General features: G+C 45.8%; 1 non-coding gene and 1 pseudogene across 1 annotated transcript; one reads left to right on the top strand and one right to left on the bottom strand.

The window, feature by feature from the left end:
- Positions 1–37,862: 37,862 nt before the first annotated feature.
- On the bottom strand, positions 37,863–37,934 carry trnaw-cca (transfer RNA tryptophan (anticodon CCA)). Its single transcript has one exon. It is a non-coding gene; the product is annotated as a tRNA-Trp (tRNA).
- Positions 37,935–67,525: 29,591 nt separating this feature from the next.
- On the top strand, positions 67,526–68,422 carry LOC148143119 (uncharacterized; annotated as a pseudogene).
- Positions 68,423–72,089: the final 3,667 nt, after the last annotated feature.

The raw sequence follows: 72,089 nt of genomic DNA, 5'->3' as shown, positions 1-72,089 counted from the left end.
GAGGATATTCCTGGGAATACATGCAGGAAGCTTATTTGGGTCGAACTGAGAAATAAGAAAAGGGATGATCACCTTATTGGGATTTTATTACAGACTGCCTAATAGTCAGAGGGAAATTGAGAAAAAAATTGTCAGGAAATTTCAGTTATCTCTAATAATAATAGGGTGGTTATGGTCAGGGATTTAAACTTTCCAAACATAGACTGGGACTGCCATAGTGTTTAAAGGCAGTACAAAGGTAGTTGGAGTATACTTAAGAGTAAACTCAGGAGGGCAAAAAGGGAACATGAGGTAGCTTCGACAAGTAGAGTTAAGGAGGAATTTAAATGTGTACAAGAAAATTTTCTGATTCAGTAAGTGGATGTTCTGACTAGTGAAGGTGCAAACCGTGACCTACTCTTGGGAAATAAAGCAGGGCAGGTGACTGAGCTGTCAGTGGAGGAGCACTTTGGGGCCAGTGACCATAATTCTATGAGCTATAAAAGAGTGATGATAAAGTATAGACGAGATCTAAATTGGAGGATGGCTAACTTGGTATTTGGCAAGATCTTTCAAAAGCTAACTGGGAGCAGATGTTCGCAGGTAAAAGGATGGTTAGAAAATGGGAAGCCTTCAAAAATAAGAAACTGAGAGTCCAGAGACAGTATATTCCTGTTAGGATGAAAGGGGAAAAACTAGGTAAAAACAAGGACTGCAGATGCTGGAAACCAGATTCTAGATTAGATGAAGGACTTTTGCCCAAAACATCGATTTTCCTGCTCCTCGGATGCTGCCTGAACTGCTGTGTTTTTCCAGCACCACTCTCATCTAGAACCCAGGGTGAAAGGGGAGGCTGGTAGGTGTAGTGAATGCTGAATGACTAGAGGAATTGACCTTTTGGTTCAGAAAAAGAAGGAAGCATATGACAAGTACAGACAGAAGAGATCGAGTGGATCCTGACAGTACAAAGGTAGTTGGAGTATACTTAAGAGTAAACTCAGGAGGGGAAAAAGGGAACATGAGATAGCTTCGACAAGTAGAGTTAAGGAGAATCCAAAGGATTTTTCTAAATCCATTGAGGAGAAAAGGGTAACTAGGGAGAGAACAGAGCCCCTCAAAGATCAGCAAGACAGCCTATGTGTGGAGCTGCAGGAGTTGGGGGAGATAATAAACAAATATTTTGCATCAGTGTTTACTGTAGGGAAGGACATGGAAGAAGTAGAATGTGTGGAAACAGATGATGATATCTTGAAAAATGTAAAAATGTCCATACTACAAAGGAGGTGGTGCTGGATGTCTTGAAATGCATGCAAGTGGATAAATCCCCAGAACCTGATCAGTTGTACCCTAGAACTCTGTGGGAAGCTAGAGAAGTGATTGCTGGGTCCCTTGCTGAGGTATTTGTACCATCGATAGTCACGAGTGAGGTGATGAAAGACTGGAGGTTGTCTAACGTGGTACCAATATTTAAGAAAGATTGCAAGGAAAAGCCAGGGAACTATCAACCAGTGAGCCTGACATTGCCGGAGGGCAAGTGGTTGGAGGTAATCCTGAGGGACAGGATCTACATGTATTTGGAAAGGCAAGGACTGATTAGGGATAGTCAGCATGGCTTTGTGCGTGAGAAATCATGCCTCACGAACTTGATTGAATTTTTTGAAGAAGCAGCAAGGGATTGACGAGGGCAGAGCAGTCGACACGATCTCCATGAACTTCAGAAAGGCATTCAACAAGGTTCCTCATGAGAGACTGGTTAGCAAGGTTAGATCTCGAGAAATACAGGGAGAACTAGCCATTTGGATACAGATCTGGCTTGAAGGTAGAAGACAGAGGGTGGTGGTGAAGGGTTGATTTTTAGACTGGAGGCCTGTGACCAGTGTTGTGCCACATGGATTGGTGCTGGTTCCACTACTTTTCATCATTCATATGAACGATTTGGATGTGAGCATAAGAGGTATAGTTAGTAAGTTTGCAGATGACACCAAAATTGGAGGTGTAGTGGACAGCAAATAAGGTTACCTCAGATGACAATGGGATCTTGATTCGATGGGCCAATGGGCTAAGGAATGGCAGATGGAGATTAATTTGGATAAATGTGAGGTACTACATTTGGAAAAGCAAATCAGGTAAGGTCCGAGGGAGTGTTGCTGATCAAAGAAACCTTGGAGTGCAGGTTCATAGCTTCTTGACAGTAGAGTCGCAGGTAGATAGAACAGTGAGGAAGGCATTTGGTATGCCTTCCTTTATCGGTTAGAGCATTGGGTAGGAAAGTTGAGAGGTCACGTTGCAACTGTATGGGACACTGGTTAGGCCACTTTCTGAATATTGTGTGCAATTCTGGTCTCCTTCCTAACAGGAGGATGCTGTGAAACTTGAAAGGGTTCAGAAAAGATTTACAAGGATGTTGCCGGGTTTGGAGGATTTTAGCTATCTGGAGAGGCAGAATAGACTCAGGCTGTTTTCCTGGAGCGTCAGAAGCTTTTGTGTGTGTGGTGGGGGGCGTAGGGGCGTGTGTGGGGGGTGGGGGTGACCTTCCACATGTTTATTCTATCCATAATCCTCATGATTTTATAAACAGACAAGGTCTTTTCCCTGGGTTGTGGAGTCGAGAAATGGAGTGAGAGGGGAAAGATTTTAAAAGGGACCTCAGGGACAAGTGTTTCATGCAGAGGGTGGTGCATGTATGGAACGAGTGTCAGAGTAAGTGATGGAGGATGGTACAATTACGGCATTTAAAAGGCATCTGGATGGGTATATGAATAGGAAGGGTTTAGAGCGATAGTGGCCAAGTCCTGGCAAATGGGACGAGATTAGGTTAGGATAATTGGTCGGCATGAACGAGTTGGACTAAAGGGTCTGTTTCCGTGCTGTACACCTCTACGGCTTTACTTCAGGACTCTGAAATTGTTCATGAAAACCACTTCAGTAATCTGCCCAGTTTTAAGACTACAATACACAGGAGCAGAATGAGGCCATTTGGCCCATTGAGTCTGCTCCACCAGTCGATCATGGCCGATATGTTTCTCAACCCCATTCTGTTGTCTTCTCCTCGTAACCCTTGATCCCCTTACTTATCAAAGACCTATCCATCCCTGTCTTAAATGCCCTCAACGACTTGGCCTCCACAGCGCTCTGCAGCAATGAGATCCACAGATTCACCATCCTCTGGCTGCAGAATTTCCTCCTCATCCCAGTTCTGAAGGGCATTCCTTCACCCTGAGGCTGTGTCCTCTGGTCCTCGTTTCTCCTACTGGTGGAAACATCTTCCCCACATCCACTGTATCCAGTCAGAGTCACGCAGCACGGAAACAGATCCTTCGGTCCAACCAGTCCATGTTGACCATAATCCCAAACTAAACTAGTCCCACCTACATGTACTTGGCCCAATATCCCTCTGAGCATTTCTTATTCATGTACTTATCCAAATGTCATTTAAATGTTGGGACTATAAGCGCATCTACCACTTCCTCTGGAAATTCATTCCACACGTGAAGCACTCTGTGTAAAAATGTTGCCCCTTATTTTGTTTTTAAATCTTTCTGTTCTCACCTTAAAAATATGTCCACTAATCTTGAAATCCCTCATTCCAGGGAAATGACTCCTGGCATTCACCTTCTCTGTATCCAGCAAGATTTTATAAATCTCAAAGAAGACCTGAAATGTTAGCTTGCTCTCTCGATGTGGACGCTGTCTGACCAGCTGTGATCTACAGCATTTGTTGTTTTCAGGACGGATTCCAGCATCTGTCGCAATGCGCTCCTAAATGTTGGCTACCTCTTTCCAGATCCTTTGAGTCTCAACGTTACTCAACAATCCACTGTGCGGTACAGTCAATAAAGTTCCACATTGCATCTCTTTCAGCACACACGGGCAGCACGTGGCTCAGTGGTTACACTGCTGCCTCACAGCACCAGGGACAAGGATTTGACTCCAGCTTCAGGTGACTGTCTGTCTGTGTGGAGTTTGCACATTGTCCCCCACTCCCCCCCGCGTAGCTGTGTGGATTTCATTTAGATGCTCCGTTTTCCTCCCACAGTCCAAAGATGTACAGGTTCGGGTGAATTGGCCATGCTAAATTGCCCCATAGAGTTCAGGGATGTGTGGATTAGGTATATTAGTCGGAGGTAAATGGAGAGTTGTTGGGCCAAATGGCCTCATTCCGCACTGTCGGGATTCGATGTGGCAACCCCCCAGCTGTTTGCATTTCCTGTGGGGGAAGTGGGGACGGGCCGAACGTTCAGTGTGTGTGAAGTGAAAATTAAACGTAGTGCTTTGCTTGAGCTCAAGCTGAGTGACTTGGTGGCGGGACTGGAAAAAGAAGGTACGGTGTCTGTGGTTAGTGATGCTGCCTCACGGCACCAGAGAGCCAGATACAATTCCAGCCTCGGGGCCGTTGTCTGTGTGGATATTGCACATTCTCCGTCTGGTGTTTGCGGCGGATTTCTTCCAGTGTACCTGTTTCTTCCCACTATCCAAAGATGTGCAGGTTTGGGTGAATTAGCCATGTTAAATTGTCCATAGTGTCCAGGATGTGTAGGTTAGATGCATTAATCAGGTGTAAATGTAGAGCAATCAGAGTAGGGTAATGGTGCTTTCAATTTCATGGAATTACAAAAGAAAAGAATGTTCCGCATAAAGTAGAATTGCTTGTTCTGAATTTCTACCCTGACTGACCGTGATGACTTTCGTAATCTGTTTTTTCCAGTGCATTTGAAGATTTGAAGACTGAAGTTTCAAATTCAGTAGTTGAAGGGCTTATGCCCGAAACAGCAACTCTCCTGCTCTCTGGATGCTGCCTGACCTGCTGTGTATTTCCAGCACCACACATTTTGACTGACTCTCCAGCATCTGCAGTCCTCATTTTCATGTCAATGGCAGACAGTCAATCAATCCATAGGGACTGTAATGATTTTCGACTATGATTCTGTGAGAAGGAGCAAAACTCTTTGTTTTGTGTTTCTGTTTCAGTACGCTTTCAGCATCAGTGGAGCTGGATGAGAGACGCTACTGTGGTAGCGCATTGAATGTGCAGCCTGTAACAATTTTGCAGCCTGGAAAGAGGAATTCACGGCGGGGAGGGTTTGTACATGCGTTTGTGTGCAGCTGAAGCTTTGGCCATGGAGAAACCAGAGGAATCTCGCCCCATGGAGAAACCGTGGAAGTGTGGTGACTGCGGGAAAGGCTTCAGTGTCCCATCTGCCCTGGAAATTCATCAGCGCAGTCACACCAGGGAGAGGCCGTTCTCCTGCCCAGAGTGTGGGAAGGGATTTATCCGCTCTTCCCACCTGTTGGACCACCGCCGAGTCCACACTGGGGAGACCATTCACCTGCCCCGAGTGCGGGAACAGCTTCACCCACTCCTCCCACTTGCTGGCACACCAGCGTGTCCACACCGGGGAGAGGCCCTTCCCCTGCTCTGATTGTGGGAAGGCCTTCAGCAAATCCTCTGACCTGCTGAAGCACCAGCGGGTCCACTCGGGGGAGAGGCCATTCAGTTGCCCCGAGTGCGGGAAGGCCTTTAGCGATTCCTCTGCCCTGCTGAGGCACCAGTGGGTCCACACAGGCAAGAAGCAGTTCCCCTGCCCTGAATGTGGGAAGGGCTTCAGCAATTCCTCCTCCCTGCTGACACACCAGCGGGTCCACACTGGGGAGAGGTCGTTTGCCTGCCCTGAGTGTGGGAAGAATTTTCCCCAGCCCTCCCAACTGCTGACCCACCGGCAGGTCCATACCGGGGAGAAGCCATTCTCCTGCTCAGTGTGCGGGAAGGGCTTTGCGGTCTCCTCCAACCTCGTGGCCCACCAGTGGGTCCACACGGGGGAAAGAGGCCCTTCAGCTGTCCTGAGTGCGGGAAGGCTTTCAGCAATTCCTCCCACCTGCTGCGGCACCAGCGGGTCCACACTGGGGAGAAGCCGTTCTCCTGCCCAGAGTGCGAGAAATGCTTTAACCGCTCCTCCCACCTACTGACCCACCAGCGGGTCCACATGGGAGAGTGGCCATTCTATTGCCGAGTGCAGGAAGGGCTTCAGCAATTCTTCTGCTCTGCTGACCCACCGGCGGGTCCATACAGGGGAGAGGCCACTCAGCAGCCCAGAGTGTGACAAGGGCTTCAGCGATTCCTCCAATCTGCTGACCCATCGGCGGGTCCATAAAGGGGAGAGGCCATTCAGCTGCCCTGAGTGTGGTAAGAGGTTCACATTTTCCAGCAACTTGCGAAGACACCAGCGGTGGCACCAGTGCTCCCAGCAATCGGATTCAGTCAGTGACGCTACTGTGGACTAAATCTTGCCCCATTCTTGCAATGGGTGCAGTGGGAAAGTTGGTGGGCTTTTTAAAAAAAAATCTGGACTGCACACCGCCTCGCACCCCCAACTGCAACCCCACAGTGGCTCAAGGCGGCATGGTGGGTCAGTGGTTAGCACAGCTGCCTCATAGAGCCATGGACCGGATTTGATTCTACTCTTGGGGAGACTGAATGGAGTTTGTACGTTCTCCTGCCGTGTCTGCGTGGGTTTCCTCGGTGTTCCGGTTTGCTCCCACAATACAAAGATGTACAAGTTAGGGTGAGTTATCCTAGCTAAATTGTCCATAGTGTTCAGGGATGTGTCAGCGTGGTAAATGTAGACTGGTCAAGAGTGTGGTGCTGGAAAAGCACAGCAGATCGGTCAGCATCTGAGGCGCAGGAGCATCGACGTTTTGGGCATAAGTCCTTCCTCAGCAATGATGCCTGAAACATTGATTCTCCTGCTCTTCGGATACTGCCTGATCTGCTGTGCTTTTCCAGCACCACACTCTCGACTGTGATCTTCAGCATCTGCAGTCCTCACTTCCTCCAAGTAAATGTAAATTAATAGGGTTAAGAGAATGGATCTGGGTGGGTAACTCTACGGAAGGTTGATGTTGCCTTGTTGGGCCAAAGGGCCTGTTTACATTCTGGAGGGATTCTGTGATCCATAAACTTTGCTTCCAGTGGGCAACGCTACTCGGAGTCTGGGACTGCACGTTCCCACTTAAACAATCCACAGAAAGCTAAGACCACAAGAGCAGACATGAGGCCATTCAGCCCATTGTGTCTGCTCCGCCATTTGTTAGAAACAAAAAAAAATTGTGGTTGCTGGAAATCAAAGTCGGCAAGCAGGAGGCTGGGAGAACGCAGCAAGCCAGGTAGCATTAGGAGGTGAAGTTAGCATTTCAGGTATTAACCCTCCTTCAGGACTGAAGAAGGGTTCTTCCCGAAACATTGACTTCTGTATCAGAAACAATTTACCAGGATGTTGCCGGGGGTTGGAGGGTTTGAGCTGCAGGGAGAGGCTATTTGGCTGGGTGAGAGATTTAAAAGGGACGAAAGAGGCAATGTTTTCACGCAGAGGGTAGTGTGTGTATGGAATGAGTTTCCAGAGAAAGTGGAGGCTGGTACAATTATACCACTTAGGCATCTGGTTTCGGACATGAATAGGAAGGGTTGAGAAGGATATGGGCCAAATACTGACAAATTGGACCAAATTAATTTAGGATGTCTTGTCAGCATCGATGAGTTGGACCAAAGGGTCTGTTTCTGTGCTGTAAGTCTCTATGTCTACCGGTCCTGATGTAAGTTTTAAAATGGAGTCCAAGTAACTTTGAATAGTTCAGTCTTGTTGAACTGACCTCTTGAAAGGTTTCAAATGAATCCCACCAAATGATACTGTTTAAAAACGAGAGAGAGAAATCCCATTAAGTTCGACACAAACCCACAGCTGAAGACATCAGAAGTCACACAACACCAGCTTACAGACTCACGAGAGAGAGAAATCAGCCCTGACAGTCATTTGTGAATGAGAGAGCATCATTTAGAAAAAAAACCAGAAGAGCAGGAATTGGAGGAGACATTCCTGACAAAAGATTCAATAGAAGGATGCACAGAATATTCTGGAAGACATGTAACCTGGCTGTAATCAGAGAGACTAAATTCTATTTCTTGTTATATTAGTGGGTCTTGTATTTATTGGAACAGCATATGACAAAAATCCTGTTTTATGCCAGAATTGTCAGTAGTTCGAATGGATTTATTCGGTTTGTTAATAAATTAGTTCAGTTGTTCACCATTCAAGTTGGATATGAAAATTGCTTTTTGTTGATTTTAAAGTGTCAGGGTTTAGTTTTGTTTTTAAGACTAGAGCAGATGACACCACTTTTCACACTAATTTTATAGATTATAGGACAACGCGCTCCTCTTTTGGTGTTTTGGTTTGAGATCTCGGAGAGGGGAGGGGTTTCAGCATTTGCTTTATAACAGTATTTATGTGCCGTCCTGCTGAATGCAAAGGAGTCATTATTAATCCCAGCCCCTCACTCTGATTGTGAGTGAATCGCTTTAATTTGAATACTGACACAGAAACTGCACAGACAACCAACTGTTGAAACAATGATTTACACTTTATTGTAGGTAGCAACCAAAAAATAAAACCCCTCAAGTAAGCAAGTTCAGCCTCTTCCCCCCACCGCCCCCTCATCTTGGCTATCGCCCAAGTGATGGCGGAATTTAACATTGTTTCTACCAACAGTGCCCATCTCTGGAAGTTGACAGGCGTTTGATGCAGTGTTGTTCTTCCAAGTACTGCTGCTAAATCATTCTGGAGTTGAATTCTGGTGGAGTTCCGTCACTTTCAGATTTGTGGTGTAACGTTTCTTTAGATTCTGACACCACCTCCCCACCCTTCTGGAGACCTCAGGTCTGTAGCTTACCTTCTTATCCTTGAGGGTTTTCCACATGTTTGAAACAGCCTGTCCTGCAATTAACCCCTTTACGCCAAGGCCTTCCTTCTACAGGCAGAATTAATTGTCCTTTTGTCACACAGTTATTAAACATCATTATCTCATCTGTCCAAAGAAATAGCTCATTGTTTTGCCTCCTTCTTCCCAGCGATAGTTAATGTATGTTATTTGTTAACTTCCTTGTAGCAGTTTCTCATTGGCCCTTTCGTTTCTTGGTCCAGAAAGAGGTATTGCTGACTCATGAAGTTATCAAAGTTCTGGAGTTTACAGGACCACATCACATTCCTCACTGTCTCCCCCAGGAATAACGATTGCTCCCGAGATACCCGCAGTTCCTGACATTCCTTGGTATCCCCAAATACAATCCATATGTCAGGAAATCACTAGTGCTGCCCTAACACCAGGCAGCCACTGTTGGAACAGAAGGATTATGGGGAGAAAATACAGTAATCCGAAGTGCAAAGAGACTTGGGAGTTCAAGTCCAGGATTTTCTCAAAGTAAACTTGCAGGTTGAGTCAGTAGTTAGGAAAGCAAATGCAATGATGGCATTTATTTTACACAGGACTTGAATACAAAAGCAGGGATGTACTTCTGAGACTCTATAAGGCTCTGATCAGGCCACATTTGCAGCATTGAGAGCAGTTTTGGGCCTCCTATTAGCAAGGACGTGTTGGCCCAGGAGAGTGTTCATAGGAGGTTCACGAGAATGGTCCCAGGAATGAAAATTTTAACATATGAGGAACTTTTGAGGACTCTGGGACTATATGAAGTTTAGAAGGATGAGGGGGGTTGCAATTGAAACCTACAGGATACTGAACAGCCCGGAGAGAGTGGATGTTGGGAAGATGTTTCCATTGTTAGGACAAACTAGAACCCGAGGGTACAGCCTTAGAGGAAAAGGAAGACCCTTTAGTTGGGAGATAAGGAGAAACTTCTTCAGCCAGAGAGTGGTGTATTTATGGAATTCACTGCCACAGAAGGCTGTGGAGGCCAGGTCATTGAGCATATTTAAGATGGAGACAGAAATGTTTTTGAGTATTAAAGGGGATCAAGGGTTCTGTGACGAATGGGCTTGAGAAAGTTAACAGCCACGATTGAATGGTGGAGGAGACTCAATGGCGTGAATGGCCTAATTTCAGCTCCTATGGTCTTATGATATGCTGATGTGTGGAAAGGTGATGAGTGCGCAAAGAGATGAAGAGGGGAGTAGAATTAGGGGGAAGCTGGATACAGACACAAGGAAGAAAGAAATACAAGAACTGTACAATAAATAACAGAACTCTTAGGAGCACTGGCATGCAGAGGGATCTGGGCATATAGATCCCTGAAAGTGGAAACAGAGGTGGGTATGATGGTCAAGAAGGCATACAGCATGATTGCCTTGCCTTCCCTGAGTGTAAGAGTTGGCAAGTTATGTTACAGCTATCTATTTCAACTACATTCGGAATATTGTATGCAGTACTGGTAACCACGCTATCAGAAGGACGTGGATGCTCTGGGAGAGGGTGCTTTTGTCAAGGGCTAATGTTGCGTAATAGGAGGAGGTGAATAAGTCTGTGTCAGTTACTCTTCAGAGGGTCAGTGTGCACATGTTGCGCCAAATGGTCTTTTCCACACTAGGGATTCTATGTTACTCAGAGGTTTTTTTTTAAATTCCCCAGGGTGAAAAGGTCAACTACAAAAGGGCACAGGTTCAAGGCAAGAAGAGGGCAGTCTACAGGAGAAGTGGAGGGGAAGGTTTTTCACACAGAGGGTTGATGGGTGGTGGAAGCAAGCACCTTAGCAACGTTTAAGGTATATCTTGATAGTCACATGAACGCGAGATGAACAGAAGGATAGAAACCGCAAATGGGCAATAAATAGCAGGTCCAAGTGAGGATTAAGAATTGGTACAGGCTTGACAGGGATGCCTAAACCAAATAAGAAGGGCTTGTGACTGTGCTGTATTGTACTGATACAGGTTTTCCCCACTATCCGAAAGTGGAGCGTTCATATGAAACCTTTCATAAGGCAAAATAGCGTAAAGTGAAGAAGCAATGAACATTAATTCATTTATATTGTATATACTCAAATAATAGTTAAAGTTTTGAATACTTTTCAAGGTTAAATTTAGGGGGTCAACTGTTACTTGGATACTACTTGAAATTCATGCCTGTCAAGATTCATACCGTATCATAAGCAGAAGCTCAAATGATGAATAAAGCAAAAAAAAGTTATGGTAATTCTGAAAACTGAGTGGAACATACTGAGAAGACGGGAGCAGAGTCGAACAACCGACAGACTACAAAGCTGGAGTGGAACATGACGGCCATCACACTGACTCTCAAATATTGGTCTGTTTGTCTTTGAAGAACGAGGGTCGACTTTTACATGATCAGACTACTTTTTACAACACTTGCAAGAAAAAAAATCAAACACGTCCAATTGCCATGCATGGAACACAGGAAATATACCAAAGGATACTTTTTTAAAAAGAGTTCTAGCATTCAGGCACAACGATACATATGCATATGTCCATTTAAATACTGGGTAGGTTGATTCTTTGGAAGATAACAATCGCAAAGAAGTGACGGTCTTCAAAATGCTGGATTTGGTAGAAAGATTAATTAGTATGCCCACTCCCCTCCCTCCACAGCCGAATCATCACTGGACAAGACAAAACCCTAGGATCTAAATAACATGCCTACACACACACAATCCTACCAAATGACTGCATGTGACCACATGTGACGTACAATTACCTCAAATCACATTTATAAAACATAACCATCGACGTTTGCACAGGCTCTCGTACACAATATTGATGTGACCTTCTCCAGCGCTGTAAAGTGCTGCAAATCCCATGATGACAGTATTTCATATCCAATGTGTTAAATAACATTGTATATTTTATATAAAAAAGATATCTATACATTATACACAATTGAATATCGGAACAGTTCAGTCAGGTGGTACAGCCTGCCCTCCTACATGGATTATAGAAGGTGTATGGAGGATTAGATAGGATTCTAATAGAAATTATGTTTGTTTGAGGAATGGGAGTGATTGTGGCTCCAGGCTAATTGCGATCCGCCTTATCCCCCGGGTTTCCCCTCAGCCCAGCCCGGTACCTGGTTGAGTGAAGCCGCGGGTAGCTCCAGGCTCACGGTCCAGCACAGCACCGAGTGCAGCCTCTCCTCCAGCTTGTGTTCCGCGGGACTTTACCCCCCGCCGCCGAAGAAGCCGCGGGCGCCGGCTCTCTCTCCTCCACCGCCGACATTTTTAATTAGTTTTCTCGTTCACCCGGTAACCGTCACCTCCCCCTTCCCGGGCCCCGGGAATTATACACAAATAAACAATAAACCCCACCGGGGACTGTCTCCTTTTCTTCACAACTTTTGTTTGAAAGGTTCCGTCTTTAATGTGAAATGTATTTAAAGGTATTTTCTGAGGTAAACGGTGCCTGTCTGCCCCCTCCCTCCGTCAGAAACCGCCCGCTAAGTCAATGAGAAAACCGCAGCCTCGCGCCGCCATCTTTGTTTTTCTTCTTTCTGTCTCCTCCTTCAGTGACGCGCGTCATCCACGCTCCGCCCAATCAGAGCGCACCTTACTCCACCTGACCAATGACGACCGGCGCTGTTTGTTACTCACAGAGTTTGTGTCCAATTGCCAATTTGGGATAAAAAAGGCAGGAGCCACAAATTTTTCCCCTGTGACTGCACATCTCATTCCTTTTGCCTGTCTCTTCCGCAGGGAAGGGGGAATCCCAAACTAGAGGGCACAGGTTTAGGGTGAGAGGGGAAAGATTTAAAAGGAACCCAAGGATTTAAAAAAAAGTGTGGAAGTTAATTCGCCTCAAGAAAAAGCCCCCTCTTACAACCTGAACAAAATAGATTGTTCACAGCCTATTACTCACTAAACAAGAAGGATGTTGTGAAACTTAAAAGAGTTCAGAAATTATTTATAAGAATGTTGCTAGGGTTGGAGGGTTTGAGCTACAGGGAGAGGCTGAATTGGCTGGGGCTATTTTCCCTGGAGCATTGGAGGCTGAGGGGTGACCTTATGGAGGTTTATAAGAACTTGACAGGTATGGATATGAGAAAAAGATAAGGTGTTCCCTGGGGCGGGGGAGTCCAGTACAAGAGGGCATTAGTTTTTGAGTGAGAGGAGAAAGATTTAAAACGACCCCAAGGGGCAACTTTTTCACATATAGGTTGGTGTGCCAGGAAAAATGGTGGAGGCTGGTACAAATACAACATTTAAAAGGCATCTGAATAGGTACATGAATAGGAAGTTTTAGAGGGATATGGACAAAGTGCTGGCAAATGGGAAGAGATTAATTTAGGCTATCTGGTCGGCACATACTGAAAGATTGTTTTTTGTGCTCTACAACTCAATGGTTCTATTTCCACAGAGCCAGAACCAATTTCAAAAGGCTAGGAATAGGCCATTCGCTCCTTACACACTGTCCTCAACTGTGGCCTAACTGAGCATATTTCAATTCTTAGTGCTATGTAATGAGCCAGACTTTATTAAAAATCTTAAAGCAAATGAACACTTAGGAGGCAGCGATTGTAATATGGTAGAGATCAGTGTGCAGTTTGAAAGAGACAAGGCAAAATTAGATGTAATGGTGTTACAGTTAAATAAAGGGCGATAAGAGAGGAACTGTCAAAAATTGACTGGAAGCACAGCCTAGTGGGGAAGACAGTAAAGCAACAATGGCAGGAATTTCTGGGTGTAATTGAGGACACAGTACAGCGGTTCATCCATCAAAAAATAAAGATTATCGGGCAGGGTGGGGGGGGGGGGGGGGGGGGGTGGGGGGAAGAAGACTGCCATGGCTGACAAAGGAAGTCAGGAAATGTATCAACGAAAAAGAGAGCCTATAAAGTGGCCAAGACCATTGGGAAATCAGAAACTTGGGAAGACTACAAAAACAAACAGAAGATAACAAAGAGAGAAATAAGGAAGGAGAGGATCAAATATGAAGGTAAGCGGAGCAGTAATGTTAGAAATGATGGTAAAAGATTTTTGCAATACATAAGAAACAAACAAGAGGCAAAAGTAGAAATTGGGCTGCTCTAAATTGATGCAGGAAGGTTAGTGATGGGAGATAAGAAAATAGCTGAAGAACTTAATAAATACTTTGTGTCAGTATTCAAGTGGAAGACATGAGTAATATCCTAACAAGGAGAGTTAAGGTGCAGAGTTGAGTATGCTAGCCATTACAAAAAAGAAAGTGCTAGAAAAGTTAATAGGTCTAAAAATTGAGAAATCTCCTGGCCCTGATGGTTACAGCCTCGCGTTCTGAGGGAGGTGGTTGAAGAATTAGCGGAGACGTTGGTTGTAATCTTTCAAAAATCACTGGAGTCAGGGAAAGTCCCAGATGATTGGAAAATCACTGTTGTAAGTCCTTTGTTCAAGAAAGGATCAAGACAAAAGCTGGAAAATTAGATGCCGATTAGCCTAATCTCAATTGTAGATAATATTCTAAAATCTATCGTTAAGGATGAGATTTCTAAATTCTTGGAAGTGCATGGTTGGATTAAAATAAGTCAGCATGGATTTAGTAAGGGGAGGTCGTGCCTGACAAACTTGAAGAGTTAACAAGTAGGTTAGACTTGGGGAAAGCCAGAGGCTGTTATCTACCTAGATTTCCAAAAGGCCTTTGATAAGGTGCCTCATAGGGGGCTGCTGAGTTAAGTGAGGGTCCATGGTATTGGAGTTGAGCTACTGGCATGGATTGAGGATAGGCTGCCTGAGAGAAGGCAGAGAGTTGGGATAAAAGGTTCTTTTTCGGAATGGCAGCTGGTGACAAGTGGTGTCCCACAGGGCTCAGTGTTGGGGCTGCAGCTGTTCACTTTATATATTAATGATCTGGATAAAGGGACTGGGGGCATTCCCACGAAGTTCGCTGATGATACAAAGTTAGGCAGACAGGCAGATAGTTCTGAGGAGGTGGGGAGGCTGCAGAAAGATTTGGACAGTTTAGGAGTGTGGTGCAGGAAATGGCTGATGAAATTTAATGTAAGCAAATGCGAGGTCTTGCACTTCAGAAAAATGAATACAGTATGGACTACTTTCTAAACAGTGAGAAAATTCATAAAGCCAAAGTACAAAGGGATCTGGGACTGCTAGTCCAGGATTCTCTAAAGGTTGACTTGCGGGTTGAGTCCATGCTTAAGAAAGCAAATATAATGTTGTCATTTATCTCAAGAGAGTTGGAATGTAAAAGCAGCGATGTACTACTTAGACTTTATAAAGCTCTGGTTAGGCTCCATTTAGAATACTGTGTCCAAGTTTGGGCCCTACACCTCAGTAAGGACATAGTGGCACTGGAGCATGTCCAGTAGAGATTCACACGATGATCGCTGGTATCATAGGCCTAACAGACGATGAACAGCTGAGGATCCTTGAATTATATTCATTAGAGTTTAGAAAGTTGAGGGGAGATCTAATAGAAACTTACAAGATAGTGCATGGCTTAAAAAGCGTGGATGCTGGGAAGTTTTTTTCCATTCGGCAGGGAGACTAGGACCCATGGGCACAGCCTGATAATTAGAGAGGGTCAATTTAGAATGGAAATGAGGAGACATTTCTTCAGCCAGAGAGTGGTGAGTCTGTGGAATTCATTGCCATGGAGCGCAGTGGAGACTGGGACATTAAATGTCTTCAAGGCAGAGATTGATAAATTCTTGGTATCACAAGAAATCTTGGTATCTCTATGGGGAGAGTATGATAAGTGGAGTTGAAATGCCCGTCAGCCATGATTAAATGGCGGAGTGGACTTATGACCTTACTTCCACTCCTGTGTCTTATGCTTTTGAGGAAGAGCTCTTTGCTATTGACTTTACCTCAACTCCTAATGATTTTATAAATCTTAGTAAGGTCACCCCTCAACCCCTTACACTCCAATGAAGACAGTCCCAACCTTTCCTTATAACTCAATCCCTCCAGTCCTGGCAACATCCTGGTAAATCTTTACGGAACCCTCTCTAATAGTATTCTTCCTATCACAGAGCCACCAAAACTGTACTCAGTACCCAGAAAGTGGCCTCACCAACATCCTGTACAACCTCAACGTGATGTCCCAACTTCTGTACTCAATGGGGTGGACAGTGAAGGGAATGGTGCGAAATGCCTTCTTTACCACCTGTCTACCAGTGATGCAACTTTCAAAGAACTATATACCTGAACCCCCTAAATCCCTCCCCCCACCACCGCCAAAGTGTCTCTGTTCTACAACACGACCCAGGGACCTACCATTATCTGTACATAGCAATGCTGAAACTTCCTGCATTCTTCGCCTGAAGTCTACTGAAGACGTTACCCAGTAGGTAACGAAACGTCTGGAAATGAACCTTGCAGCTCAGCAAGCAAACCTACATCCAAAACCTCAACCTGAGCTCCAAATCTTCTCAAAACTCACTGTGTCTAGCCCTTCCTTGTTTAGCAAAATGCAACCTCTCACTTTTATTCATACCTCTCTCAAAAACACACACACATACACCTCACAACGCACTCACAGTCTTAAACTCCATCACACTCACACTTCACTCTAATACATGCACTCAAACACAAACACACACACACACACACACACACACACACACACACACACACACTCACACACACACACACACACACACAAAACTCTATGGTGTGAATTTGTATTGGCAGAATTATCTTTGCAGATACTTTCAATTTTGCTCAAAAAGCACACAATCTGCAGGCAGTCAATCCATGCAATATTTTATAAATTCCTACTTTGGAAATAGAACCAGTCTGATTCAAGATTGGAACACCGACAGACTCGAACCTCACATCTTTAATGTATTGTCTGAGCTGAGATGTCACTTTTTTTAATAAAACATTAAGTCATCTCAAGAACGTGACTTTAAAGATGTTCTGGGATTTACATATTAATGAACCAAAACCTGCAACCCATTCTAAAAGATGAAGGACATAACAACAATCTAGGTTTGTTCAATATATCCTATCAGTCGCATGACACTGTGATCTTCTGCTATACAATCGGTGTGTTATTCCTCGACCAACAGCTACCCGATGAATGAACAGCACTCTGAAAGCTAGTGCTTCCAAACAAACCTGTTGGATTATAACCTGGTGTTGTGTGATTTTTAACTTTATCTACCCCAGTCCAACACCGGCACCTCCACACCGTTTCCAGTGAACGCAGCCCACATCTCCTGCTGCTGCCAGTAAACTATACAATGCTGATGAAACGGTGCAGTACCTGCACTTCTGAAAAATTGACAATTTCTAATGATACTAGCTACTCATTCACTGCTCCATCTGATACATGGCATTGGAAACTTAGTGCAGGAGGCTGAAATGAAATGAGCAGCTTTAAACCAAAAACCTCTTGGAGCTCAAAGCCTTCAATGAGAGTCTGAGCCCGGCGATACATTCAGGTAACCTTTATTGTGTCCCAATGTTGTTACAGCTGCAGATCCCTCCCCAGCATAAAGGTGTAGAAAAAGTAGCTGCTTTTTAAATAGCTCAAGGTTAAAGCGTGCACCCCCACCCCACACCACCTCACCTTCATTACTATGGTCACCACCGACTTGTCAGTTTGTAATTGGATCCTTGGTACAGCCTTAACTGTAGGAAGTATTGCCTCACTCAGCAATTTCAACCCATACCCTGTAAACAAGTAAGTCTTTACCCACGCAATGACTGGTGGCAGTGGTGGGCAATGAAGAGTCAACCATGCTGTTGTGGGTCTGGAGTTACATGTAGGCCAGACCGGGTAAAGGATGCGGCTGGGACAACTGAGTGAATCCTTCCCCACAACAGCAGTGACCTTCCCTAAAAAGGGATATGAGTGAATCAGATGGGTGATGTCCCCCAAACAATCATTTCTTCATTAGGTTCTGAACTCCAGATTTCTGACCGAAATCCAATTCCACCATCTGTCACGGCGGGATTCAAACCTGGCCGTCCCCAGAACTGGGTTGATGGTCCAGTCAATCAGGCAGTTGGCTATCCCTCCTTTAATCCCCCTGCGATGGCACATGAACTCGCTGGTGCCTCCGCAGATGGGAAGCGCGGGTAAAGCAATTCTCACACTGAGAGCAGGTGAACTGCCTCTCCCCAGTGTGCACCTGCCGGTGGGCCAGCAGGATGGAGGAATTGCTGAAGGCCTTCCCACACTCAGTGCAGAAGAACGGCCTCTCTCCGGTGTGCCCCTGCCTGTGAGCCAGCAGGGTGGAGGCCTGGTTAACGCCCTTCCCACACTCGGGGCAGCTAAAGGGCCTCTCCCTGGTGTAGACCCGCTGGTGCCTCACCAGGTCGGAGGCATAGCTGAAGCCCTTTCCGCACTCGGGGCAGGTGAATGGCCTCTCCCCAGTATGACTGCGCTGATGAGTCTCCAGGATAGAAGGGACACGGAAGCCTTTTCCGCAGTTGCCACACTTCCACGGTTTCTGCACGGGGCAGGATCCATTGGGTTTCTCCATCGCCAAAGCTTTAGCTGCAGACAAACGCATATACAGCCCCTCTCTGCCGTGAATTCCTCTTTCCAGGCCGTATAACTGCTTCAGGTTCCACAATCAGTGCGCTGCAACAGTAGGGTCTCTCATCCAGTCCCATTGATGCTGAGGACGTGCTCCAACAGGAACCAAAAGGCTTTGCTCCTTCTCACAGAATCAGTCAAAAATTGTTGCAGTCCTGATGGATTGAGTGACTGTCGGACATTGACGTCGAAGTGAGGACAGCAGAAGCTGGAGAGTCAGAGTTGAACAGTGCGGCGCTGGAAAAGTACAACAGGTCCGGCAGCATCCGAGGAGCAGGAAAGTTGATGTTTCGGGCATCAGCCCTTCATCTGTTGATTTTGAAACTTCCGTCTTCAGATCATCAAATGCTTTGTAAAAAGAGATTACAAAAGTCATGACTGTCAGTGCAAGGTAGAAATTCAGAACAAGCAATTCTACTTTCTGCAGAACATTCTTTTCTTTTGTTATTCCACACTGAAAATTGAAAGCACCATCCCACTCTCTCTGCCCCTCTGTTCTCACACCGCTCTAACTAATTTTCCTCAAGGTGTTGATTCAGTATCTTACAGGGGCAGAACAGCAAAAACTTCAAGACTGACATCTTTCTGAATTTTGGATAACTCCACTGCTGAGAGTGAGCAGGTCTGATTTTGGGAAGCTCAAAAAATAGTGTCAGTTCAGGGTGAACCTGCAATGCAAGTTCTTGAGGAACAACCAGACATGAAGTGGTTAACATCCCTGGAAAGGAGAGAGCAAAATGAGACATCAAAGGCATTAACACCGACACCAGGAAGAAACTGAACATACAGATGTGGCAAGCCAGAGTCAGAGATATACAGCATGGGAACAGTCCAACTCGTCGATGTTCTAAATTAATCTAGACCCATTTGCCAGCATTTGGCCCACATCCCTCTAAACCCTTCCATTTTATATTTCCATCCAGATGCCTTTCAAATGTCATAATTGTACAAGCATCCACCATTTCCTCTGGCAGCTCATTCCTTACACGCACCACTCTCTTAATGACAGACTGAATTTACCACAGTGAATCCATCTTACCCATAGTGCCCAGGGGTGTGTAGGTTAAGTTAGCACAGCCAATCCACTCTAACCTGCACATCCCTCGATGATATGGGGAACAGAACACTGCCAATCCACCTGAACCCGTCCAAAACAGAACACTATGGGTCATTTAACATGGCGAATCCACCCCAACATGGACAAAGTTACATATAACACAATACCACGTTATAGTCCAACAAGTTTATTTCGAAGCACCGGCTTTCGGAGTGCTGCATCTTATTCAGTTGGTTGTGGAGTACAAGATCATAAGACACAGAATTTATGGAAAAACATTACAGTGTTCTGCCACTGAAATTATAAACTGAACAAACCTGGATTGTTAAATCTTTCATCTTTTAGAAAGGGTTGCATGTATCAATAATATGCAAGTCCCAGAACTTCCTGTCAGGCTCCTTCTCGAGATAACTTCAGGTTTTATAAGAAAAGGTGACATCTCAGCTCAGATAATGCATGAAAGGAGTGAGGTCAGAGTCTGTCTGTATCCCAATCTTGAGTCAGCCCGCTTCCATTTGCAAAGTGGAATTTACAAAATATTACATGTATTGGCTGCCTGCATTGACTGCCAGCACATTGTGCATTTAGAGTTATACAGTCATAGATGGACAGCATGGAAACAGACCCTTCAGTCCAAGTCATCCATGACGACCAGATATCCCAACCCAATCAAGTCCCACCTGCCAGCAACTTGCCCATATCCCTCCAAACTCTTCCTATTCATAAGCCCATCCAGACTAGCCTCCACCACTTCCTCTGGCTGTTCATTCCATACCACATACCACCCCCGAGTGAAGAATTTGCCTCGTTAGGTCCCTTTCACCCTAAACCAATGCCCTCAATTCTGGACTCCCACACCCCAGGGGAAAGACTTTGTCCATTTATCCTATCCAAGCCCCTCATGATTTTATAAATCTCTGTAAGATCACTCCTTAGCCTCTGATGCTCCAGGGAAAACAGCCCTAGCCTATTCAACCTCTCCCTATAGCTCAAATCTTCCAATCCTACCAACATCCTTGTAAATATTTTCTGAACCCTGTCAGGTTTCACAACATCTTTCCGATAGGAAGGAGACCAGAATTGCACGTAATATTCCAACATTGGCCTAACCAATGTCCTGTGCAGCCACAACATGACCTCCCAATTCCTGTACTCAATACTCTGACCATTAAAGGAAAGCAGACCAAATGCCTTCTTCACTATCCAATCACTATCCTTTTCTTCACTACCTGCGACTCCACTTTCAAGTAGCTATGAAACTGCACTCCAAGACCTCTTTGTTCAGCAACACTCTCTAGGACCTTACCGTTAAGTGTACAAGTACTGCTAAGGTTTGCTTTCCCAAAATGCAGCACCTCACATTTATTTGAATTAAACTCCATCTGCCACTTCTCAGCCCATTGGCCCATCTGATCAAGATCTCGTTGTAATCTGAGGTAACCTTCTTCACTGTCCACTACACCTCCAATTTTAGTGTCATCAGCAAACTTATAGCTATACCTCTTGTGCTCACATCCAAATCATTTATATAAATGATGAAAAGTAGTGGACTCAGCACAGATCCTTGTGGCACTCCACTGGTCACAGGCCTCCTGTCAGAAAAACAACCCTCCACCACCACCTTCTATCTTTGAGCCAGTTCTGTATCCAAATGGCAAGTTCTCCCTGTATTCCATGAGATCTAACCTTGCTCACCAGTCTCCCATGGGGAACCTTGTCGCACACCTTACTGAAGTCCATATAGATCACATGTATTCTCTGCCCTCATCAGTTCCCTTCGTTAGTTCTTCAAAAAACTCATTCACGTTTGTGAGACATGATTTCCCACACGTAAAGCCATGTTGACTATCCCTAATTAGTCCTTGCCTTTCCAATATAGGTACATCTTGTCCCTCAGTTGGATTCCCTCCAAAGACACCGACGTCTGGCTCACTGGTCTATAGTTCCGTGGCTTGTCTTTACCACCTTTCTTTAACAGTGATACAACGTTTATAAACCTCCTGTCTTCCGACACCTCACCTGGGACTATCAATGATACAAATATCTGAGCAAGAGCCCCAGCAATCACTTCTCTATATTCCCACAGAGTTCTAGGGTACACTTGATCAGGTCCTGGGGATTTATCCACTTCTATTCATTACAAGGCAGCCAACACTTGCTCCTCTGTAATATGGACATTTTTCAAGATGTCACTATCTATTTCCCTACATTCTATATCTTCCACGTCCTTTTCCACAGTAAACTCTGATGCAAAGTACCTGTTTAGTATCTCCCCCATCTCCAGCGGTTCCACACAAAGGCCACCTAGCTGATCTTTGAGGGACCCTATTCTCTCCCTACTTATTCTTTTGTCCTTAATGTATTTGTAAAAACCCTTTGGATTCTCCTTAACTCTAGTTGCCAAAGCTATCTCATGTCCCCTGTTTTTCCCTCTTGATTTCTCTCTGAAGTATACTCCTAATGCCTTTATACTGGAAGGCTTCACTCGATCTATCCTGTCTGTACCTGACATATGCTTCCTTCATTTTCTGAACCAAATCCTCAATTTCTCCAGTCATCCAGCATTCCCTTTACCTACCAGCATTTCCTTTCAGCCTAACAATAATATACTTTCTCTGGATTCTAGTTATCACAGTTCTGAAGGCTTCCCATTTTCCAGCCGACCCTTTACCTGCAAACATTGGCGCACAATCATCTTTGCAAAGTTCTTGCCTAATACCGTCAAATTTGTCCTTCCTCCAATTTAGAATTTTTGAGCAAAATAGAATGTATCTGCAAATGTAATGCTGCAAATACAAATTCATCCCCATGGAGAGTGTGGTTCGATGTGTGTAATAGAGAAACCCTGTTTCTATGCTGTATATCTATATGTCTATTTGATAACAGATGCTTTATTTCTGTTGTTGCAAGTATGGTTGTAAATCATAGCTGGATATTAATAGTTAGATGTAAGGGAGAGAGAATTCCTCAGGTAGAGCACTATCAGAATCCTGGGAGACCCCTACTTCAGATTTACTTGGACTGGTTGACAGTCTGGGAGAGGATGGATTGGGTCTCGATTGACTAAATATTTTATTTTTCCCGAACGTGTAAAAGGGGGCATAAAAGCTTCAGCAGAAATCCAGCAGAGCTGAGAACAGACCAACATCTTACTCTGTGGGAACAGGGAGATCAACAGAGGACAGAGAAATCCGGACCTGAAATCCAAGCTGACACCAGACTACCCTGTGATCAGTGCTTTGATGAGCAGCACCAACCCTCTACCTTTACTGAGCTTCCCATTTGACTTCCCCCTCAATATTCAGGATCCAGTCCTTGCCATCCTGAAGCCATGTCCCTGTAAGGAGTCTCAGATCATAATTATTCTCTTCAATGTGTTCAGTGATTTCATTCACTTCTGTTACAATGCAGCTCACATTCAGTTTTTAGTTTCAGTTTTTGTGATCTTCTGAATCCAGTTTTGATTGCTGGATTCCTTGTCCCTTTCTATCATTCTCTGATGCTCATTTCCACATCACGACATTGCTCACCAGCCTTGATTTGGATTTGCCAGGCTAAATTGCCCAGAGTGTCCAGGGATGTGCGGGATATTTGGGTTAGCCTTGGGAAATGCAGGGTTATAGGTTCATAGTAATGGAAGCAGGCGTCAGCCATTTGGCCTGTCCTGCCTGCTCTGCCATTCATTAAGATTATGGCTGATCTATCCATCATCTCAGCTCCTCCTCCCTGCTGTGTCCCAACCATCCTTAATTCCCCAATCATGCAGAAACCCATCTCATTGTGTCTTGAATATTCTTAACGAAGCTGCCTTCTCTGCTTCCTTGGGCAGAGACTTCCATAGTTTCAATACTGTCCAGGAAAAGCAGTTCCTCATCATCTCTGTCCTAAGTCTACTTCCCCTAATCTTGGGACCTAGTCTCATCTACCAGCAGAAATGACTGGATAGGGTAGGGTTTCATCCCCACAGTGCAATGAATTCCCACTTTCCACCAAATCCCAGATGTACTCACTCACTCACTCAGTTGCTGTCTCACAAATGAAAGATTTCATTGTAACTTCTTCAGCTCTGAGTAAGGGCAAAACATTTTTGAGAGCTGCTCTGAAAGTCCAGTCTTCACAACAACACTTCTGCTTTCACTGAAGATGATTAAAGTCATACACCACAGAAACAGACCCTTTGGCCCAACTCATCCGTGCCAACTATATATCACAAACTAATCTAGTCCCATTTGCCAGCATTTGACTCATCCCTCTAAATCCTTCCTATTCAAGTACCCATCCACTGGCTTTTAAATGTTGTCATTGTACCAGCCTTACCACTTCCTCAGGCAGTTCGTTCTATACACGTTCCACCCTCTGTCTGAAAATATGTTGCCCCTCAGGTCCCTTTCCCTACTCACCTTAAACTTCTGCCTCTTTAGTTCTGGACTCCCTGACCATGGAGAAAAGACCTTGGGTATTCACCCTACCCATGCCCCTTATAAACGTCTTTAAAGATTACCACTCAGCCTCTGATGCTCCGAAGAAAATATCTCCCTGGCCTATTCAGCCTCTTCCTGCAGCTCAAACCCTCCAAATCTGGCAACAGCCTTCTAAATAGTTTCTGACCCCTCTCAAAGTTTCATAACATCTTTCCTACATCAGAGAGACCAGAATTGAATGCAGTATTCCAAAAGTGGCCTAACCAATGTCCTGTACAGCCGCAAAATGATCTCCCAGTTCCTATACTGAATGCTCTGACCAATAAAGGAAAGCATACCAAACACCTTGTTCACTATACTGTCTATGAAGACTCCACCTTCAAGGAACTATGAACCTGCACTCCACGGTCTCTTTGTTCTGCAACACTCCCCTTAACTGTGTCAGTCCTGCCTGGATTGCTAAACCAAAATGCAACATCTCACATTTCTCTGAATTAAACCCCATCTGCCACTCCTTGGCCCATCCGATCAATTCTAATTTATGCTAAACTCTCTTTCCTCTCTTATTCCCTCGAAGCTGAAAATCTTTGTCCCACATACTCTCCCTCCATTCTCTCATTGCTGGACCTAATACCTGCTGCACCTCATCCTGAAGGGTCTGTTTCATGCTGATTAATAGGCCCACACTGAGGGGGATCTAATGGAAACATACAGAATACTGAATGGCCTGGACAAAGTAGACTTTCAGAGGATGTTTCCATTGGTAGGAAAGACTAGGACCGGAGGGCACAGCCTTCGAGAAAAGGGAAGGCGTTTTAGAACGCAGGTAAGGAGATACTTCTTCAGTGAAAGAGTGGTGAATCTGTGGAACAGAAGGTTGTAGAGGCCAGGTCACTGAGGATATTTAAGACTGAGGTCGATAGGTTCCTGAGTATCATGGGGATGGAGAGTTCCAGGGAGAGCGCGGGAGAATGGGGTTGAGAAACCTATCAGCCACGATTGAATGGTATGAACAGACCTGATGGGCTGAATGGCCTAATTTCTGCTCCTATGTCTTATGGTCTCTTGCTGTCCTGGCCACAGTGAGAGAATTGGGAGCAGGAGTTGGCCATTTGGTCTTTCGAGCCTGCACAAGCATTGAACAAATCATAACTGAATATGGATCTACTTACATCTAGGTGAATAGGCTGGAACGTTTTCACTGGAACTTAGGAGGTTGAGAGGTGACCTTATTGAGGCTTACAAAATCACGAGGGGCATAGATGAGGTCAATATCAGCTGTTGTTTCAAGAATAGGGAGCAGTCTTTTTAAGGTGAGAGGAGAAAAATTTTAAAAAGACATGAGGAGCACATTTTTCGTTTAAGAGCGTGGAGTGTGTGTCAAATGAATGCCCAGAGGAAGTAGTGAATGCAGGTACAGTAACAACATTTAAAATAAATTTGAATAAGGGCACGAATAGAAAAGTTTCAGAAGGATATGGGCCAAACATTGGCAGGTGGGACGAGTTTAGTTTGTGAATATATTCAGCATGGACTAGTTGGACTGTCGGGTTTGTTTCTGTGCTGTACGACTCTGTAACTGTTCTATACTGCTCTTAAAACCATTTTCTTGCCTTCCCCCAAAACCATCCACTTCTTTGTTCATCAAAGTCAAATGAACTCAGCCTTAAATACATTCAATGACCGGCCTAACTGCTGAAAGACATCCACACTTCTGAACTCAATTCCTCTTACTAATATATCACTTGCTTTGCTCATTGCTTGCTGCACCTGTCTGACAACTGGCAGTAACTGGTTTCGAAGGACGCTGAGGCCCCTTTGTCCATCCACACATCTTTCCTGATGAAGAGCTCGTGCCCGAAACGTCGACTCTCCTCCTCAGTTGCTGCCTTACCTGCTGTGGTTTGCCAGCGCCACACTTTTGAACTCTATTCTCCAGCATCTCACTTTCGCCAGATCTCAATATATCACTACATAAACAATGCACCTCCTTTCTGCTTTTTATTTTACATACATCAAAGGCAATACCTTCACATTGTGGCACTCCGTTTGCAAAGTGAGACACAGACCTGGATCAACTTTTCCAGAGTCTGTCCCCTCCCTCGATTCACTCTTTCCTTTCAGTTGCTACAAATCAATAATTGAACCCCAGAATGAAAAGAAAATGGAAAACGTGGTGACAAAAACACTATTATACTCACAAATTTTAGACAGAGGAAGGAATTTATAGTCTGGGGTGAGGTTTAATCTTCTTTCAGTGACAAAAGAGTAGCATCAGCGGCTTCAGAGCTCACGGTCCAACTTCCGCATTTCGACAACGGCCGACTCTGATTGGCAGGAGGACCAGCCTCCTTCGGATCCTCCAAGGTTCTCCATTGGTCCATGGTTAGGAACTCGTGCGCCTTTTCTGCGGACACCCAGGAGTATGCGCAGTACAGTGCTGACACCGGCAGACATGCGCAGTGCTTACTGACACCGTGGAGCATGCTCAGTATGCTCTGTCACGATGCTGGTATTACTGACAAATTTTAGAGTTAAAAATCACAAAACATCTGGTTATAGTCCAACAGGCTTATTTGGAAGCACGGGTTTTTGGAACGCTGCTCCTTCATCAGGTGGTTGTGGAGTGTAACATGGTAACACAGAATTTATGATCTTCTGATCTTACACTCCACAACCGCCTGATTAAGGAGCCACGCTCCGAAAGCTAAGTGTTTCTAAACAAGCCGATTGGACTGTAACCTGGTGTTGTGTGATTTTTAACTTTGTACACCCCAGTCCAACACGGGCACCTCCAGATCATGACAAATTTCAAGTGTCCAAATGCGAATACGAGAGAAAAATGCCAACGCCATTTTTTTACCGAAAAGATTCCACTGCCTTAGCCACGCGTATATTGAGAAATGATTGCCCCAAGTCTGTTGTGGGAGGAGTGGGTTCGTTCGTGGGACACTGATACCAGTTCTGGGGAAGGTAGGATTGTGCTGTCTCTCTCTTCACACTCTGCCCCCCACCTCGTTCATTTTCTCCTCACCCACTGCCCCCTGCCCATTCTCTCTCCTCACACTGCACCCCCATTCTCTCCCCATAACCCTCTGAAGCCCAGTCCTTCTCTACCTCCCAACTTCTGTCCCCCTCTCCATTTGTCTCCCTTCTCCACCCCCACCAGCGCCCCTCCCCGTCCTTTCTGGTGCCTCAGCCCTCTTTGATCGCTTTATCAAGCCCTTTTAAGGAGAGAGAGAGAATAGGTGGTGACGATTCTACCTGGGAAACAGGGTGTGCGAGAATTGACTGATTTTTAAAATTGAGAATAGTTAAAATCATATATTCAGAAACGTTGTTAAAGTCTGGAAGAATGTTCTTTTAAAAAATAAAACAAGCTGTAGAAATCTTTCCGAAACTTGCATTGATATATGCACAGTTAGGCCACAACCAAGGACAGGCTGTAAGAATGAATGAGTGAGTAAAAGACAAGTCCCACCTCGCCCATGAGGAGAAAGTAAGAAGTGCAGATGCTGGAGATCAGAGTCGAGAGTGTGGTGTTGAAAAAGCACAGCAGGTCAGGCAGCATCCAAGGAGCAGGAGAATCAACGTTTCAGACATAAGCCCTTCACCTTGCCCTCTCCAGTGTGTGTTGTGAAACTGCTTAACTGCTTAATCATTTCTAGTGGCCGAGCAGAGGCTGATAACAAGTTTGGAACAGACGAGAATGACCTCAGCTGAGACCTTGGATTCATGTCTCACTACAGGAGACCCAGCTACACAATACACACACAAACCCTCTCTCTCTCTCTCTCTCTCACGCACACACACATACACACACACACACATACACACACACACACACAAGCACTCACACGGTCGTGCAGACCCTCTCTGATAGACAGGCTCTCTCTCAGACACACATTGATACACTCCTCACACTCGCATCCATGCACACACCTTCTCACACAATTATACTCCATCACACGCGCACTTTACCCAGCATGCACACGCACACACACAGACGCTCTGTCTCATGCATGCACTCACACATAGAAGTCTTTGGGGTGAATTGCATTTGCAGGATTATATTTTTGGAAATAGAACCAGTCTGACTCAAGACTGGGATACAGAAAGACTAACCTCACAGCTCTCATGCGTTGTCTGACCTGAGGCGTCACCTCCCTTTATAAAACATTAAGTTACCTGGAGAATGTTACTAAAAAGAAGTTCTGGGATTTACAGATGAATGAACCGAAATCTGCAACCCATTTTAAAAGATGAAAGACTTAACAGGTTTCTTCAATATATCATTTATGTTGCATGACACGATAATTTATTGCTATATATTCTGTGTCTTACCATCCTACTCAACAGCTACCTGATGAAGGAACAGCGCTCCAAAACCTAGTGCTTCCAAATAAACCTGTTGGACTATACCCTGGTGTTTGTGTCATTTAAAAACTTTGTTTCCAGTGAATACAGCCCACACCTCCCACTGTTGCCAGTAAACTTTGCAATGCCAATGAAACAATAAACCTGCAGTCCTGAAAAATTTACAATTTCGAACAATACTAGCTATTCATTCACTGCTCCTTCTGAGACACGACATTGGAAACTCGGTGCTGGTGGCTGAAAGAAATGAGAAGCTGTTGGATCTCACAGCTTTCAATGAGAGTTTAAGCCTGACACTAAGTTCAGGTAACCTTTACTGCGACCAAACTTTCTTACAGCTTCAGATCTCCACATCACAAGGCGTACAAAAAGTAGCTTTTCTTTAAAAAAAGCACCTCAAGCTCAAAGTGCACGCCCTCACCCCCACTCCCCCCACCACACTTCCTTTATTATTGGTCAGTTGAGCTGTCCCTTTGTAACTGGATCCTTCGTACAGCCGGGTAAAGCATGCAGCTGGGACGACTGAGTGAATCCTTTCCCGCAACGGCAGTTTCCATCACTGAAAAGGACATGAGAGAATCAGATGGGTTTTTGCCCTCTGAAAATGGTTTCATCCTTAGATTCTGAAGTCCAGACTACTGACCGAATCCCAATTCTGCCATCTGCCGGGATTCGAACCTGAGAGTCCCCAGAGCTGGGTTGTTAGCGGCGCTCGGCCATCGCTCCTTCCATCCCCCCTGCGATGGCACGTGAACGCGCTGGTGCCTCCCCAGGTGGGAGGAGCAGGTGAAGCCCACCCGGCACTGACAGCAGGTGAACGGCCTCTCTCCGGTGTGGACCCACTGGTGGGTCAGCAGTGCAGCTGACTGAGTGAACGCCCTCCCGTACATGGGACACGTGAATGGCTTCTCTCCCTTGTGGACCCACTCGTGCGTCTCCAGATGGCTGATCCGACTGAACCCCTTCCTGCACACCGAGCAGGTGAATGGCGTCTTCCCGCTGTGAATACGTCTGTGGGTTTCCAGCAGGGATGGGGAAGGGAATCCTTTCCCTCAGTCCCCACATTTCCACAGTTTCCCCATTGGGGGAGCTTTCCTTGTGTTGGTCTGGGTTTGAAATTACAATCAGAACGGGGACATAGTCTATCCCCACCGTGAGGGATGAGACTTTGATTCCCCCAAGCTGAGTAAATGGTGTGAAGCACTTTTCACAGTCAGCGCACTGAATCTCCCTCACTCGTTGTCTCAGTATTCTTCCTGCCGCACCAGTGTCCAATATCTTTCAAGCAAACAAAAGCAACCATGTCTTCTTGATTGGAATGGCTGCTGATATTCAAGTCCCAGTGAATCAAGTGGCTCTGTCAGAAGTTGATATATCATTTGTTTTCAGAATTCTTTCGGCACGTCTTCCTGCAAAAAAAAAATACACAATAAGTGATCATTGGCAGTACACTTAAACGAACATAACATAGGTGGCAGTTCCTGTAGTTTGCCAGATGCCTGCTGATCACATAATACCCAGCACACAGAAACCTGAAATCCCTCATGCAGCCAGATAGGCTTAGGTGTGTTTAGAGGGAAACTTCATTCAAATCTAATCTAATCTAATCTTCAACTAAATCCGTGTACATATATATATCAATATGCCAATCCTTTCATTGCGGCTCAGTTCCATGAGAAACTACACTTTTAATTGTGAACATGAGGAAAAAGGCAATCATTTTCCAGGGTGCAAACTGCATACGTGCCAAACTGAGGGAATACACAAGGAAAATACCTAAAAGAGAGATAAAAAGTATTTGAGCATCTTCGCAGAATCTGCTCCCTGTCTGGATTCACTCCAGTTGCTACAAGTAAACCTTCCTTGGGGGTCAGGCAGCCCTGCATTGGGAAGCACTGGGATGGTCCACTACGACCAGTTTACATGGAGAACACATCTCCACATTAAGCAGCCTCGAGGCAAGTATCCCTTTCCTTCCACTTAAAGTTCAAGACCCCTCAAAGCGAAATTCCCCAGGTAAGGTTGGAAGAATTTCTTCCAGGTGTTCACTAATCATTTCTATGAGCACTTTGTTAAAGTTTGAATATTGCGAGTTTTGAAAATTAGTGATTCTGAGCGAAATCACAGTTCGAAAAACAGAATGTGGGAATTTAGACAGAGTTTATTTTTGCACATCGACGATATGTCTGCACAACAGCATATGACACGACAGCAGTGAAGATCTTTTGACCTCATTCTCAAACGTGCCTGCCACACGCCAGATGAAAAGCTGAATACTTCTCTGGAAAAACTGCCGAGCAATGCAGGAGAATGACACAACGCGTGCGTGTTGGGACCATAACCCAAAAGAAAAAACATTCTCCCCTATTCATTCAACGTCGTCTTGAGTAGCTTTCCCGTATAACGGCGCTCTGCTCTGCACCTCGCCTACTCATCCGCTTCCTAAAAAAGCTGCGTCTCTGAACTTGATTTGTGCAAAAATGCCCTATTTATTTTCTCAAAAAGCACCGTCGTGAAACGAGGTTGGGCTGCCTGGAGAACGAATGGGGCAGAAATCAGGCAAGTGAAATGGTGTCGACCCAGCAGAGTGAAATCACAGACAGACCAACAGAATGTGGGAATTTAGAAAAAGTTTATATTTACACAGCCTCCATACGTCTGCGCAACACTATATAAGACGACAGCAGTGGAGAACTTTGACATCAGTCTCGAACGTGCATGCCACGCGCCCGACGAAAGGCTGAAAGGACCTGTGGAAGTGGGCGTGGTGTGTAGGAGCAGAGTGGCGCAGCGGGAGCGTGCTGGGCCCATACCCAGAGGTCGATGGCACGAAACCATCCTCTGCTGTTGTTCACTGTCTCCTTGAGCGACTTTCCTTTGTGATGTGTCTGAATGCCCCGTATCATACCGATTCTGTCGCGAAACTCACACCGTTCAAGTCACGTGCTTTTGGAGGTCTGAGTGGTCTTCTCCTGTTATTCGTCGGTTTCCTATGAACTGAATCGCAAACCCACTTTTCTGAGATGCCAATGAGCTGATAAAGTTGAAACGCATACCTTGTGGTTTCGTGCATTCCCTGCCGTAGTGCACCACGCCGGTTCTGACGTGTATGACAAGACGATCCGCATGTCAGAAACCGCATCCCGGGGACAGAATGACAAGCAGATGTTCTGGAAACTCTTTGCTGCTTGCAATTCTTGGAGCAAAGTGGAATGTATTTCACACTGAGCAAGTTTCAGCTGGCTCGGAGTCTCCAGTGTACATTGCTCTCTTTCCCGCCAACTCAGAGAGAGAGAACAATAGGAGGGACAAAGGAGTGAATAACGATCAGTGTGGGAGGGTGAATAGCTGTTAATGGAGACCGTTAGTGGCTAACAATAAGTAGTGTGTCGTAGCAGACTATGTGATAACAAGGGCTCGAATGTGTGTGGTAGGGGTCAAGGACATGGGGGATTTCAGGCCCTAAAGCCATGCAACTCGATCTTGAAGACCGGAGGGCTGTAGGGTTTTGAAGTGGAATATGAGGCGTTGTTCTTCCATCTGGAGCTGAGCTTTGCTGGAACACTGCTGCAAGCCTGAGACAGAGATGTTGGCCAGGGAACAGGGTGGCGTGTTAAAGTGGCAGGAAACCAGAAGCTCAGGACCTTTATTTGCGGGCAGAACCGAGATGTTCTGCGAAGCAGTCACCCAGTTTATACTTCATGCTCCGTTGGGGAAACGACACTATGAGCAGCGAATGCAGTAGACTAGGTTGCGGCAAATGTGCAGGTAAAGTGCTGCTTCACCTGGAAGGTATGTTCGAGCCTGGAAGGATATTCAGGAGGGAGCGGGTAAATTGTGCTTCTGAGTGAAGTCACGGTTCGTCAAAACAGAATGGGGCAATTTCGACAGAGTTAATATTTGCTTGCCGGCGATATGTCTGCCGGTGCGTGATGGGAGCATAACCCAGAAGGGAAACCATCTTTCCTATTCACTCAATGTCGTCTTTAGCAGCTTTCCCGTATAACGGCGCACTGTTGTGCATCTCGCCTTCTCATCTGCTTCCCAAAAAACTTCGACGTAAATATTTCACATTGATATACTGGCCCAATGTGCACAGTTGAGATGACACACTCGTGGAGGTCTGCGGAGTCTTCTCCTGTTCTCTGTACCCTATGTTGAGGAGGGCAATGCTTGTCACTGGTCACTCCGGTGTCAGAGAAAAGTTTAGAAAGAAAACGGTTTAATTTTCTGGCAGTAGAGAGGGCCCGGTACCTGGGGATGGACAAACGGCAGCTGAGAGACAGAATGAGAAGCAGCTGTTCATAGAGTCATAGAGATGTTCAGCATGGAAACAGACCCTTCGGTCTCACCCGTCCATGCCGATCAGATATTCCACCCCAATCTAGTCCTACCTGCCAGCACCCGGCCCATATACTTCCAAACCCTTCCTATTCATATATCCATCCAAACGCCTCTTAAATGTTGCAATTGTACCAGCCTCCGACACTTTCTCTGGCAGCTCATTCCATGCACGCACCACCCTCTGCGTGAAAAAGTTGCCCCTTAGGTCTCTTTTATATCTTTCTCCTCTCACCCTAAATCTATGCCCTCTAGTTCTTGACTCCCCGACCCCAGGGAAAAGACTTTGCCTATTTGTCCTATCCATGCCCCTCATAATTTTGCATGAAGTCACCCTTCAGCCTCCGACGTTCCAGAGAAAACAGCCCCAGTCTGTTCAATTTCAACTGTACTTCACTCTGAGCAAGACTCAGCTGGTTCAAGAGGTAGAGTGGGGGCGCAAGGGCGCCAGTTGGCTGGCTCGTTGGTCTAGGGGTATGATTCTTGCTTTGGGTCTTCGTCGACGCAGACGCGCGAGAGATCCCGGGATCAAATCCCGGAGGAGCCTGCGTTTTGTGACTTATGCAAACGTGCCTGCTTAATTTTCTCAAAAAGCACCTTCGTTCAACCAGGTTGGGCTCCCTGGCGTACCAATGGGACAGAAAGCAGCGAAGTGAAATGATTGGCGATACCGTTGAATAGGTTGACGTGAGTGGTGCGGTGTTTGAGGGCTGTCAGCGATGAGGGTCGATTGGAAATTTGGGACAGCTCTCTTCGGAGAACAGAAGTTTCAAATCTGGCCCGATTGAAGCTTTCCAAGTTATGCGACGTCGAGACAGAGAAAGTAATGTAGTCAAAATGCTCCCACGCCTGAAAGGATCGGCAACGATTCGGCAGAGTTTTAAAGTCATGGGGAAAAGAACCCAAAGTGACATTAGGGAGAACGCTTTCGTACAGGGAGTGGTGGTTGGGGTCAGTAAATCCCTAACTGACACTGACAAAGAGGCAGATTCATTAGACGCAAACGGGAATTCGGTGGTCATGTTTAAAGTAACAATGTGCAGAATTACATGGAGAAGGCAAGAGAATGATACGAATAGAGACCCACGTTTACTTACTGTGTCGACCCAGCAGAGCGAAGGTGGGCCGCATGGCGTCTCTTCAGAGTGAAATCACAGTTCGACCAACAGAATGTGGGAAGTTAGAAAAAGTTTGTATTTACACAGCCTCCATACGTCTGCGCAACACTATATAAGACGACAGCAGTGGAGATCTTTGACATCAGTCTCGAACTTCCTGAAGAAGGGCTTATGCCCGAAACGTCGATTCTCCTGTTCCCTGGATGCTGCCTGACCTGCTGTGCTTTTCCAGCAACACATTTTCAGCTCTGATCTCCAGCATCTGCAGACCTCACTTTCTCATCAGTCTCGAACGTGCATGCCAGGCGCCAGACGAAAGTCTGAAGGGACCTGTGGAATAGCACGCTGCGCGTAAGAGCAGAGTGGTGCAGCGGGAGTGTGCTGGGCCCATAACCAAGAGGTCGATGGCTCGAAACCATCCTCTGCTATTGTTCAGTGTCTTCTACAGCAACTGTCCTTTGTGATAGCACTCTGCTCAGCATCTTGCCTTTCAAACGACTGCCTGAATGCCCCGGATCATCCCGAAACTCACACCGTTCAAGTAACTTGGTTTTCGAAGTCTGAGTGGTCTTCTCCTGTTTTTCGTCGGCTTCCTACGAACTGAATCGCAAACCCACTTCTCTGAGATGCCAGTGAGCTGATACGCATACCTTGTGATTTCGTGCCTTGCCTGCCGTAATTCGCCACGCCGGTTCGTACGTGAATGACAAGACGATCAGCATGTCAGAAACTGTATCACCACTCAGACACAGTCCCTTAGTATTCGGACAGATATCACTGATTGTGAATCACCTCAGAGAGAGACAAGTGGCAGCGAGTCGCCGTGGACACGATGGGCTGGACCGCCTCTGTTGGCGGGAGAACGATGGTACGCGTTTCTGCCGTCCCACTGCCTGTCTATGGGACAGAGAGGCTGAGGGAGCGACAATGGTTCATTTAACCGTCCCTTCCGTGTTGGACTGCCTGCAGTCCCGCAGCTCAGGGCCGTGGGGATGACTCTCAGTGAGTGAAGGTTTCACTCGGATTCTCTTCATCTGGGACACTTGGGGCTCAGATGTTAACTGCTGCGCGGTCGCAGCGATGAAAACGATGCCCACTTTGCGAGAGATTTTCTGTAAGATTGCTGCGTGAAGACGAATTCTGAACACCAAGCAGACTGCACAACAATGTACTCATATGAATCTACGTGAGGGAAGAGTCCTCGGTGTCCGTTTCTCTCTGCTCCGCCAGCACAGCATCTTTCTATCTCTCCAATAACAGAAGTTTGGAGGAAATTCACAATCAAAGTTACTCACTTTCCACTCATTAGATTACTTACAGTGTGGAAACAGGCCCTTCGGCCCAACAAGTCCACACCGACCCGCTGAAGCGCAACTCACCCATACCCCTACATTTACCCCTTACCTAACAATACGGGGAATGTAGCATGGCCAATTCACCTGACCTGCACATCTTTGGACTGTGGGAGGAAACCGGAGCACCCGGAGGAAACCCACACAGACACGGGGAGAACCTGCAAACTCCACACAGTCAGTCGCCTGAGGCGGGAATTTAAGCCAGGTCTCTGGCGCTGTGAGGCAGCAGTGCTAACCACTGTGCCACCGTGCCGCCCACAAAGTGTAAGTGATACCTCTCACCCCAAGGGATTGGGAGTTAAAAAGCAGAAGAGCGAATGGACTCTTCCCTCCCTCCAGAAAAGCGTACAAGTAGAAACAAATTGGTTTAATTACCCACCAGTGGAGATAGACCAGTTCCTGGGGATGAGACAAACATCAGCACCCCGCGATCAGAATGACAAGCAGATGTTCTGGAAACAGTTTGCAGCTTGCAATTCTTGGAGCAATGTGGAATGTATTTCACACTGAGCAAGTTTCAGCTGGCTCAGAGTCTCTAGTGTACATTACTCTCTGAGTTTATATTTGCACATCGGCGACATGTCTGCACAACAGCACATGACACTACAGCAGTGAAGATCTTTTGACGTCATTCTCGAACATGCAAGTCACACGCCAGATGAAAAGCTGAATATTTCTCTGGAAAAGCTACCGTGCAATGCAGGAGAATGGCACAGCGAGTGCATGATGGGATCATAACCCAGAAGCGAAACCATTTTCTCCTACTCACTTAATGTCTTTCGTAGCTTTCCCGTATAACGGCGCTCTGTTCTTTTCCTTGCCATGTCATTTGTTTCCCAAAACAAATCTGGGTATCTGAGCTCAATATATCACATCGATACACAAGTCAAATTTACACAGTTGCGCTGGCACCCTTGTGGAGCTCTGAGTTGTCTTGTCCTGTTCTCTGACGGTGTGTCCTGATCTCGTGTGAAACCTCTTCTCTCAGATAGCAATGAACCGGAGAAGTTGAAACATATGACTTGCTGTTTTCGTCCATTGCCCGCAGTAAAGAAACCAACGGTGTAACAAAAGACTTCCTGCAGGATTGTTGTGTTAAGACAAATTCTGAACACCAAGCAGGCTGCACAAAAATGCACTCATATCAATTTACCTGAGGGAAGAGTCTCCGGTGTCCATTTCTCTCTGTCCCGACAGCACAGCATCTTTCTATCTCTCCGTTAACAGGACCTTTGGAACACGTTCAAAGTTGCCCATTTCCTCCGCATGACTGTAACTGACTTCTCCTGCCTCACGTAATAGTGTGAGAGAGCAGAAGAGTGAATGGGCTCTGCCTTACACCAGCACATCTTGCAAGTAGAAACGAAATGGTTCAATTATCCACCAGTGGAGAGAGCCCGGTCCCTGGGGACTGGACAAACAGCAGCGTCCTGGAAGCAGCGAGACAGATTGAGAAGCAGATGTTCTTGAAACTCTTCCTTACTTGCAATTCTGGGAGCAATGTACAATGGATTTCATACTGAGCCAGTCTCAGCTGCTTCCGGAGGTGGCTCGTTAGTCTGGGATATGATTCTAGCTTTGGGTCTTCGAGCATATGCAGCCGTGTGAGAATTCCCGAGTTCCAATCCCAGGCGAACCATCATTCCTTAAATTGACCTGAGCAAAAATACCTGATGAATTTTCTCAAAAAGCCGCTTCGTTAAATAAGATCGGACTGCCTGAATTAGGGACGGCGCAGAGCTGCCATTGCAGTGAACATGGCGAAGGGAAACACTTGTTCAAAGTGAAAACAAGTATTGCAGATTTTTCGCCCGCGCAATCCGAGTCTGAATGAATCCTCCACCTGTATTACGCTCAATTCTGAGGGTGATACTTCAGGAAGCGCTGAACAGGTTAACGTGAATGGTACCGTCCTGAGGAATGTCAGCAATGAAGGGAGATTGGAAAGTTTGGGGCAGCTCTCTTTGGTGAACAGAGGGCGGAAAGCTGGTCTGATTGAAGTTTTCCACGTCATGAGGGTTTTAGACAGAGGAAATAATGCAGTGCACATGCTCCCAGGCCTGAAAGGATCGAGAATAATTTGGCAGAGATTTAAAGTCATCAGGAAAATAAGTAAAAGTGACATTAGGAAGAACGTTTTCGCACAGGGAGTGGGGTCAGTAAGTCTTACAGTGACAAAGAGGCAGATTCAATGGACACAAATGGGAATTCGGTGGGGCATGTTCAATGTAACAATGTGCAGATTTACAGAGAGAAGGCGACAGAATGAGACACTTATTTACATATTGTGTTGAGCCTGGTGAAGGTGAAACACATCAGTTGCGGTGTGTCCCATGCGCAGGAGGCCCTGCAGTAATTCCCCACGCTGTTTCGCACAGCAGTATCCTCTCGGTGAATTACTCTTGGCAAAAAAAATCGATTGAACCAAATCAGTGTCCGCCACTGGATTTTACTGACACCGTTTATAAAATTCAGGCTCACCGTTAATGTGGAGAGAGGCCATCAGACTAGAGTTTCCGCTCCTTCTGTTGAATAAAGATAATTTTAACTGTGTCCAGTGAGAGGAAAGGATTTGCAGTTGGTGGGAAACATTTCTATCTGAACTCGCTAACACTCTCCTGATAGATTGAAACATGAAGCTGGGAGTCTCTGGATTATGTTGTAAAAATATCGGTATTACGTTATTCACACCGCGCTGTCACCAACTGATTGAAGCGGCTGCCCAGAGGGAGACGGCTGTGTTTCAATCCCGTGATGAACTGGGGGAGCTGAGCATTTACCCAGACAAGGGGCACACCACCTCCCTGACACAGTGTTCACAAATCAAACAGACAGCAAAGCTTCACGTGTGATCGAAAATTTCCGCAAGGAAGATTTGGCTCAACATATATCCCGAGTGAAGGACTCCTTTCTTGATTTGAAATGGAGGAAGTTGACGTCAGTGAGCCTGACGTGATTCGAACACGCAACCTTTTGATCTGGAGTCAGACGCGCTACCGTTGCGCCACAAGCTCAGGAATAGCCCGCAACCTCTCTTCATGCTTAAGGGAAGTGATCGCACTGCAATGATTTTACGTTATGAGTAGCAACGGAGATCAACAGTTCATGGGTGTTCTTCTCTGCCCCCTCTCCTTCTGTCTCCCGAAGTAATTTCCAAATGTACCTCAATAAAAAGATGAAAGAACTGTGGATGCTGTATATCTGAAACAAAAAACAGGAGTAGCCGGTGACCCTTCCACAGAACTGATGGTGATTGGGAAAACGTTGGTTTATATGCAGGAGATATTTTGGGAAAACGTTGGTTTATATGGGAGGAAGGCGGACGCAGTTAATGATAGATCAGGACAGAGCCCAAAGCGAGGGAAGAACTGTGGACAGGAAAGGAAGTTGATAACGATCTGCGTGGGAGGGTGAATGGAGACTGTTCGTGGCTAAGAATAGGTAGTGTGTAATGACAGACTATGTGATAACAAGGCTTGGTGTGTGTGGTAGGGACGAGGATACTATTGATTTCAGGCCCTAGAATTATTGAATTCGATATTGGGACCGGAGGGATGTATGGTCCCCAAGTGTAATATTCGGTGCTCTTCGTTCTGCTGGTGCTGAGCTTCACTGGAACACTACAGCAAACCTGAGACAGAGATGTTGGCCAGGGAACAGGGTGGGGTGTCGAATTGGCAGGCAACTGGAAGCTCAGGGTCTTTTTTGCAGGCAGAACGTAGATGTTCTGTGCAGCAGTCACCCAGTTTATGCTTCGTTTTCCCCAATGTAGATGAGACCACATTATGAGCAGCAACTGCAGTCGACTGGGTTGTGGGAAGTGCAGGTCAAGTGCTGCCTCACCTGGAAGGTAAGTTTGGACCCTTGGATAGAGAGGAGGGAGCAGGTAAATGGGCTGGTGTCACACATTCGGCAGTTGCAGGGGAAAGTGCCGTTGGACTATTGGGGTGGGAATGGGGTTAGGCTTGGTGGGAATGAAGGAAGAGTGGACCCAAGGTATAACTCCTGCCCATTTTCCTATCTGCCAAATAGAGGAATTTGTTAAGTGTGTACAAGGACATTTTCTAATTCACAATGTGGATGTACATACTGGCGAGGGTGCAAAACCTAAGGGTAAACCATAATTCTATTAACTTTAGAACAGTGATTGAAAATAATGTATCAGATCTAAAAGTTGAGGTTCTAAATTGGAGGAAGACTCAGGTATTAGGCAACATTTTTCAAAAGCTGATTGGGGGCAGATGTTCGCAGGTTAAATGACTGCTGGAAAATGGGAAGCCTTCAATTATGAGATAACAAGAGTTCAGGCACAGTATATTCCTGATTCGGAGATGCCGGTGTTGGACTGGGGAGTACAAAGTTAAAAAATCACACCACACCAGGTTATAGTCCAACAGGTTTACTTGGAAGCACACTAGCTTTCTGAGCGACGCTCCTTCATCTGAGTATATTCCTGTTCGGGTGAAAGGAAAGGCTGGTAGCTTGGGGAATGCTAGATGACTAGAGAAAATGAGATTTTGGTTAAGATAAAGAAGGATGTATATATCAGGTATCGGCAGAGAGATCGAGTGAATCCTTAGAGTATAAAGGCAGTACGAGCATACTTAAGAGGGAAATCATGAGGGCAAAAAAGGGGACATGAGATAGCTTTGGCAAATAGTCATGGATAACCCAAAGGATTTTTATAAATACGTTAAGGACAAAAGGATAACAAGGGAGAGAATAGGGCCCGTCAAAGATCAGCAAGGCGGCCTTTGTGTGGAGCTGCAGTAGAATGGGGGGGGGGGGGGGGGGGGTGGCGAGATACTGAACGGATATCGTGCATCAGTGTTTACTGTGGAGAAGGGCATGGAAGATCTAGAATGTGAGAAAGTAGATGGTGACATGTTGAAAAAATGCCCATATTACAGATGAGAAATTGCTGGATATCTTGATATGCAGAAAAGTGGATAAATCCCAAGGACCTGATCAGGCGTACCCTAGAACTCTGTGGGAAACTCGGGAAGTGATTGCTGGGCCTCTTACTGAGATATTTGTATCATCAATAGTCACAGATGAGGTGCCAGAAGGCTAGAGGGTGGCTAACGTGGTGCCTCTATTTAAGAAAGGTGGTAAGGAAAAGCCAGGGAACTATAGACCAGTGAACCTGACATCCGCGATGGGCAAGGTTTTGGAGAGAATCCTAAGAGACAGGATTTACATGTATTTGGAAAGGCAAGAATTGATTAGGGATAGTCAGCATGGCGTTATGCTTGGGAAATCATGTCTCATGAACATGATTTTGTTTTTTGAAGAAGTAACAAAGTGGATTGATGAGGGCAGAGCGATGGACGTGATCTATATGGACTTCAGGAAGGCGGTCATCAAGGTTCCTCATGGGAGACTGGTGAGCAAGGTTTAATCTCATGGCATGCAGGGACAACTAGCCATTTGGATACAAACTGGCTGGAAGGCAGAAGACAGAGGGTGGTGATGGAGGTTGCTTTTCAGACTGAAGGCCTGTGACCAATGGTGTGTCACAAGGATTGATGCTGGGTCCGCTACTTTTTGTCATTTATATAAATGATTTGTATGTAAACGGAGGAGGTATAGTTAGCAAGTTTGTAGATGACACCAAAATTGGAGGTGTAGTGGACAGTAAAGAAGGTTACCTCAGATCACAACGGAACCTTGATCAGATGGGCCAATGGGCTGAGGAATGGCAGTTGGAGGTTAATGTAGATAAATATGAGGTGCTGCATTTTGGAAAATCAAATCAGAGCAGGACTTTTACACTTAATGGTAAGTTCCTTGGAAGTGTTGCTGAACAAAGAGACCTTGGAGTTCAGGTTATAGTTTCTTAAAAGTAGAGGCGCAGGCAGATTGGATAGTAAAGAAGGCGTTTGGTGTGCTTTCCTTTGTTGGTCAGAGCATCGAGGATAGATGTTGGGAGCTCATGTTGCCACTGTACAGAACATTGGTCAGGCCACTTTTGGAATATTGCATGTAATTTTGGTCTGCTTCCTATCGGAAAGATGTTGTGAAACTAGAAAAGGTGTAGAAAAGATTTACAGGGATGTTGCCAGGGTTGGAGGTTGGAGGGTAGGAAGGTTTTATGGGGATTTGGGCCAAGTGCTGGCAAATGGGACTAGATTAGGTTAGGATATCTGGGCTGCATGGATGAGTTGCACCGAAGGGTCTGTTTCCGTGCTGTACATCTGTGTCACTCTGAGACTCCATGGGATTCTCTGCCCAAGAGAGCAGTTGAGACAGCTTCATGAAGTTTATTGAAGACGCAGTTGGATGGGTGTTTGCATGGTAGGGGAATTAAGGGTAGTCGGGATAGTCCAGGTTGGTGGAGCTGTGATCTTAATGAATGACGGAGCAGGCTTGACCAAATGCTCTACTCCTGCTTCTGTTACTTTGAATCTGTAACACTGCATTTCCCGCGGCCGGAGTTTTCCCAAGGCACAAAGGAGGTTTTCTATAGTATATTTAAACCCCTTGCTTTGCTTGAACTCAATCTGCATGGACTTGGAGGAGAATGGGATTTGCAAAGTTTCCTCCCCTCCACACGTGCCTCATCTGCAGGACAGCTGTCCGGCCCGCCCTCCTTTGTTGACGTCACAATGCGGATGCAGCCCTGTCAGTTTCAGAGTGAAACTCCCTCCCTCTGAGCAACATCTGGGAGCAAAGCAATGTCTCCCCCTTTCCATATACCATCCTCCAGCAGCGAGGGGGAAGGGGAGGTCGGGGTGGGTGAAACACTGTTCACTTGTAGCAACTGGAGTGAATCCTGGGAGGGAGCAGACACTCCAAAGGTGCTCAAATACTTTCTATCTCTCTTAAAGCTATTTTCCTTGTGTGTTCCCTCAGTTTGGCACGTATACAGTTGCACCCTAGAAAAGGATTGGTCCTTTCCTCATGTTCACAACTAAAAGGTTAGATTCTCAAGGAACTGAGCAGCAGTTAAGGGATTGGCACATTGCTCAAAAAATGGAGGGCGCCTGCGGCCTGTGGCTCGTTGGTCTAGGGGTATGATTCTCGCTTCCGGTTTTCTGATACGTGGGGTTGCGAGAGATCCCGGGTTCAAATCGCAGACGAGCCCTTGCTTCTTACACTGCCTTGTGCAAAAACGGCTAGTCAATACTCTCAAAAAGCAGCTTCATTAAACGAGATCCAACTGCCTGAATTAGGGATGAGGCAGAGCTACCATTACAATGAACGCGGCAAGGGCAGCACTTATTCAAAGCGAAAACGCGTTTTACTTCACACAGAGGGTGGTGGGCGTTTGGAACGCGTTGCCGGTAGAGGCAGGCACGGTCGACACATGAAAGATGCGTCTGGATAAATGCATGAGTGGGTGGGGAGTAGAGGGATACAGATGCTGAGGAATTGGCCGACAGGTTTAGACAGTACATTTGGATCGCCTCAGGCTTGAAGGGCCTGTTCCTGGGCTGTAAACTTTCTTTTTTCTTTGTTCTATATGGTGTATATCTGATATTGTTGGCTGTTGTAAAAGTTTCTGTTGTAATTATTATTCACCTTCTAATGTAGTAATGGAGTTACGTCCTTTTTTTTTGTCATAATTTTTTATTTAATAGGTCAGCAGGAAGTCATTCAGCAATTTTACTGCCTTTCTTTTCTCAAGCAGCCTTAACATTTCATTTTCATATCCTTGATTCAGCTCCATTTCCAGCATCTTTGTAGGCAGTTTGTTCCATGTTATTGTCACTGAAATGAAGTTTTCCTCCATACACAGCTAAGCCGATCTGGCAGCATGAGGGTTTTCAGGTTTCTGTGGCCTGGATAATATGTGATCAGCAGACATCTCGCAATCTACAGGAAGCGCCACCAATGTTATGTTCATTAACTGTACTGACAGTGATCACTTATTTTGTGATTTTTCTTTGCAGGAAGACGTGCAGAAAGAAATCTTATAGCAAATTATACATCAACTTCTGACAGAGCCGCTTGATTCATTGGGACTTGAATATCAGCAGCCATTCCAATCAAGAAGGCATGTTTGCTTTTGTTTGTTTGTTTGAGAGATTGTGGACAGTCCTGTGGCAGGAAGAATACTGAGACACCGAGTGAGGGAGATTCAGTGCGCTGACTGTGAAAAGTGCTTCAAACCATTTACTCAGCTTGGAGGAATCAAAGTCTCACCCCTCAAGGTGGGAAAGGCTATGTACCTGTTCTGATTGTAATTTCAATCCCAGAGCAACACAAGGAAAGTTCTCTCCAAAGGGGAAACATTGGAAATGTGGGGTCTTTGGGAAAGGATTCCCTTCCCCATCCCTGCTGGAAACCCACAGACGGATTCACACCGGGAGAGGCCATTCACCTGCTCAGTGTGTAGGAAAGGCTTCAGTCGGATCAGCCATCAGCAGACGCATGAGTGAGTCCACAAGGGAGAGAAGCCATTCACGTGCCCCATGTGCGGGAGGGGTTTCACTCAGTCAGCTGCACTGCTGACCCACCAGCGGCTCCACCCTGGAGAGAGGCCATTCACCTGCTGTATGTGCCGGAAGGGATTCACCTGCTCCTCCCACCTGCGGAGGCACCAGCGAGTTCACGCGCCATCACAGGGGGGTTGAAGGAGCGATGGCCGAGTGCCAAGTGCTTATGCACGAAACGTCGATTCTCCTGCTCCTTGGATGCTGCCTGACCTGCTCTGCTTTTCCAACACCACACTCTCGACTCTGATCTCCAGCATCTGCATTTTTCACTTTCTCCTCGAGGGCAAGGTTGGAATTGTCTTTTATTCACTCATTCACTCCTTACAGCCTCTCATTTGTTGTGGTCTAACTGCACAAACATCAATGCAAGTTTCAGAAAGATTTCTGCAGCTTTTTTTTGAAAAAAATAACATTTTTCCCGACTTTAACGAAGTTTCTGAATATATGGTTTTAGTTATTCTCAATTTTAAAAATCAGCTATTTCTCACATGCCGTGTCTCCCAGGTAAAGTCATCACCATCCATTCTCTCTCTCCCCTAAGAAAGACTTCATACAGCGATCAAAGAGGGCTGAGGCACGAGAAAGGACGATTGTTGGGGGCGTGTGTTGGGGGGTCGCTGGTGGTTGTGGAGAAGGGAGGGAAATGGACAGGGGAACAGGCTGGGGTTCAGATGGTTGGGGGAGAATAGAGGGTGCGGTGTGAGGAGAGAGAATGGGCAGGGGGCAGTGGATGGGGAGAAAATGGACAGGGGGGCAAAATGTGAAGAGAGAGACAGCACAAATGCCACCTTCTCCAGGACTCGTGTCAGTGTCCCATGAACTGGAACCCACTCCTCCCACACTTCTCAAAATACACGTGGTTCAGGCAGTGGAACCATATCATCCCTACAGGCCATTCACACCGACCTTCCAAACAGCATCCCACTTAGACTCACTCGTTTACGCTACAGCCCTGCAGTTCCCCATGGCTATTTCCTGACGAAGGGTTTTGCCCGAAACGTCGAGTCTCCTGCTCCACGGATGCTGCCTGACTTGCTGTGCTTTTCCAGCTCCACACTCTCGACCCTAATCTCCAGCATCTGCAGTCCTCACTTTCGCCCAGTAAGGGGTGAATGTTCTATTCCTAGTCTTTTGGATCTTTTAAAATCTTTCCCCCACACCCTAAACCTTTGCTCTCTAGTTTTGGAATACCTCTACCCTGGGGAAAAGACAGAAACGTTGAGCAGCCAAACAAAATGCAAAAGAAATAAAATGTCGAGGCACAGGGGGAAAAAATCGGCAAAATAAAATAGCTTCGGCATTTTTCTCTCGTATTCGCCTTTGGACGCTTAATATTTGTCATGATCGGGAGGTGCCCGTGTTGGACTAAAGTGTACGAAGTTAAAAATCACACAACACCAGGTTACAGTCCAATAGGCTTGTTTGGAAGCACTAGCTTTCGGAGCGCTGCTACTTCATCAGGTGGTTGTGGAATATAAGATCGTAAGATCATAAATTCTGTGTCTTACGATGTTATACTCTACAATCAGCTGATGAAGGAGCAGGGGTCCGAAAGCTAGTTCTCCAAATAAGTCTGTTGGACTATCACCTGGTGCTTTGTGATTTTTAACTTTAAAATTTGAAACAAATTCCTGCACACTGAGCATGCTCCGCGGTGTCAGCAAGTACTGCGCATGATCGCCAGTGTCAGCAAAGCACTGCGCATACTCTTGGGAGAGCGCGAGCTCCTTTCCATGGAGCAGTGGAGAACCTTGGAGGACCGGAAGGAGTCTGGTCCTCCTGCCAATCAGAGCCGGCCATTGTGGAAATGCGGAGGTTGGACCGTGAGCTCTGAAGCTGCTGCTGCTTTTTTCTCTCTGCATAAGGTTAAACTTCACCCCAGACTGTAACTTCCTTCCTCTGTCTAACATTTGTGAGTACAACAGTGTTTTTCTCATCACGTTTTCATTCTGGGGTTCAAGAGTGAACCGAAGGAGGGGCCAGACTCTGGAAAAGTTGATCCAGGTCTGTGTGTCAACTTGCAAACACATGGCAAATGCAGTACCACAATGTGAAGTTATAGCCTTTGCAGTGTAAAAAAAATAGCAGAAAGGAGGTGCATTGTTTAAACGGTGATATGTTGAGATGTGGCGAAAGTGAGATGCTGGAGATCAGAGTTGAATATTGTGGCGCTGGAAAACCACAGTCGGTCAGGCAGCAACTGAGGAGGAGGAGAGTCGACGTTTCGGGCACGAGCCCTTCATCAGGAGTGATGTGTGGATAGACAAAGGGCCCTCAGTGTCCTTCTACACCAGTCACTGCCAGTTGTCAGAAAGTGCAGCAAGCAATGAGCAAAGCAAGTGGTATATCAGCAAGAGGAATTGAGTTCAGAAGTGGGGATGTCTTCCTGCAGTTAGGTCGATTATTGAATGTATTCAAGGCTGAGTTCATGTGACTTTGAAGAACAAAGAAGTTATGGGAGAATGCAAGAAAATGGTTTTAAGACCAGTACAGAACAGTTACAGAGTCATACAGCACAGAAACAGACCATTCAGTTGAACTAGTCCATGCTGGCGGTGTTCTGAAGCTAAACTGGTCCCACCTGCCAATGATTGACCTATATCCCTCCGAACCTTTCTTATTCATGGACTTATCCAAATGTCTTTTAAACATTGTAACTGTACCTGCATCCAGCAACTCCTCTGGACATTGATTGCTCAAACGAACTACTCTTTATCTTTAAAAAAAGGTGCCCCTCATGTCTTTTTAAAATATTTCCTTCTTCACCTTCAAAATTTGCTCCCTAATCTTGAACCACCCACACTAGGGAAAGAATACCTGCCATTCACCTCATCCATACCCCTCATGATTTTATAATCCACTCTAAGGTCACCTCTCAACCTCTGATGCTCCAGTGAAAAAAGTCCTAGCCTATCCATCTAGATGCAGGTATATTTATATCGAGTTATGAACTGTTCAATACTGGCGAAAGCTGGAAAGACAAATGACCTATTCCTGCTTCCAATTCTCTCAGTGTGTCCAGGACAGCAAGAGACCATACGACATAGGCGCAGAAATTAAGCCATTTAGTCCATCAGATCTGCTCCACCACTCAATCACGGCTTATACATTTCTCGACCCCATTTTGAAATATAGATTTTGGAAAGGCAGATCATGGCAGGATCTACACATTTGATGGGGAGTGTTGTTGAATAAACATACCATGGAGTGCTGGTTCATAGTGGAGTCGCAGGTAGACAGGGTAGCAAAGAAGGTGTTTGGTATATTTGCTTTAATAGATCAGTGCATTTCAATACAGATATTGGGAGGTCATGTTGCGGCTGTACAGGACATTGATTAGGCCACTTTTGGAATACTGTATTCGGTTCTGGTTTCCCTGCTACAGGAAAAGTGTTACGAACCTTTGTAAGGATTTGGAAAAGATTTACAAGGCTATTGCCAGAGTTGGAGGGTTTGATCTATATGGAAAGGCTGAATAGGCTGGGCTGTTTTCTCTGGATCATTGGGGGCTGAGGGTTGACTTTATAGAAGTTCATAAGGAGCATGGATAGGGTGAATAGCGAAAAGTTTTCCCAGAGTAGGGGAGACCAAAACTAGAGGTCATAGGTCTGAGGTGAGAGGGGAAATATTTAAAAGGAACTTTGCAGGCACCTTTCTCACGCAGAGGGTGTTGTGTGCATAGAATGAGCTGCCAGAGGAAGTGGTGGAGGCTGGTATAATTAAAGCATTTCAAAAGGCATCTGGTAATAGGGAGAATTGAGAGGGGTATGGGTTATGTGCTGACAAATGAGATTATGTTAATTTGGGATATCTGGTCAGCACGGACAATTTGGACTGAAGGAAAGCAGAAGTGTCATTGTGAAGACTGGACTTTCAGAGCAGCTTTCAAAGATGTTTTGTCCTGACTGGGAGCAGAAGCTACAATTAAATCTTTCATTTGTGAGACAGCAACTGAGTGAGTGAGGACATTCAGGATATTGGTGGAAAGTGGGAATTTGTTGCAATGTGGAGTTGAAGTGATTTAAGTAAACTGTGCTGAGCAGGGAGCCTAGTGTAGGGTTATGTGAGTTTTTGTTTAAACTGCTCATTTCTTTCAGCCTCCAACATTGTATTTCCAATGCTGTCCATCAGTGGGAGTGGTGAATCAGCAACTGGTATCGTTAGAAGCCTTATGATTTTCAGTATTGCAGGTATAGCATTGTCTCATCAGCTTTGTAAAAATTACTGGCAGCAGCGGGAGGCGTGGGCTGGATTCACCAGAAATGATTAAGCAGTTAGATAACACATGTACAAGAGGGCAGGGTGGGACTTGTCTTTCGATTTGCAGAAGGTGGGAGGTTCTGGTGCTGTGGTCCATGGCAAACACAACTGCGGTAAATCATAGAATCACTACAGCGTGGAAGCAGGCCATTCATTCCATCAAGTCCACACTGACCCATCCGACGAGCATGCCACCCAGACCCACCCTATCTAGTTGTTTCTATGGTGAGTGAGACTAGGTCACAAGATTAGGGGGAGTAGGTTTAAGTCAGAGGAGAAGGAACTGCTTTTCCCGGAGAGTGGTGAACCATTGGAATTCTCTGCCCAAGGAAGCAGTCGAAGCAGCCATATTCAAGACATAGTTCAATGGGATTTTGTATGGTAGGTGAATTTACGATAGTCAGGATAATGCAGGTAAGAGGAGCTGAGACGATGGATAGATGAGCCATGATCTTAATGAATGGTGGAGTAGCTTGATGGACCAAATGGCCTACTCCTGCTTCTATTACTGGGAATGTATGAACATGCATTTTGTATGGCCAATCCGTATCAAGGCAGGTGAGCAATGTAGTGATGTGGAAATGAACATCAGAGAATGATAGAAAGGGACACGGAAAGTAAATGTCCCAGTCCAAAATTGTGCAGGTCAGGTCAAATGACCATGCTAAATTGTCCATAGTGTGAGGTTCATTAATCAGAAAGAAATGGGTCTGGGAGGGTTACTCTTCAGGGTGTCGGTGTGGACTTGTTGGGCCCAAGGGCCTGTTTCTACACTGTAGGGAATCTAATCTAATCAATCAAAACTGGATTCTACAGAACACAAGAATTGAAACTGAAGACTGTATGGCTGAATGTGTGCTGCAATGTCACAAAACTGAATGAATTGACTGCACACATTGAAGAGAATATTTATGATCTGAGACTCCTTACAGGGACATGGCTTCAGGATGACATGGATTGGATCTGAATATTGAGGGGGTACGTGGCATTCAAGTTGAATAGGAAGCGAGGTAAAGGTCGAGGGTTGGCACTGCTAATCAAAGCACTAATAACATGGTACTCTGGTGTCGGCTCGGATTTCAGGTTCTGATTTCTCTGTCCTCTTCTCCCTGTTCCCAGAGAAAGATGTTGTCTGTTCTCAGCTCAGCTGGCTTTCTGCTGAAACTTTGAGCCCCTTTTACACCTTCCAGAGCAATAAAACATTCAGTCGATCAAGGCCCAATCCACAATATTCTCAGCCTGAGAACCATCCAGACTGAGAGGGTCATTGGAGCAGGGAATAAAATAAGAAAAATGAAACAAAATGAGACATAAATGCACATTTGGTGCTTAAAGTGTGTTCATTAGATCGTAAACCAGAATTGGGGGTCTCCCAGGATTCTTATCGTCCCCTACTAGAGGAATTCTCTTTCCCTAACAATATTTACATCAACAGAAATAAAGCATCTGTCATCAAATAAACATAGACATATACAACACGGAAATAGACTTTTTGATCCAACACATCCATGCTGACAAGATGTCCTATTTAAATCTAGTGTCCCATTTGCCAGCATTTGGCCCATATCCCTCCAAACCTTTCCTATTCACACACCCATCCAGATGCCTTTTAAATGTTGTAATTGTACCAGCCTCCACCACTTCCTCTAGCCTATTTACTCTATCCGTGCCCCTCATGATTTTATAAATGTCCATAAGATCACCCCTCAGCCTCTGACACTCCAGGGAAGCAGCCCCATCCTATTCAGGCTCTCCTTATACCACAAACCCTCCAACCCTGGCGACATCCTTATCAATCTTTTCTGCACACTTTCAAGTTTCACAACATCGTTCCTATCCTACAGTAGGGAGACCAGAATCGAATGCAAGAATCGAAAAGTGGGTGAACCAATGTCTTGTACAGCTACAACATGACCTCCCAAATCCTGTACTCAATGCATTCAACGAGTCAAATGGCCTCTTTCTGCACTGGAGCGATTTAATGATTTGATTTTGTATCAGAGTCAATTTCAGTCACTATCTCTGGTTTATGGTGTGTCAGGGTGGGATCGGTGGTACCAGAATTGCTTGCAATACTCCAAGCGTAGCCTAACCAATGTCTTCTACAGTCCCAACATGACCTCCTGACTCCTGCACTCAGTGCACTGACCAATAAAGGCAGGCATATCAAACACCTTCTTCACTATTCTGTCTATGTGCGACTCCCCTTTCAAGGAACTATGAACTTACCATCGAGTCATACAGCATGGTCATGGACCTTTGGTCCAACCAGTCCATGCCAACCATAATCAAAAACTAAATCAGTCTCTCCTGCCTGCTGTTGGTCTGTATCCCTCCAAATTTTTCCTGTTCATGTACTAAAACAAATGTCTTTTTATTGTACCCGCATCCACCGCTTCCTGAGGAGGTTCATTCCACACATCAACCACCCTCTGTGTAAAATTAGTATTTGAATGGCAAGCATGAGGTTAAAATGAAATGGTTCATTAAAATGAATAGCTTCTACCAAACCCCCTACAGCAGGTATGGTAGCAACTCCAACTCTGGAATCTCTCAAATCGATATTTCCATCGAGTGGAGGGGAGAGTAAAGTGTTGGATTCACAGAGGTGGGGTTTTTCTGAGAGTGTAAAGCTAAAATTATACCCTGTGCTTTGCTTGAACTCAAACTGCATTGACGTGGAGGAAAGCGAAAGGAGTTTGCAAAGTGTCCTCCCCTCCCAATGTGCCCTCTCTCCCCCATTGTGGACGTCTCAACGTGGAGGTAGCCCTGTCAATTTCAGAGTGAAACTCCCTCCCTCTGGGCAACATCTGGGAGCATAGCAACGTCTCCCCCTTTCTATTCCTCATCCTGGGAGGGGGAGAGAGAGAGGCGTGGGTGGGGGGTTGTGTTGGGTGGAGACTGTTCACATGTAGCAACTGGAGTGACTCCATGGAGGGAGCAGGCTCTCCAAAGGTGCTCAGATGCTCTCTGTCCTTCTCAAAGACATTTTCCTTGTGTATTCCCTCAGTTTGGCACGTATAGAGTTTGTACCCTGGAAAAGGTTTACTTCTTTCCTCATGTTCAAAATTATAAGGGTAGTTTCTTATGGAACTGAGCAGTATTTAAGGGATTGGCACATTGATTTCAAATGTAGATATCTGTTGCTTCATATGGTGTATATCTGATATTGTTGGCTGTTATAAAAACTTTGTGGCTATGATTTTTTACCTTCTAATGCAGAAATAGAGTTACGTTCTATATCTCTTGTCTCTTTTGTATTTACTAGGACAGCAGGAAGTCATTCAGTAACTTCACTGGCTTTCTTTTCCCAAGCAGTCTTGACATTTCATTATCATATTCGTGATTCAGCTCCATTTCCAGCACCTTTGTCGACAGCTTGTTCCAGGTTATTGCAATCTAAATTAAATTTTCCTCCAAACACACTGAAGGCTATCTTGTTGCATGAGGGTTTTCTGCGTCCTGCATAATATATGGTCAGCACTCATCTGGCAATATACAGGAATTGCCACCGATGTTATGTTCATTTAACAGTACTGACAGTGATCACTCAATTTGTGATTTTTTTTTGGAGGAAGACATGCAGAAAGAAATCTGAAAACAAATGATACGTCATCTTCTGACAGAGCCACTTGAATCATTGGGGCTTGAATATCAGCAGCCATTCAATTCAAGAAGAAATGTTTGCTTTTGTCTGTGTGAGAGATTTTGAACACTCGTATGGCAGGAATAATACTGAGACACCCGAGTGAGGGAGATTCAGTACGCTGTCTGTGAAAAATGCGTCAAGCAATTTACTCAGCTTGGGGGATCAAAATCTCAACCCTCACAGTGGGGAGAGACTATGTATCCATTCTGTTTTGAATTTCAAACCCAGCGCGACACAAAGAATGCTCCCCTCATGGGGAAACCATGGAAATGTGGGGACTGTGGGAAAGGGTTCCCTTCCCCATTGGTGCTAGACACCCACAGATGCGTTCTCACTGGGGAGACGCTGTTCTCCTGCTCAGTATGTGGGAAGGGATTCAGTTGGCTGTGCAGCCTGCAGACACACCAGCGAGTTCACACCAGGGAGAGGCCGTTCATCTGCCACCATTGTGGGAGATGATTCAATCAGTTGTCCCACCTGCAGACACACCAGCAGGTTCACAGTAGGGAAAGGCCGTTCTCCTGCTCTCTGTGTGGGCAGCGATTCATCGATGCATCCCACGTCCTGAAACACCAGCGGGTTCACCTGGGGAAGAGGCCGTTCACCTGCTCTGAGTGCAGGAAAGGATTTGTCGATTCTGACACCCTGCTGACCCATCAGCAGGTCCACAGCAAAGAGGCGCCGTTCACCTGCCCTAAGTGCGAGAAGAGCTTCAGTCATGTGGGCAACTTGTGGAGACACCTGCCGATACACACCAGGGAGAGGCCGTTCACATGCTCTGTGTGCGGGAAGGCGTTCACTCAGACATCTACACTGTAATCTACCAAAGGGTCCATATCATGGAGAGGGCGTTCATCTGCTCTCAGTGTGGAAAGGGCTTCACCCGCTCCTCCCACCTGCGGAGCCACCAGCGAGTTCTGGAATTTTTTGAGGATGTAACTCTGAAGATGGACAAGGGAGATCCAGTGGATGTAGTGTACCTGGACTTTCAGAAAGCCTTTGATAAAGTCCCACATAGGAGGTTAGTGAGCAAAATTATGGCGCATAGTATTGGGGGCAAACTACTGACTTGGATTGAAAATTGGTTGGCTGACAGGAAACAAAGACTAGTGATAAATGTCTCCCTGACAGAATGGCAGGCGGTGACCAGTGGGCTACTGCAGGGATCAGTGCTGGGTCCGCAGCTTTTTACAATATATATTAATGATATGGAAGATGGTATTAATAGTCACATAAGCAAATTTGCTGATGATACAAAGCTGGGTGGCAGGGTGAAATATGAGGAGGATGTTAGGAGATTACAAGGTGACCTTGACAGGTGAGGTGAGTGGACAGATGCATGGCAGATGCAGTTTAATGTATGGTTATCCACTTTGGTGGCAAGAACAGGAAGGCAGATTACTACCTAAATGGAGTCAAGTTAGGTAAAGGGGCAGTACAAAGAAATCTGGGTGTTCTTGCACACCAGTCAATGAAGGCAAGCATGCAGGTACAGCAGGTAGTGAAGAAAGCCAATAGCATGCTGGCCTTCATTACAAGAGGGATTGAGTATAGAAGCAAAACGTTTCTTCTGCAGCTGTACAGGGCGCTGGTGAGACCGCAACTGGAATATTGTGTGCAGTTCTGGTCTCCAAATTTGAGGAAAGACATTCTGCCTATTGAGGGAGTGCAGCGTAGGTTCACGAGGTCAATTCCTGGAATGGCAGGACTATCTTATGTTGAAATATTGGAGCGACTGGGCTTGTATATCCTTGAGATTAGAAGACTGAGAGGGGATCTGATTGAGACGTATAAGATTATTAAAGGATTGGACACTCTGGAGGCAGGAAAAATGTTTCCGCTGATGGGTGAGTCCCGAACCAGAGGACGCAGCTTAAAAATAAGGGTTAAGCCATTTAGGACAGAGATGAGGAGAAACGTCTTCACCCAGAGAGTGGTGGCTGTGTGGAATGCTGTGCCCCAGAAGGCAGTGGAGGCCCAGTCTCTGGATTCGTTTAAGAAAGAGTTGGATAGAGCTCTCAAGGATAGTGGAATCAAGGGTTATGGAGGTAAGGCAGGAACAGGATACTGATTGAGGACGATCAGCCATGATCATAACGAATGGTGGTGCAGGCTCGAAGGGCAGAGTGGCCTAATCCTGCACCTATTGTCCATTGAGTTCATGTGCCATTGCAGGGGGATTGAAGGAGCGACGGCTGAGTGACATTGTCGACTGGACTATCAACCCAGTTCCGGGGATTCCCGGGGTTTGAATCCCGCCGAGGCAGATGGTGAGATTGGAATTCGGTCAGAAATTTGGAGTTCTGAATCTAATAATGAATCCATTTTTGGGGAGAGAAACTGCCATCTAATTCACTTATGTCCCTTTTAGGAAAGGAAACTGCCATTGTGGGAAAGGATTCACTCAGTCATCTCAACTGCATCCTTTACCCGGTCTGACCTACACCTGACTCCAGACCCACAGCAGCATGGTTGACTCTTGACTGCCCCCACCCCCACCCCATGGCAAATGAGTGGGAGTACAGTGTGCGGGTTTAAATTGCTGAGTGAGGCAATACTTCCTTTAGCTTAAGGCTGTACCAAGGATCCAATTATAAAGGGACAACTCGGCGCTGACCAACAGTAAAGGAAGTGGAGTTGGGAGGAGTGTGTGAGCTTTGAGATGTTTAAAAAAAAAGCTTCTTTTCATATACTTTTTTTTTGCTGGGGAGATCTGAAGCTGTAACAAAGTTGGGTGGCAATAAAGGTTACTTGAACTTAACCCCAGTCTCAGACTGTTAATGAAAGCTATGAGATCCAATAGGTTTTTGTTTTAAAGCTGCTCACTCTTTTCAACCTCTTGCACTAAGTTTCCAATGTCATGTATCAGAAGGAGCAGTGAATGAGTAGCTAATATCGTTAGAAATTGTAAATTTTTCATCTCTGCAGGTATTGCATCATTTCATCGACATTGTAACGTTTACTGGCAGCACCGGGAAGTGTGGGATGTATTCATGAGAAACAAAGTTAAAAATCATACAACACCAGGTTATAGTCCAACATGTTTATTTGGAAGCACTAACTTTTGGAACACTGCACCTTCATCAGGTGTTTGTGGCGCAGGATCATAGGAGAATTTATAGCAAAAGATCGCAGTTTCATGCAACAGAAATGATATAGAACAAACTTAGATTGTTGTGAAGTCTTTCATCTTTTAGAATAGGTTGCAGGTTTTGTTTCATTAATATGTAAATCCCAGAACTTGTTTGAAGACACATTCTCGAGACAACTTAAGGTCTCTATCCCAATCTTGAGTGAGACTGGTTCTATTTTCAAAGTAGGAATTTATAAAATCTCACATGGATTGACTGCCTGTAGATTGTATTTTGCTCAAAAAGCGCACAATGTATCTGCAAATATAATTCTGCAAATTCAAAATCACACAAAAGCCTTATATGTAAGTGTGCATGCATGAGAGGATGTGTGTGTGTGCTTGATAAAGTGTGTGAGTGATAGAGTATCAGCCTGAGAGAGGGTGTATATGTGTGTGTGTGTCTGAGAGAGTGATCTGTGTGAATGTGAGCGTGTGTGAGAGTGTATGCTTTGTGTGGGTGTGAGAGAGCGTGACAGTGAAGTGGGGTTACCTGTCATGTGACATGAACCCAAGGTCCTGGTTGAGGCCATCCTCATGTGTTCTGAACTTGGCTTCCAGCCTCTGCTGGGCCACTAAAACTGAATAAGCAGTTACTTTGCACACATTGGAGAGGGCAGGGTGGGATTTGTCTTTCGATTTGCAGAAGGTGGGAGGTTCTGGGTGCTGGAAACGAGGGAAAACATGCTGGAGGACCTTCGGCTCAAAGAGATGCAGCTGGAAGCCAGGCTGCAGACACGATGGGGGAATCATCAAACCCCCACACTGTGGAAACAGGCCCTTTGGCCCAACAATCCACTCTGACCCCTGTTAGAGCATCCCACCTAATAACCTCCACAGCTAATCCCTGAATTTAGAATGCCCAATCCACTCTAAGCTGCACATTTTGGGACCTTGGGAGGAAACCAGAGCACCCACAGATGGGAGGGGGGAGGGTAGAAAAGTGCAAACTCTACACAATCACCATGAGGGTGGGATCGAACTCAAGTCCCTGGCACTGTGAGGCAGCGGTGCTAACCACTGAGCTACTGCCGCGCCGCCCACAGTCTTGGATTGAAGGAATCGATTGACTTCATTCCAGGATTGAAGGAATCGATTGGCTTCATGCCAGTCCTGGTGACACTCCAGCCCGTTTGGGGAATTGAATTTGCTTCCACAGAGTTTCCACGGTGCAGGGGTCATTGCGTCTCAGCAGCTTCAACGATCCAAAGAAGGGCTCGTCTACAGCGAGAACACTAGTCCACATTTCGCTACAGAGTTAAAGTTCTCTGCACAGTCAGAACCCTGGAACACTCCCACGCAGGCTGTGTGGAATCACGGGGCTTCTCAAGTCACGTTGATGTTTGAAGTAACTTCCCCTCCTCGATTCAAACGCTGCTGATATTCAGGCCCTGAGTAAATTTTTTGTGCACGCCTGAACAGCAAATCCTCCTCTGCTAATACCTTGAGAAAACAGATCATTGCTGTCAGTGCAGGCAGGAAATAGGATAAGAGAATTCTAGTTTGTACCGAGCAGCCTTCCCTATCTCCTACCCGAAATCTCTGTCTCCCATTTCCTCCACCTTTCAATGGATTCCAACTCGAATTCATCCTTCCATCCTCCTGTTTTTGCCCAGCTCCCCTCACCGGAAAGCGCCGACTCTCGGTTCAGTTTCTTAGTCACTTCTTGCCATTCCCAGTATATTGTCCACATCTTTATTTAGTTTTTAAAACAGAAAGGCAGTGGTTTGCTGATGCCAGGATCTGAGTGTAATTGCGCTCACGCTCCAGATTCTCCCTCGCATCATTCACAATAATCTGCACTGCACATGTGCAAAGAAGGGGATGATGGGAGTGGGTGGGACGCATTCCCAACTCCCCATTCAATCAAGATCCAATCATGCCCACAGCGCCCCCTGTCTATTCTCTCTCGCTATCTCGCTTCCCCCCTCTCACACACATGCCATCCTCTCCGTCCATTCTATCTCCATACCCTCTTCCCCCTGTCTAGTCCAGTCTCTCGTCCACCCTCTGCCTTCCTCCATCCAGTCCCTCTCCCCACACTCATTCTCTCTCTCCTCCCACTCTCTGCTCCCCTCCATTCTCTCTCTTTCCCCACCCTCTGCTCTCCATCCATTCCCTCTCTCTTCCCTCACCCTCTCCTAACATTCATTGTTGCTCTCTTTCTCCCCCACCCTCTGCCCCCTTGCATTCTTTCCCCACGCACTGACCCACATCCATTCTCTCTCCCCACATTCTGCACACCCATTCTCTCTCTCTCTGTCAAACGCTCTGCCCCCACCCTGTGCACCCCCAGTGTTTCTCTAACTCCAATGTTCTGTCCCCGTGTCGATTTCTCTCTCTGTCTACGCCCAGCCTCTGTTTGCCGTCCAATTTCTCTACCTGCAACCCCATTCTCATCCTTTCTTGTGCGTCGAGCCCTCTTTGATCACTGTATCAGCCCTTCTAAGGATAGAGAGAGCGTGGATGGTGATGACTCTACCTGCGAGATGGGAGGGTGTGGTGTGAGAAATGGCTGATCTTTAACATTGAGAATCGCTAAAATGATACTTTCAAAACCATAAGTAAAGTTTGAAAGCAAATTCAATTTTTTTTTAAAAGCTGCATTTTACTGAAACTTGCATTGAAATCTGTGCAATTAGGCCACAGTTGAGGACAAGCTGTAAGGATGGAATGGTCAAATCCTCGACTTGCGAAGTTGGTTCAGATTAATTAGAAATAGAGTCATAGAGTTGCAGAGCAGGGAAACAAACCTGTCGGTGCATGCCAACCACATATTCTAAATTAATCTGGTAATCCATTTGCCACCATTTGGCCCATATCTCTCTCAACCCTTCCTATTCATATACCCATCCAGATGCCTTTTAAATGTTGTAATTGTTCCAGCCTCGACCATTGTCTCTGGCAGCTCATTCCATACATATACCACGCTCTGCATGAAAACGTTACGAGTTCGGTCCCATTTAAACCCCCTCTCACCCTAAACCTATGCCCCTCCAGTTTTGGCATTCCTCTACCCTGGGGAAAAGACATTCAAAAATTGAGCAGCCACACAAAATGCAAAAGGAATAAACTGTTGAGCCTCAGGGAAACAAACAAGTCTGACTCCAGCTTTTTTTTCTCTCCGATTGGCAGTTGGACCAGCATCTCCACTGGGCATACTGCGCATGCTTCTCGATGTCAGGAAGCATTGCACATGTATTTTGCTGGTGTCAGCAAAATACTACGCATGCTCTTTGCTGTCAGCGGAAACGGCACGCAACATTCTTGATCGACCAATGGGAAGCCCTGAAGGACGGGAAGGAGTGTGGTCCTCCTGCCATTGAGAGTCTCCCCTCTAATGTCGGAATGCGGAAGTTAGACCATGCGCTTGTGAAGGTGTTGCTGCTCCTCTCTCTATGAATGAAGATTGAACTTCATCCCAGACTGCAACTTCTTTCCTCTGTCCAACATCTGTGAGTACAACACACTCTTCTCACCCCCTTTTCCATTTTATTTTTTCACTCTGGTGTTCAGTTCTTGACTTGCAGCAAAGTTGGTTCAGGTATGTGTCTTAATTGGCAAATACATGGTAAATGTAGTAACGCAGTGTGAAGTGATAGCCTTTCCTATGAAATAAAAACAGGAAGGAGGTACATTGTTTAAATGGTGATATATTGGGATGTGGAGTAAGTGAGGATTGCAGATAACGGAAATCAGAGTCGAAAAATGTGGCGCTGGAAAAGCACAGCTGGTCAGACAGCATCCGAGGTGCAGAACAGTTAACGTTTTGGGCAAAAGCCCTTCACCAGGAATGATGTGTGGATGTACAAACGTGCCGCAGCTACCTTCTGCTCAGGCTTTCTACTCCAGTCAATGCCAGTTGTCACAGAGGTGCAGCAAGCAATCAGCAAGGCAAGTGGTATATTAGCAAGAGGAATTCAGTTCAAAGTGGGGATGCCTTCCTGTAGTTAGGGAGATATTGAATATATTCAAAGCTGAGTTCATCTGACTTTTGAATGTCAAAAATAGTTATGGGGGAAGGCAAGAAATTTTAAAAAATATATACTTTTATTAGAAACTTTTTCAAATCTCTCACAACACCTCCATATACAAAAAAGAACAATACCAAAATACAGAAACATAGCAGTACAACAATGTCATATTATGATACTATTAATAATGAGCTACCTATTATTCTACTGGAACAAACTTAGCTTAAACTAAACTACAATCAAATTGAATAAAAATAAAATTAAACATAATTTAAGTTAATTTGAATTCTATCACATTACTTTATTCTATTTCACTCACCACACCTCCATTAAGGCTCCCATCCATGGGAGCACCAGTTATTGCACCCGTATTCTTTTCACCCAGCCTTGCCCTCCCAGTGCCCCATGAGCGCCCAGACTGATTCCCACAGCTATACCACGGCTCTAATTAATACTGCTGATCAGTCTACATCAATATAATTTAGAAAGGGCTGCCACGTCTTGTAAAACTACTGTTTTGTGGTGCACCATATTTGTGAGGTCATCTTGGGGGGGATGCTCCATCACCAGCATGTGCCACCTCATAAGCCCTGGGGGTTTTCCAACGTCCAATTAATTAAAATGTTCTTCCTTGCACAGTGCATAAGAATGTTACAGTCTGTTCCTGTGTTCTCCGAGAGAAGGCCAATTTGGCAACCCCAGAAGAAGAAATACCGGATTCACTTTAACTTTAATCCCCCAGGATGCCCTTCAGCTCCCTTGCTATAGCACTCCAGTATCTCTGGATCTTACAACATGACCAATAGCAGTGTGTGAGTGCCTATACTAATTTTACATTTGGGACACCCTGGTGATGTGCCTATCTTGAACTTAGCTAGCCTCTCTGGCACCACATAAGCCCTATGTAAAATCTTCAATTGCATGCCCTGTGCTTTGTTACATATTGAAATTTTCCTTACATTTTCCCATATATCTTGCCATACTTCTAATGAAATATCCTATCCTAGCTCCCGATTCCACATCCTAGAGTGTCCCTCCACATCCCCTCAGGTACGTCCCTTCTGTAAATGATACAACGTACTAACTGAAAGAGCACCTGTACACCAGAGTACTCTTTATTCCACATTTGACCTGTAATGCTGAGCCAGGAGCGTGGTATTCCTCTGTATATAATCCGTTGGCTGAAAGTACCGGAAAAGGTCCCTATTAGACAATGCATATTTCTGACTTAGCTGGCTAAATGACATCAAGACCTAACCCTGGAATAAATCTCCCAGACAGAAGATTCCTTTATTCTCCCATGACTTAAAGCCAGAGTCCATTGCCCCAGGTTTAAATCCTTGGGCTGCCATCAGTGGGGTAATCAGTGAGGTCTTCAGCCAATTGCCCTTGTCTTGCCTCATTATCCTCCAGGCTTTTACTGGATTTAGAATGATTGTACTCTTACACTGCTCAGTCTCGGATTTCATCTTATCAATGAATAATAGATTAACTAGGGGACATCTCGACTGCAATGCTTCAACGTCAAGCAAAATCTACCCAAGTCCCCTCGTGCCCAGTCACACACATATGCTAAGAAAGCGCTTATTTGATATCTCTTCAAGTCCAAAAGGTCCACTGCTCCTCACCCTGTGAGAGCTGCAATTTGGTAAACTTAATTAGGGGGCGGCTGCGACACCAAATAAAAGAACCTAGCCAACCATTGAGCCTCAGTAATACTTATCTGGGTAGCAACAACAGGAGCATTCTCATGGGGTACAACAGGCGAGGAAGAACATTCATTTTAATCAGAGCTATTCGGCCTAACCATGATAACGGTAATCCGCCCCACCGCTGCAAATCCTGCTTTATCCTCTCGAGTAATAGTACATAGTTAACTTTATACAGCTGGTGGAAGGCAGGGGTAATATAAATTCCCAAATACAAAAACCCTTTTGACGACCATCTAAACAGGAACTGCATTCCATCCTTCAGATCAGGCACCTCCACTAATTCTTCCCGTCCCCCATCCGCATAGCTTCTGATTTTGTAAATTTGATCTTGCAGCCCGAAAATCTGCCAAATAAATTAATTGTTTGAATCAATCGAGGAACGGACTCCTCCAGATTGGCCAAGAACAAAAGGACATCATCAGCATATAGGGTAATCTTATGTTCCCCCATTCCCACTCCTGGCGCCACTATTTCAGGGTCCCTCCTGATAGCCTCAGCTAATGGCTCAATTGCCAAGGTAAATAGCAGCGGTGAAAGAGGACAGCCTTGGCGACTACCTCTCCCAGGTTTTAATTTATCTGACTTATTGCCGTTTGTGATGACTGCTGCCTTCGGATCATTATACAACACCACCACCCATCTAGCAAAGGTTGTCCCCAGACCAAAGCGCTTGAGGACCCCAAACAGGTATAGCCATTCTATCTGGTCAAATGCCTTTTCTGCATCTAGGGAGGCCGCTGAACCCAGGATCAACCTTTGCTGGCATGCCTGCACCATGTTCAGTACCCTCCTGATATTGTTGGAGGAGCAAGGGCCCTTTACAAAACCCATCTGATCTTCTTTCACAATACAGAACAACACCTTTTCCAACCTCAGGGCCAGCGTCTTGGTTAGAATTTTAAATTCTACATTCAACAGTGAAATGGGTCTGTATAAAGCACATTCTTCGGGCTCTTTCTCCTTCTTTAAAATGAGGGAGATATTAGCCTCACTAAGAGAGGGCGGAAGATAATCCTGTGCATATGAATAGCTATACATCCTCAGAGGTGGCTCCACCAACACATTTATGAATTCCTTATAGAATTCACTTGGGAATCCATCTGACCCCAGTGTTTGCCACCTTGGAGATGCTTTATTGCATCCTGCACCTCCTGTATTGTCATAGGCCCATTCAACAGGAAACCTGTTCCGTGTTTATACTAGGGAGGTGCAGAATCTCAAAGAAGGCCTGCATTCTCGCTGCACTGTGTTCATCTCCCTCTGACTGATAGAACTCTGCAAAGTATTCACTAAATACGGAGATATGGCAGAAAATACGGAGATATGGCATTGAGGGTGAGTTGGAGGTTTGGATTAGGAATTGGCTGGATGGAAGAAGACAGAGGGTAGTAGTTGATGGCAAAGTTTCTTCATGGAGTGCCGTCACTAGCGGTGTTCCGCAAGGATCTGTTTTGGGACCATTGCTGTTTGTCATTTTTATAAATGACCTGGAAGAGGGGTTAGAAGGTTGGGTGAGCAAGTTTGCGGATGATACGAAAGTCGGAGGAGTTGTTGACAGTGAGGAAGGATGTGGCAGGTTACAGCAGGATATAGAGAAGCTGCAGAGCTGGGCAGAGAGGTGGCAAATGGAATTCAATGTAGCTAAATGTGAGGTGATTCACTTTGGGAAGAATAACAAAAAAATGGGGTACTGGGCTAATGGTCGGATACTTGGTAGTGTGGATGAGCAGAGGGATCTTGGTGTCCATGTACACAGATCTCTGAAAGTTGCCACCCAGGTAAATAGTGCGGTGAGGAAGGCATATGGCGTACTGGCTTTTATTGGTAGAGGAATTGAGTTCCGGAGTCCTGAGGTCATGATGCAGTTGTATAAGACTCTGGTGCGGCCGCATCTGGAATATTGTGTGCAGTTTTGGTCGCCATACTATAGGAAGGATGTGGAGGCACTGGAACGGGTGCAGAGGAGGTTTACCAGGATGTTGCCTGGTATGGAAGGAAGATCGTATGAGGAAAGACTGAGACACTTAGTGCTGTTTTCATTAGAGAAAAGAAGGTTTAGGGGTGACTTGATTGAGGTGTACAAGATGATTAGGGGGTTAGATAGGGTTGACAGTGTGAACCTTTTCCCGCGTATGGAGTCGGGTATTACAAGGGGGCATAACTTTAAATTAATGGGGGGTAGATATAGGACTGAAGTTAGGGGTAGGTTCTTCACTCAGCGAGTTGTAAGTTCATGGAATGCCCTGCCAGTAGCAGTGGTGGACTCTCCCTCTTTATGGGCATTTAAGCGGGCATTGGATAGGTATATGGAGGATAGTGGGTTAGTATAGGTTAGGTGGGCTTGGATCGGCGCAACATCGAGGGCCAAAGGGCCTGTACTGCGCTGTATTGTTCTATGTTCTATGTTCTAAATCTAACATTAATCTTCGTTAACTCAAGGGTAACTGTGCCAACCTTCTATCTAACAGACATAATAGATTGGGAAGCATTTTTCTTTCTAGCCAGATATCTACGTGGCTCATCTCCAAATTCAAACAATCTTTGTTGAGCAAAGCAGACGTTTTTTTCCCAGTGTGTGCAATGAGTTGGGAGCAGCCCAGAGAGCTGCAGCATGACCAGTGAAGGCCTATTATAATATACTTCCTCAGCTATCTGCAGACGGGTCTCCAACATCTGTTGTTACTCCTTCCTCTGCATCCTTCTGTCCTTCTAGTCGTTGAATAAAAAATAATCAGGCCTCATAAATATGCCTTAGTGGCCTCCTACAGTATTTCCGGATTACTGGCCGTACCCGAGTTGATATCCCAGATGGCTCTGAACTCTTGTGATGTACTCAACAAATTTGCTATCCCTTAACACGAATGGGTCCATGCACCAGTGCTATGCATCCATTCCACCACTCTTGATTTTACCATCTAATTACACTGGCACATGGTCCGAGACAGCTATATTGCCAATTTCACAAGCCAATGTTCTGTCCAAGCAATCCAATGGCATTAAAAAGTGTCAGTTCCCATGTGGTACTTGTGTGGGTTGGGAGAGAAAGTAAAGTCTCTTCCATTAGGGTGGAGATGCCTCCACACATCCACTAATCCCAACTCCTCGCACATGTCCACCAACTGCTCAGATTGAGCAGGTGTACCTGCCTGGCCCCTTGGCACCCTGTCTACCTCGGGATCTATTAGGCGATTAAAATCCTTTCCAGTGACCATGCGGCGTACCCCAAGACTCATTAATTTAGCAACTGCATCAATTAGAAATTTAAGAGGGTGCACCGGGGGGACAATACACATTCAGGACGCCATACTCTTCTCCATGTATTAGAGCTTTAAGAATGACGGACAGTCCATGTTTGTCCTTCATTTGCTCTATTACCTGCAAACGGAGGTTCCTTCTTACCAGTATAGCCACTCCTCTACACTTGGAGCTAAAGGATGAGAAGAATACCCTATCATAACCTCCTTGCTGCAGTTTCAGATGTTCCTTATCAGTTAAATGTGTCCCCTGCAGCAGGGCGATGTACACCTTTTCCTTCCTGAGGCTTGACAGCACCTTCTTTCTTTTTAACGGGGGAATGGCTCCCTTTTACATTCCAGGTGTACCACCTGAACGAATCAGTATCCATGGTCATCCAGGGCAGCCCGTGGTTTCCCAAGAGGAGGAAGCTTATCCGGGTGCAGTGAGCAACAAAGACATTAACTCTATAAAGTCTAAAAACTGCTCCTATTAAAAACTACGATAAATAAAAATCTAACCATCACATATAACTTAAGCAAACGCTCAAATAACCCTCAATTATGTAGAGATCTCTTATCCCCACCCTCCCCAAACCCCACCATTGCCACCATCCTGGCTCCTTTCCACTGAGGCTGTGCCCCAATTCACAGATTGTAAAAAAGATGTTATTTACATTCTGAGAGTTAACAATGGTTGCCCATCTCCCCACACCCCTTCTCCATACATCTTAAGCACAGGTATAGCCACCCCCAATCCAAAAACAAAAGGACAGCAGTAAAAGAAAAAGGCCCCACACAATATGTAACTGACCGATACACTAAATAATTCCAGTTTTTTGTCAAGGCAGTTCGTATAAATCCAATAACCACAAAAAAGGGGCAAAAACGTAGCGTTGTCTGAAATGATGTCCCTCCCGCCTTCACCCCGACTCGATTTCTTTAATTCAGAGAATTCGCAAAGTCCTTTGCCTTTACTGCTGAATCAAAATTATACACCGTCCCTCCATGAGTGAAACGCAATACGGTCAGGGACCTCAAGGAATATTGTATTCTTAATTTTCTCCTTAATTTTCTCTTAACTTCATCAAATTCCCTTTTCTTAATCCAGGCTCCTGAGAAGTCCTGAAAATATATTATTCTTGAGTCTTTCTGCATTAAAGCCTGTGGATCTCTTCCCAGTCTTCTTGCTGTTTCAATCACTAACTGTTTTTCTTTATAATGCTGGAGGCACACTAGGACCACGCGGGGCTGCAGGTCCGACCCGGACCTGCGCATTTCGATCCGGTGGGCCCGCTCCACACTCAACAGGCCCGACTCCAACTCCAGCCCCAGGAATCCAATAAGGTCTTCGCCTTCCTCGGTATTCCAGAAGATCCACGAGCTGTAACATATTTCTTCTACTTTAGTTTTCCAGGTCGTCCGCTTGCTCCTGAAGGACCCGAACCTGGTCTTCCAGCGTTTGGATCCTTCCTCCTGAGACCTCCGCCGCAGTCTCGATGCCACGGTCCTCTCCTCCGCTGCCTATTCTCTTCGGGCCAACATTTGAATTTACTGACCAAGCTTTTCCAGCGTGGCAGATAGTGGTTCCACCGCTGCTTCAATCTTTTCTCAGAATTTGGCAAACTCCGAGAGTAACTGCTGCAGTCCCATTAAATCCAAAGGGTCTGCCCTGGGAGTTTGAGCAATGGCTCCAGGCACCCCCGATGCAGTAGGGGAGTGCCCTGCCTGCTGCACCCCTGTCGGCCCCTTTCCTTCATTTGCTTTCATTCTGGTCCTAAAGCTGTCAAACCACAATTATAGCAGCTCCAGACGTTCAGTAAGTTTATATTAGCAATTGTTTTCTCCTACGGATGGTTAATGAGGTGGGGGGAGGTGTAAATGTCCGGGGGTATGGCACAGAGCCCAACACAGCAGACCACTTAAACCACCGCCATCTTGGGTTTCCAAGAAAATGGTTTTAAGAACAGCTACAGGATCATACAGCACAGAAACAGACCCTTCGGTCCAACTGGTCTACGCTGACTATGTTCTCAAACCCAACTAGTCCCATCTGCCAGTGATTGGCCCATATCCATCTGGACCTTTCCTATTCATGTCCATTTCCAAATGTCATTTAAACATTGTCACTGAACAAGCATCCACTACTTCCTCTGGACACACATTCCACACACAAACACTCTCTGTGTGAAAAAAATGGAGCTCTTCATGTCTTTTTAAAATCTTTCTCCTCTCCCCTTCAAAATTTGCTCCCTAATTTTGAAAGCCCCACCCTAGGGAAAGGACATCTGCCTTTCACCTCATCTGTACCCTTCATGATATTATAATCCTCTATAAGGTCACCACTCAATCTCCTCTGCTCCAGTGAAAGAAAACCCAATCTATCCACCTGGCTGTAGGTATATTCATATTCAGTTATGATGTGTTCAGTGTTGGTGCAGGCTCAAATGGCCAACACCTGCTCCCAATTCTCTCACTCTGTGTTCAGGACAGCATTAGGAGATTGGGAAAGGGGAGGGATAGATATCTTGTTTGTTTTTATTTTTAAAATGCACTTGATTCCCACAAATAAAATCAACAGGTACAAGTACAGCACATGCAGTATTCCTCATTGCAGCTTCAAGGTTTTGTGTCCTCTTCTTCCGTGTTGGCTCCAGCACTTTCGGCTTCCTATCCCCACTCCCCACCCCCACCCCATCCCCGCCCTGAGCCGTTGATGCTTCCAGTGTTTATAAAATCAAGAGAGGGATGGATAGGGTAAATAGACAAGGTCTTTTCTCTGAGAGTGTAGAACTATAGAGTAACAGGTTAAGGGTGAGGTGGCCCAGGGAGGGGGCGAGGAATTTAAAAGGAACCTAAGGGGCAATTCATGCAGAAGATGGCACGTGTAAGGAAAGAGCTGCTAGAGGAAGTAGTAGATGCTGGTATAATTATGACACATTTAAAAGGCATCTGGATCGGTTTATGAATAGGAAGGGTTTAGAGGGATATGGGCCAAATGCTGGCAAATGAGACCAGATTCAGCGAGGATATCTGGTCAGCATAGACCAGTGGACCAAAGGACCTGTTTCTGTGCTGTATATCGAGATGACTCTGGTTTGCCACGCCAGTCTGTTCAATTTCTCTCTGGTGTCATAGCCTTGATGTTTCATTCTAAAACTCCTGTGGGGGCACGTTCACCATTTTGTGTCTGATTGATTGCCAAGAAGCTGCATTGCAGGTTCATCCTGAATTTACACACTACACACAAGGGCGGCACGGTGGCACAGCAGTTAGCACTGCTGCCTCACACCGCCAGAGACCTTGGCTCAATTCCCGCCTCAGGCGACTGACTGTGTGGAGTTTGCACGTTCTCCCCGTGTCTGCGTGGGTTTCCTCCGGGTGCTCCGATTTCCTTCCACAATCCAAAAATATGCAGTTTAGGTGGGTTGGCCATGCTAAATTTCCCGCAGTGTTAGGTTATGGGTATGGGTGGGTTGCGCTTCGGCGGGGCCGTGTGGACTTGTTGGCCCGAAGGGCCTGTTTCCACAATGTAACGCACTCTAATTTTTACTACCAAAAATCAGACCTGCTCACTCTCAACAGGATCCCAATGTCGTGGAAGATATTAATTTTCAGGTGGAGGTATCCAAAATTCAGAAAGATGTCAGTTGTGACTGTTCTGCTCTTCTGTCCCTGTCAGATCCTGAATCAGCACTTTCAGGAGAATTAGAATGGAGTGAGAATAGAGGGAGAGAGAGAGAAGGATGGTGCTTTCAGTTTTGTGGAATAACAAAAGAAAAGAATGTTCTGCAGAAAGTAGAATTGCTTGTTCTGAATTTCTACCCTGGACTGACAGTGATGACTTTTGTAATCTCTTTTCAGAGTATTTGATATGAAGATGCAGTTTCAAAATCAACAGATGAAAGGCAGATGCCTGAACCATTGACTCTCCTGCTCCTCAGATGCTGCCTGACCTGCAGTTTTCGACTCTGATTCTCCAGCATTTGTGAGTCACTCAATCCATCAGGACTGCAACAATTTTCAACTGTGATCCAATTGGTTCCTGTTTCAGTACGTTTTCAGCATCAGTGGGACTGGAAGAGAGCCCCTACTGTTGCAGCAACGCACTGAGTGTCGAGCCTGAAACAGTTATCTGGCCTGAAAAGAGGAATTCAAGGCAGGGAGGGGACATACACGCGTTTGTGTGCAACTGTAGCTTCGGCCATGGAGAAACCATGGAAGTGTGGCGACTGCAGGAAAGGCTTCCGTGTCCCATCTGTCCTGGAGACACATCGGCGCAGTCACACCAGGGAGAAGCCATTCTCGAGTCCTGAGTGTGGGAAGGCCTTCAGTGATTCCTCCGCCCTGCTGAGGCACCGGCGGGTGCACACAGGGGAGAGGCCCTTCAGCTGCCCTGAGTGCAGGAAGAGCTTCAGCGATTCCTCCGCCCGGCTGAGGCACTTGCGGGTTCACACAGGGGAGAGGCCCTTCAGCTGCCTCAAGTGTGGGAAGGCATTCAACGATTCCTCCGCCCTGATGAGGCACCAGTGGATGCACACAGGGGAGAGGCCCTTCCGCTGCCCCGATTGTGGGAAGATGTTCACTCGCTTCTCCCACCTCGTGATTCACCGGCGGGTCCACACCGGTGAGAAGCCCTTCCCCTGCCCCAAATGTGGGAAGGCCTTCAGCGATTCCTCTGACCTGCTGGCTCACCGGTGGGTCCACACCGGCGAGAGGCCATTCACCTGCTCTGTCTGCGGGAAGTGCTTTACACGCTCATCCGACCTGCTGAAGCACCAGCGGGTCCACACTGGGGAAAGGCCCTTCAGCTGCTCTGAGTGCGGGAAGGGCTTTACCCAGGCCTCCCACCTGCTGACACACCAGTGGGTCCACACTGGGGAGAGGCCGTTCACCTGCCTCGAGTGAGGGAAGGGCTTTGCTGTCTCCTCCACTCTACTGACGCACCAGCGGGTCCACACTGGGGAGAGGCCGTTTGCCTGCACCGAGTGTGGGCAGAGGTTCACAATGTCCTGCAGCTTGAACAAGCACCAGTGGAGGCACCAATGCTCCTAACAATCAGATTCTGCCGGTAACGCTGCTGAGGGTCACCCCCAGGACTGAACCTCCTGCCCTTTCTGACAGTGGGGGTAGTGGGAGAGTTGGTAGGCTTTTTTGTTTTCTACTGGGGGAGTGGAGGGGGAAGGGGGGGTGGTGGCTCAGTGGTTAGCACTGCTGCCTCATAGCGCCAGGACCCAGATTTGATTCCAACCTCAGGGTGACTGACTGTGTGGCGTTTGCATGTAATTCCCCCTGTGTTTGCATGGGTTTCCTCTGCGTGTTCCAGTGTCTTCCCAAAGTCCAAACGTGTGCATGTTTCGGCGAACTGGCCAAGCTAAATAATCCCATACTGTTCAGGAATGTGTAGGTGTGGTGCATTAGTTAAGGGTAAGTGCCGAGTGATAGGGTAGGAAAATGTGTCTGGGTGAGTTACTCTTCAAAGGGTCGCTCTGAACTTGTTGGGCAGAAGGGCCCGTTTCCACACTGTAGTGGCTCTATGATTCTGTGAACGTTGCTTCCAGTGGGCGCTGCTGCTCATTGAGCCCAAGACCAGCACAAACCGAAGACCTAAACACCATTGGAGCAGAAGTTAGGATATTTTGACCCATCGAATCTGCTCCACCATTTGTTAGAGACAAAATAAACAACTGCAGATGCTGGAATCTAAAATAGACAAGCAGGAGGCTGGGCACAACAAGGCAGGCAGCACCAGGAGGTGGAGAAGTCAGCATTTCAGGTATTATCCCTCGGGACTGAAGAAGGGTTCTACCCGAAACGTTGACATCTCCATCAGAAATGATTTATCAGGATGTTGTTAGAACTAGAGGGCATAGGTTTAGAGTGAGAGGGGAAAGATTTAAAAGGGACCTAAAGGGAAAGCTTTTCATGCAGAGTGTGGTGTGTGTATGGAATAAGCTGCCAGAGGAATTGGAGGAGGCTGGTAGAATTACAGAATTTAAAAGACATTTGGTTGAGGACATGAATAGAAAGGGTTAGAGGGATTTGGGCCAAGTGCTGGCAAATGGGACTAGATTAATTTAGAATATCTGGTCAGCGTGGACGAGTTGGACTGAAGGATCTGTTTCTATGCAGTACCTCTCTATGACCCACTGGTCCTGATGTAAGTTTAGAATTGAGTAACTTTGAATAATTCAATCTTGTTGAATTCACCTCCTGAAAGGTTTCAAATGAACCCCTCCAAGCGATATGAGTTAACTACGCCGAGTTGGATAAAGTATCCCATCAAGTTCAACATGAATGCGCGTTTGAAGAAGTTGAAGTCAGAAGTCACACAACACCAGGTTACAGTCCAACAGGTTTATTTGAAATCCCAAGCTTTGGGAGCATTGCTCCTTCATCAGTGCTGCTCCTTCATCACTTCACCTGATGAAGGAACAGTGCTTCGAAAGCTCATGAGTTCAAATCAATTTATTGGGATTCTCACCTGGTGTTGTGTGACTTCTGACCTGTCCACCCCCAGCACCTCCACATCAGAGTTGACGAATGAGATCAGATTTTATTCAGCATGATTTAGTGAGATATTCATCTGGATGTCCTTATGCCTGAAACATCGATTCTCCTGCGCCTCGGGTGCTGCCTGGCATGCTGTGCTTTTCCAGCACCACACTCTCAACTCTGATCTCCAGCATTTGCAGTCCTCACTTTTTCCTGGTTCATGTGGAAACTCAACACTGTCAGAGTTACAAAGAGATGCCAGTCATAGAGTACTATAGCACAGAGACAGGCCCTTCAGCCCAAACCGGTCCATTCTGACCAAAATGTTTGTCAACACTAACCTCATTTCCCTGCACTTGGCCCATATCCTTCTAAAGCTTTCCTACCCATGTATTTGTTGAAACGCCTTTTCATTGTTGCTAATGTACCTGCTTCAACCACTTCGACTGGCAGCTGTTTCCCCAGGCGAACTACACTCTGCAAATATTTTGCCCCACATCTTTTCTTCCATCTTTCTCCTCTCACCTTGGTCTTGAAATCCTCCCCCTAGGGAAGAGACAGCTACCGTTAACCCAACTCTACCCTTCATGGTTTGAAAATATTGCCTCTCAGCTTCCTCTGCTCCAGTGGAAAAACATCCCAGCCTATCCAGCCTAAATTCTAATTTGATAATAATGGCAGTGATGATTTTGGCTGTGTGTGTGTGTCAAGGATCTCTCATTTCTAAGCCAATGCTGTGCCTCTTAAGTTCACCTGATCTTAAAACGAATGGCACCCCATTCATTTAAAATGTCCATGTTTTCTGTGTAAAGTCGGTCCTGGTCAGGAAATAGGCAGTGGTGTCTTATATTCCCGTAGACTTCTTGTGACCGGGTTCATATGCTCTGTTTTGAGATGTATGAGTAAATCATCAGAACAAAAGATTAATGCAGCCCTTTATTCATGTCTCATTATTAAAAACACTTTCTCCATTTACAGAGGTGATTGAGAAGCTTCTCCCAATGAATCTTTGACTGATAACCGCATTTGTCAGGCTTTTGAAAGTCACTGCAGCTCTGTCACAGCACAGGGGAGGGCTCTTTCAGACACAACGCGTCATGCAGAAAATTCTCCCACATCAGTCGAGCAAAGTTGACGTCTTTTTAAGACATTGTGAAACTTGAAAGGGTTCAGAAAAGGTTTGGAAGGATCTTGCCAGGGTTGCAAGGTTTGAGCTACAGGGAGAGGCTGAATACGCTGGTACTATTTTCCCTGAAGCTTTAGAGTCAGCCAGAAACATCTATTGAGTCAGGAAACATCTCTTCCTGCAGCAGCTTCAGACAGACTGCTTGCTAAAACCAAAAGCAGGGGAATAGAATGGGACAACTGCCCTTTCATTGTAGAAGTGTTTTAGAAAAAAAAAAGTCAAACCCTTTTCCCGGATTGTTGCCTTAGCCAGTATCTGTTAACCATTAGCAAAAACCTTAATCCTAGATGAATGGGAAGCCTTTTACAACCCCTCCTGAAAATAAACCAACAACGTAATCTTAAAGGAGAAACATGATCACAACAAAAAGCACTTGAACGGAAACATTTGTAACAAAAGGCTGTACAGTTAGCAGGACAAGAAAACGGTTTTCAATTTCACCAATCCATTTAAATCAGCCCCATTGGCTACCAAAAACTTATTAAATTTAAATCCTAAAGTTTTGACACAGGACCAATCCTATCATAAAGAATTGGCGCTCTCAGTCAGCTGTGTATTAGAGAAAGCATCATTTAGAAAAACAGAGAAGGGCATTCCTGACAGGAATCGGAGGAGGCATCCCCGACAGAAGATGGCACAGAATATTCCGGAAGACACATAACCTGATTGTAATCTGAGAGATTAAATTCTATTTTGTGTTATCTGAGTGGGACATGTATTGATTGGAACAGCACACCAGAAGAATCTTGATTTATTCCAGAATACCCAGTAGTTAGGATGGATTTATTCAGTTTGTTAGTAGTTTTCTTCATTTGTTCACCGTGAGAGTTGGCTAAATAAATTGCTGATTGTCGATTTTAAAGTGTCAGGGATTTACTTTTAACACTACAGCAGGTTACACCACTTATCACACTGACTTTACAGATTAAAGGGCAACGTGCCACTCTTTGGACGTTTCAGTTTGAGATCTTGGTGAGTGGGGGGGGGGGGGGGGGGGGGGGGGGGGGGGTTGGGTTCACCCTTCGCTTTGTAACAGTATTGATGACATTCACTTGAATGCAATGGAGTCAATATTAATCCCAGCCTCTT

The sequence above is a fragment of the Chiloscyllium plagiosum genome, unplaced genomic scaffold, assembly GCF_037043375.1.
Source record: "Chiloscyllium plagiosum isolate Xiang-an unplaced genomic scaffold, Cpla_swu_hap1 HiC_scaffold_27, whole genome shotgun sequence".
NCBI lineage: Eukaryota > Metazoa > Chordata > Chondrichthyes > Orectolobiformes > Hemiscylliidae > Chiloscyllium > Chiloscyllium plagiosum.
This window is presented reverse-complemented; position numbering and strand designations above follow the sequence as displayed.